The sequence below is a fragment of the Stylophora pistillata genome, chromosome 11 (assembly GCF_964205215.1).
Source record: "Stylophora pistillata chromosome 11, jaStyPist1.2, whole genome shotgun sequence".
NCBI lineage: Eukaryota > Metazoa > Cnidaria > Anthozoa > Scleractinia > Pocilloporidae > Stylophora > Stylophora pistillata.
In genome coordinates, this window is record NC_142529.1 from 20101481 (window position 1) to 20172932 (window position 71452).

Consider the following 71452-nt stretch of genomic DNA (forward strand, 5'->3'; position numbering starts at 1 on the left):
CCAAACATCCATTCAACATGTTTGATCAAACATGTGACGCATAGGATTGTGGGTAAGGATATTTCCCAGCACACACCACATTGTAATATCCACGGATGCTTGAAACATGGCGGAGAGGAAAGAGAAATTTAAGCGTTGTTTATCAGTGTTATTAGTGCTTGACGAGCTTGAAGAAACCGATGATAGAGCTTGTTTTGACTAGTTCGCGGGCGAGCTGGGACCTTAGTCCAACAATTTTATTCCTAATATCACTCACGGTTATATCGAGTTCCTCTTCGATCGAAAAATATGCTCGTTCTCTCTTGTCTTTCAGGTGGAACTCGGCAAAAAAAAATCCCATTAGCAACCATTCTCTTCCAATAGGTCGATCAATCGGTCGGTTTCCTCGTCGCTCCAACGTCTTACTTTTTGTTTTGGTGTTTTTTTGCTAGAAGTTTGAGCGATATTCTGCGCTGCTTCCACGCTGGCTGCCATTTTCAAACTACACTGACGCAAGCCAACGGTGTCTATGGTAACGACTGAGTTTGCAGTCACAATGCGCGTGCGCACATGCAACATGTTGAGACTGGCCAAACGAACAAAACCTCGCACATCCAACATGAGAACAGAAGAAATGTTGGACGATGTTGGATCAAATGTTTGATACTGCTTCAAACATGTTCCAACATCATCCAACATGTTGAGTGGTCATCAAATACAGTGGCTAAACGGTGAAATGTTGGTTCACCCAATATGTTGGATCGTCCAACATTTATCGTTTGGCCGGGCCTTTACACTCATTGGAACAATGCTAATCAGGCTCCAGTTGTTCGAAGGGTTGATAACGCTATCCACCGGATAAACGTCTATCCGCTGGATACCATAGGAAGTTTTTGGTTAACACTCACAGCATCCGCTGGATAGCGATTTATTCGTTTCAAGAACTGAGCCCTGTTTACTAGTGGAGAAAGCAATTGCTTTGGTTCAAGTTGATTTCTCTACAGTAATTTCCTGGAAATTACATTCTTAATTCCATCCCTCCTCGAGTTCGTTTAGGGTTAATCACATGTTGAATTCTCGATTAGGGAAGAACTGCTGTTTTTTTTTTCCTTTTAATACGAGAACGGTTTGCACCTTTTTAATTCTTTCAAGGTGGCTGTACTTGTAGACCATCTCTGCTTTTCATTTCCCGCACTGTATTTATAACTAGGAAATTTGAAAGTTGCAGCTCGTTAATTTATGGAAAAGGGTAGTACCTTGGGAACGCCCCATACTACTTGGTGTTTACTTTGTTGTTATGTAACCAATTTTACAGGATATTTTCTCCCTGAGTCTCCTGTTGTCTATTTTTAATTTCGTCAGTAGATTTCTAAAAGTTTTTATGTTGTCAAGCCGAGTTACTGTCACCTTTATAGTCAGATGGACAGCATTTTCTCTGGTTGCTTAAGACAATAAGCGACAATAAAGAAGACAATATACCAAAAAGTGTCATAGAAAGCCTAAATTTTCCTTCAACAGAAGTAAAATCTCAGTAGAGCGTCATTTGCAGAGCTTACTCTTTAATTAAAAGCTCGATCGTTTTAGCTATTACTTTGTAATTTCTGCTAACACTTCCAAAAATAGTCAAGTAGACACGTGATGAGAATAAAGTACATGGAAACCAGGGTACAAAGTGTAATAGTTTTCATGGCCAAATTCACACAACTATTTTAATGACGATGACGAGAGTCTATGATGAAATCCCGACATTATGGTAAATAAGGTTACTTCTCCACTTGATTTAATAAGGTTTCGTCTGCTCCAAGAAAACGTTAAACAACTCAAGAGGGCTTTCTGCTTCGAAAGTCAAGGTTTGTCGTCTAAAGGACTAGACGAGGAATTTTCAAGCCAAGCCGTACTGGGTGTTTTTCAGTTCCTAGCTTGGTTGTTCGTGAAACTTGTTAGGAACCCTCAGCCTGCAGAGCTGGGGTCATTTATTTGGCGGTTTTCAGGCGAGCGAAGGCAAGCAGGAAGTGAGCAAGAGGGGGAGGAGTGAGGTGTAAAAAAAAATTATCGCGAAATTTTTTCCCTTATTTTCCCCGCGCGTATCTCGCTCTGCGCCCTCACCTAGTGCATGGTTCCACTCTCCTGAAAGTTGCAGGTCAGAGATACCTTATCTTCCTCAGCGGATGAAATGTCTCTAAAGTAGCACGGAACATGGGAAAAATCTACATCATATGCTAGAGGCGACCGGCCGTTCCGGACGTACCGGTCAACGAGTGGTACTCGTGAGTATCCTTAGTGTTTTGGTCAGATCACAGGCAGACCACGCTATGTGTTCGTGGTGAATAATGTTTGACATGAGACGAACAAACTCTATGAGAACTATAAATAAAGCTCTGAAAATTGCATATGGAAATTATGTCTCTGTCTGAACATCTTGCTAAAGTTAAATGAAATATTGATCGAATCTTTTGTGGTAATTTTTCGTCCTCGTGGGCCGTCCGTCTATTTACGGACCGTGATGTATTTTAGATGTACAATTTTCAGAGCCTTATTCGTAACCCTCATAGATTTGTTTATTTTCGGAGTCAACAGTTATTAACCACGAACACATAGTGTGGTCTGCCTATGGTCAAATACCTTATGATTAACGGCGATACTTACGTAAATCCCCTTTGGTTTCGAATCACTTGTAAGTCAATAATGTTTTTTTTTTGTGTGTGTTTAAGACGGACGGCCAGGCTCCCATGAGGGTGGTGCAATGCCTGCCGAACACACTTCTGATCCAACCCATGGCTAAAGTGCAAGGCCTTAGGGTTGGGACCGCCAGAAACGAGGGACACCAGTCGCCAACTTCGCTAGGGAGTCGAACCCTACCTCCTACAAAAATTAACACACACACGCCAAAAATTAAACACGCGCACTCGGTAACATAACTACTTTTTAGTTGTCTTTGTTTTAATATTTTAAACTAATTTTGTTTTAACTAATTCTTAGGAAAGTACTTTAGGGGAACCAGGGTTTGGATTAGGGATTAGGGACTCACACAATTGACTGTTGAGGAACGCGTAGGTATGAGGCTAACCGCCGTCGATCCATACCCTCAGCTTTGAAACCAGCAGGTTGAGAGAGGATCTCGAGGACCTCACTTCTGGATTTGGTTGAGATAATAGCCATGGAAGAGAGTTGCTTAGACGTCTCTTTAAGGGCTGGCACAGCATCTTGCGAGGAGTGCTGGGCCTTCTTGGCGGATCCTTTCGAGACCGGAGGCGTCGGAGGAGCAGAACGTTTTCGGGAGACAGTAGACCAGGGACCATCGTTATCTGTTGCTGAAACTTGGTCGGCAGGTATGCAGGACGTGAAGCGATCGTCACTGGCATCCGAGGTGTACTCACACTCTTCATCACAGTCTGCCACAGCAATACTGTCATGGGTCTCGGGTACGGCTGCACTTTCATGGGCCACAGGCGTACTGTCATCAGTAGGCGAGGGAACATCAATCATCTAAGCACTGGACTCAACAGTTCCTGTGACCGCAGGTGCATCCACTGCCTCGGCTAGAGCACCCACGGCCACCTTGAAGTTTCTAGCCAAATGCCCATCCTGACGGCAGCGAAAACATTTGCCCCTAAGGAGACACTCAGCCGACTTGTGGCCAACCTTGCGGCAAGTGACACACTAAAGGGGCTGCCCCCTATACCAAAATTTGCAGCGCACACCCCGGATGGGGATAAACGGCGGAATAACTTTCCGCACCACCATCTGCGCAACACGAGACCCGGTAGAGACCGAAGGCCTACCGGGCCAAACCTGATTACGAACAGATTTCACAGAGCCGTAAGCCGACAAGGCCGTACTAATGGCCTCATTAGATCCCTCGAAGGGGAACCACGATATAACAACAGTGGTAAGTTGGGGTGGAGGAGGAGGGGGCTTAACCACCCTACACTCAACGTCGCCCAACTTGACCACACCCAGCTCCTCAAAGAAGAGTTTAGCCACCTCACCGTTCTCCATAAAAGTAACCCTGGCAACACGGACGGGGCACGCCTGCACAGCAGCCACCTGATGGTCTGACTCACGATCGAAAAAATTTAGCAACAATTCCACCGCCTCCGGGAAAAACATCCCCTCAGGGAGCCCCCGGCAATCAATGTCGATTGTCCTATTAAAGGACACAACCATAGCAAAGCTCGGCCCCAACCCAAAGACTAGTCTGAGGGATGGGTGACCAAGGCCAAAAGAAAAAAGAACCACCTGCCCAAGAGGGAAAGACCACAAGTTTTCCCTCCCGGCAGGTACTCACTTGTCTGGCACTTAACCTCAACAAAAACTCCAAACCACAAGGGTGAGGAGCGACCCTTACCAAGCAAAGGACAATCCCGCGTCAGGTAAGTCAATAATGTATGATTAAGACCCAATTTGTTCCTCGATTTCATATGTCCTCTAATATATGACTGGTACTATCTCGTCAAATTAAGGAAAACGCAACGGGAGTGATATCTGTCAACAGTCACAAAGCAGTTTGACAGTATTGTCTAGTAAATGGAGTTAGGCTCGCACGTAAATTATTGGTCTAACTTTACTCATTTGATCACATTGTGCATTTACGTTGGAAAATCTTTCTTTCGTATTCCGAAAAAAATGGGCCGCTAAGAAATATATCGAGAAAGAGTCAAGAGTTATATCTGTGAATGCCTTGCTGGGAATCACACGACGACTGCCCTTTTCCAGTTACGGTACTTCAATAGAGAGATTAAGCACCACGTATTTTTTCCCCGCGAACAGCAGAGAGGGTCACGTGACCAGACATTTCCCTCGTTTGCCGTTTGCCGGCCGCCGTTTCTACTCGAGGAGGACATTTTTCCCGTTTTTAGGGAACGCGAAAACGTGAGTATTTGCAGCCCATTTTTACGGCCTATTTCTACAATTTCATCGCTTGCTTTTATAGCTAAGCTTCGTTTATCATTTTACTTCTATATGAACTGCTTGTAAAGCTAATAGAGTTCAAATTCAAGCGGAAAATACATTACTTCTTTGTATCCATTATTTCTAGTTGCAGTGAATGGCGACCGAGAACATTTGCCTTGGGACAATTAAGAAATATGGGCCTTGCCTGTACTGAACTGTATTTCAGTTGATATTTTTAACAATAAGTTGAAAAAGTTTCTTTTTGAGCGAACATTTAGTTAATACCTAGTTAATTTCAAATGTTTAGAAATTTTTGTAAGCTTACATATATATTTAACACTCGTTTTTGTTTTGAACTTCTCTCACTTGGGTAAATCGCTTTAGAACTTTATATTTGGCCCATAAAAATTATGTACAGCCATTTCCTGTTTTTATTTTATTTTAAAGTTATAGTCATGCCTCTTTTTCGTCGGGAAGAAGTTAAACAGACGAACATCGTGGACGGAACGGCAAACGACAAACGCGGCTAGCCTACGTTCAGCGTTCGCCGTTTTCGCGGCGCTTAATCTAACTATTATCGCGTGATGTTGCCGTGTGGTTTTTTAAAATAAATTTTTTTTGGGATTTCCGTTTTACCCTGGATCCGCAAGAACTAGCTCCCCAGTAAAAATCAGGAAAAATAAGTCGCTTTAGTTCTCCAAATGCAGAACAAAGAAACGAAAAAATACCTGAAGAGAGACGGCAGCGCAAGGTATAAAGTTTTTTTTGTTCGATTGTACGGTAGTGTCGGCCTCTAGAAGAGCAAAGTTCTAAGCTATTATGATATTCAGTGAAATTAGCGTTTCGTTTAAGTTGAGTGCCGTTCATCAACAAGCAAAAAAAGTTGAGAATACGCTGTACTACCGATTTTCTTCCGAATTGATGTTCTGCTGACTGAAAAGAAAATCTGAATTTAATTTAATCTCGGTGCCCTCGGACCGCGAAAGTTCTTTTACTTAAAAGAATGTCCAATCCGCAAACAGAACTCCCTAAACTTTTTCATACTTAATGGAAAGCACACAAGTCTTGTCCCCTTATTTCTGCGGGAAGCGAAAAATTAGGGTAGGTATTAATTTAGGTGGTACTGGAGGCTAATTTGGTGAATTTTTCGCCATTTTTGATCATAGAATATCTCGTGACAGATTTGTTGTAGTGACTAAATTTGCACATACAATACAAGATGCTACATATAATCTGGAGAAAAAAACAATTATTTCAGATGTCATGAAAGTTGTGGAACTGCATGGAATAAGGGGGTGTGTTCGAAAGGCCGTTTTGGAGAAAAACTTCTCTAAATTCGAGCCAATTTAATGTTACTCAAAATAATTTGGCACATGTACAAAGAATACGGTGATAAAGATTTCAGCGCAGTCCGCCAAAATAACATTTTATTTTGACAATGATATCGTCAGAAGATGAAAATAAAAAAAAAATTAGGTTGAGATTCAATACCTCCTCATTTGGTCAATTTGTGGCGGACCGTTGCAGACTGCGCTGTGAATTTTCTTCATCGTATGGTAGTTTTGGTTTGACAAGTTTCAGATCAAAGGAATTTATCATCCCAAAGGCAGACGCCTTTTAAATGGAGCGGCTTTAACGGTAGAACACAGATATTGGTGGAATAACGGGTCGGTTAAAGGTAGAGAAGGACTCTTCTGCGCTGCTCCATTTAACCGGCAGTAATATTGGAAACTCTGAAAAGTTCGAAAATCATGAACTTCAACTCGCTTCAGTAAAGTTGATATCTTGGGTTGACGGTCGGGATCCGCAGCAGCCAGACAGTGCACTCTTATATTATCCAAAGACAGCTGAGCATAGTTTTAAAGGAGCTTCTTTTTATATCTTATTCATTTTGTCGTTTTCAAAGTGTGGTTACGTGTAGTCTTCTGTTCTTTGACGGGTAACTTCGACCACTAAAATGTTAGTGACGATCGAGTTACTCCCTCGACGATCCTGGAACGACCAGCTCACTCATTCCGTCACTGAAAATATTGGCCATTTGCCAGATCACGTCTCCATTTTCTCGTTAGGGTCCGCCAGAAAAACCTTCCGTTGTATAAGCCCAGTCACAATCGAGTCATGGTATTTTACCACTTGTTGGTTGACCACGATCCAGGACGGTGACAAAATTGCATGGTCTTAGCCCACTAAAAGTCCAGACAATAAACAAGCTCGCGTGCTCCTGGCTGTTACCCCATGGGCTGTTCGGAAAGGCAATGTCCAGGCAGTCAAAAACTTTGCGTGTTCTTAGCCGTCTGACATTTGTTGAGTATTCTGTAGAAGCTAATCTGGTTTAGCAACCCATGTTGAGAGGTAAAGGGAATTTTAGAAACGAAATTATAGAATGAATTCATGGTTTCGCAAGTCGATTAAATCAGGAACCATAATGAGTAAAGTACATCTTTTCATGTAAAGAACTTTGGGGTGTACATATTAATAAGTGACGTTTCATCCTATTTACAAAAGGCGCCTCTGACAACCTAACACTCTCCTGGACTTCCATTCTGTTGTTGGCAGGAATGAAGGCTTACTCGTCGAGTAATTTCTCCAAAAAGCAACAATCAAGAGAGTGGAAATTTTGTAATCTCAGCCCAGATTTATGGGTTTAAATTGTAGGTACCAAAATAGTCTAAAAGTTGTTTTGAAGGGTTAAGTTAGGAATAGCACATGCTGTCACGAGTTACTGTAATTGTCTTAACAGGAGTAAAATACCAAGTTTGAGGGAAAGAAAGAGCTTAGAAAGAGAGAAAAGTAAAAGCCATTGTAGCTCTTCAGCTTCTCAGTGTATCCCCTGGCAATGTACCAACGTTTCCATGTGAGGAGCGAATCAGTGATGCGAAACAAATCCATCAACAGTGTGATTACGCTGCAGTTATTTAAAAAATCTAGTAGAATGACTGCGGTTGGAGCTATATGGTTAAAAAGGCGTTTATATCTTTGACCATGAAGGATAGAACGTGAAAAAGGCCATGAATTTGTTAGTGTATTTTCCTACAAACCTAAAAGACGCAAACCCTCTTGGTAGCGACCATACATGTCTTTCAAGCTCTTATCTACCTCACGGAATTTTAGAGGAATGCAGCCGTTTTCCCACCATGCAATAATAGTAATAAAGAAAAATGTAAAATTACAGAACATTGTTTGATTTAGACCAAATTCGCGAAACAAATATCACAAGAAATGAGTGTTAGAGAACATGGCGAATCTACATTGTAGTCTTTGGGTCGAAAGGATAAAGGGCACCGAGATTAGAGCTTTAGCGATAGTTTTTTCTTTATAGGACCCTCGATCTTCAAAAATTGCTCCCAACTAAAGTTGAAGACAATACGAAATCTGCAACGCGATTTTCTTGCATTGAATATATCGACCTCTCAAATTACTCTAACTCCTACAAATGTGGCTCTTTCTGGAATGAGGTGCTGTTTAAGATTCTACTCAACTTCTTTTTATGCTCCCTTAGGCCTTTCAGATGTAAGAGTGAACCACACATTTTTAGTCCAAGACATCGAGTCAGTCCCACGTGCGTTGCTTTCTCTTTCCTGACCTTTTGGTATAATCAAGAGCTCAACGCCAACACCCTCTGATGTGATATTTTTATTTAGTTTTTCGAAACGATAACTTCTTACTTAGAACTACTTAGAACTCTTTCTTGACCTTTATGTATAATCAGGAGCTCAACACCCCCTGATGTAATACATATATCTTATTAACCAAGCGCGAGGGCCGTACTGGGAGAATATCGGCCCGAGGTCTTGACAGTACGGACCGAGCACAGCGAGGTCCTTACAAAAAAGACCGAGGGCCGATATTCTTCCAGTACGGTCCCGAGCAAGCTTGGTTAATAAGAGATTTATTATACGACTGAAGTTCAAAGGGACACAAGTGCGGTATCATTCGGGACCATTCGGGACCATTCGGGACAGTGCCCGGTCCAATACTGAGAGAATATTGACCGGCAATATAGCATTTTGATTGGTTGATTTTAGTTATTGGCCCTCTGACTGCCCGAGTCGTGTAATAATATTTCAATAATTTTCATTCAGTTTTACGAAACGACAACATCCTTAGAATTAGTTCTTAATTCTGGCGAGATTTAAGGATAAATTTAAAAAAATCAGAAACTCAGTTCTTGCTGATCCTTTAAATTTCCTATCTACGTGTAAAAAAAATCTTCTTTCTACTTAAAGTTGGTTTCCAATGTCAACTTCCTTTTCCTTCCAATGAATCATACAGCCAAAGTCCTTAATTAAATGAACTTTGAACGCAGACTTTTTCGGAAACAGCCTCTCGTTTTTTCAGCGAGTACAGAGTCCTTGTAAACGAGTGTGGCCTTTTTGGTTACACCCACGGTGAGGCCATAATAGATGTTTGCACCTCATCAAAGTGACGTAATGACCACTTGAAGCGTGCGCAATCAATCTATTGCGAAAATATTACCGGAAATGCATCTTCAGTCTGCAAAACAAGAAGCGAGAATGAGTCACGTCTACAAAAGATTTCGCAAGATATCATGTATTCCGCCCACATCATTACGTCACCTCTCTTTGTGATTTAGTTTATCAAACGTAAAAACGTTGTAACTTACAAAAATACTCATTATAAAATTAAATTAAATTGTTGTATTTTTGGGACGTGATCATTGGTGATAAAGCGCTGAGGACCGTAGCTAATAATTTTCTTTGTTAGGTCAAACGGCTAAGCAAATAGAGCAAATGATAAGAACCACTGAAAAAAATTTATAAGGAGAGTGAATGATACGTTGAGCATAGCATCGGCGGGAAGGAGGCGTTAGGATTCATACTTGTGCCTCTTAGTTGCCTTTAACTGCTTGGTACTTTTCAAGAAAACAGAGGAACTTGCAGAGTCGTGCACGAAACTACTGAAGATTAATTTTTCAAACCGCAAGCCTTCCGGAACTACCTTAGCACGCGCTTTTTTTCATTACATGTGTTGATTTCTAGAAATATGCCTGAGAACTTTGTAAGCATTTGCCAATACCTAAAATCACCGAACAAATCTGACCCCGGCAACTTTTACTAAATTACGGCCAAAGCCAAATAGACTCTTTTAGACACGAAGAGTGAAGGCTTTGAGAACTTGAAGAAGAACTGAAATCCTTTCGTGTAAAAGATTGGTTATGCCCTTGGAAGTCCTTTCAATACACTCAAAGAGGGGGGCATTGGGGCCTCTGGGAAACTGCAAAACTGGAGAAAAAAACCTCCAAAACCGAAAAACCGACGAAAAAAGGCAGCAAAACCGAAAACCGCATGCAAACCTGACAAAACCGCTACATCTTCACCTTTAAAGGGGTCAAAAAGGAAAAACCGAAAACTGCATCGGAGTTTTCGTGAAAACCGAAAACCGAATGCAAAAACACGTAAAATCCGCAAACCGCTCTGAACATCAAAACCGAAAAACCGAACCTTTTCGGCCCAAAAACCGAAAAACTGATCCAAAAAACAGTCAAAACCGCAAAACCGAAAATCACAAAGCCCCCCTCCTCAAAGGCAATGATAACCTTAGGAGATATTGGTATTTGCAAAACTAAAGAGCTACGAAATCGGTAACATTTACCCTTTGGGCCCTGAGTGGGTGTAGAGTTTCATGTGCCCAAGCTTCTTTTAAGCTACTGAGTTTTTGATCCCACATGATCCCAAGGCTTAAATGTAAGCATCCTTGAACAGTTATTTATACATTGAAAAAGATATTAAAATGAACGGTTAGGAAAACACATTTATAAAACCTATATGTGATGAATTACGATTGCTTGGGATGGAAGGCCGGATCCGCCGACTTCAGTGTACAGATGATTCTAATAATCTACGATAAAAGCTACCAACCACTCAGTTACACACAACTTACAGCCTTTCAAAGTCACAGCAAAAAGTGACTCTATTGAAGTTCAAGAGGAAAACATTTTTCAGTTTTGGTAACTGTCAAAAAAATATGGCCAATAAAAGTTCTCCTTTCGTTGGCATGAAGGCGATCTGCTGGACCTGGGTGATAAATTACAACTGAAACAGATAGCTTTGTTTGGTCTGGGTGTCATGATTATCTTAAGTGGGAAGCAGTTTAGAACTTCTCAAGGCGAACGGTACCCTGGTCACAGAGGTTCTCTTCTCTCTCTCGGAGTACGATAATTCGGCGCGAAGCGCCGACCAACGAGCTGCAAAGCTTGGTTGCATGAAAGTGAGATTCTCAACGGTCCTGACCAGAGGTTCTCTCCGCTCGCTGCTTTGCAGCTCGTTGGTCGGCGCTTCGCGCCGAATTATCGTACTCCGAGAGAGAGAAGAGAACCTCTGGGACCAGGGTAGGCGAACGGGCGCATTTCTACTCAAGAATGAGTTGGATTCGCCAATGATCAAGCACAGGTCACGAAGTTTTCATTCCTTAACCTTCCTTAAAAGAACCACTGATGTTTCTGTTCATGAATTTTACAAAGAATTATCTTTAAATATTCAGCCACTGTTATTTGCAATCCACGTGTACAATGTTCTTTCTCCTTTATGAAGCTTATTTATTTATCACTGTACTGCCTCCTTCCTTTCTGTTTAATGGAGTAATAATTTATCGACTCAACATGTTGAAGCCTCTATGGTACTCTTAGTTAAGGACAGTTAATTGACGAAATGGGCGAAAAAAATGTATCGTTATGTAACTACATGTACCTAAGCAGATCTTTCTTTTGTTGAAACTTTCTCCATTATAACCTGCTTGAGACAAGTATTTTTTTCTGTCAGAGAAGGAACTAAAGCTGATGAAAGCTGTAACTTGTATAAGAGAATTGAAATAATTCACGGCATAGAGAGCGTGGCTTAAGTCATAGAGGGTCACTGCTTCTATTCATTGATCAACGGCTTATTCTTAGTCGTGCATATCTCAACAATAGGGAAATTAAACTTTCTGTTATCAATTGATCTCGACTCTTTGTACTGATGAAAACAAGAGTACTTACGCGAGCGAAACTAAGCGTGAAGTCACGAGACTCAGTGTTCAGATGAATCTAGATAACTCCGACTGTTAGAATGGTGCAAGTCTCGCAATTTCAGCCTGAGTAAAAATCAATGTGTTTGTAGGATCCATATGCCTTGAAGCTCTCTGACGAAGGGCTAACGCTCAAAACGTCAGTTTTAGAAACTCTTTACACTGGCCAACTCAGTCGATAAAAAGGAATTATCTTCCATTTTTATCATGTTTATAGAAGGAGGATTGTACATGTACAATATATAGCACTTTGCAGCGTTTGGCGGTACGGGAATAACTATTGCCTAGGGCGAGTTCATTTCCGTTCTGTTATGATAAGAGTCTTAAAAATGGATATCATATGTTTTGGAAAGTGCTAGGTTATGTTTGCCTAAGGTAACTTTATGAGGCATAATCTTAAGCGTTGTCTTGACCTGCTAATGCATGGTGTCAGTAACCTAAATTTTTTCAAAAGTAATTTTTGCTGACATAAGCGAACAGCTTTTGTTATCTCGTGTTTTATCAGTAAACGTCAGCGGCGTTGATGTGAATTTGACGAGTTTTATTGAAAAGCTTTCAGCAAGATTCTTACAGCAGTGCAATGGTCCTGTTGTCGGGTTTTTCGTGATTAGAGTGGACGATATGGTAGTCTCAGGGTGAAATCCCGGAAATAAGATTGCATCGTCATGTTTAATCTGATTAATCACCAAGGGTACAAATTATCAACTAAAAAAACTTGAAGCATAAAAAGGAAGGCTTGTCTTGTCTTATGGAGAGAAGAGCATCAATCTGTAACGTTATGCTCAGGTTTTTAAGCGGTATTGTTGAGCGGAAAGTTGAAGTGGCAGCTGAGCGTAAAGATAATAAACCAGCGTTTTAAGAGATAGTAGCTAAAAGCAGAAAGGAAATCATCGGATATGAAGCTCATAAAGTAGTGAAGAATTTCCGGTCATATTGTGAATAAAATATGTGACGCAAGTGGCAGAGGTAGAGGAAGTTTTCGTGCCTTCGCGCGTGCGACCACCGCGAAGTGTATATTTTCCATCCTTTTTATTACAATTTTCAAGTGGAATATTTCATCGCCAAGATGTCAGCACTTTCCGAATATCGTGAGGATTGCGTAGCTATTTTTTATGTTATTTGTGCTGTAAAGCTCATGCAAGGAATGAAATTTTCATTTGCCTGGACCGTTTAAGTTGTCTTAAATATCTTCTTGGACAGGATCTCTTTTCCTAGGGGGGCGAGGTATCTAAAAAGAGATGAAGTCTCTCATGTGAGGTTTATGGCATGAGTTTTGAATTTCGTAGATATTCTTCTGTACGGGACAAAACTTGATGGGAAGATTTTCTTCTATTTCTTAGAGTATTAGTGTAAAAGTTTTTTTTTTAAAGTAATAGCTGATTTTCGACTAAATAAAGGAGAGCACTTAAACATTAAAGACATTCAGATTTTCTGACACACCCCCACCCCCCACCCGGCCGCCATCTGTCCTCCGATAGTAATGTTTCCGTATGTGATTGCAAGAGTATCCCGTTTTCGTACAAACGGCCCGACTGGAAAAATAGAACTGAACACGTACGAGCGAGCGAAAAAAAAAAAGAAAAAAAAAAAAAAACGCGTTACCTAACCCACTGATCGAGAGCATAAAGTACGTTTCTAGACCTTTGAGGAATCATACAATTTCATGACCAGAATCTTTTTGTGAAATATCTTACCACAATTTACCTTGCGCCCTGCCAGCTTACTATTATCATTTTCTGATAAGACCACTCGTGATAAAGCATGATCAAGGGGTGTTTGCATCAATTTTCTGTCTTTTTTGAGCTCTGACACTTTGACCTCACTAGAGATTTATTGATTGATTGACTAGGTTTTTTTTCCCTTTTATTTCTCCGCAGTGACAGTGCTAATCTTTCACGATTTATGGTCGCACCGTTATACTTGGATTAAATTCTAGACAGACCTTATTTTTCGACTCAATGCCTTAAGAGCTCGGGTTAAACCACGCGCACCGAAAGCCCGCATTTGATGGGAGATTTACACTTTGCCACAACAGTTCATCTGCTTTAATATTTTGCGTTTAAGGGTTTTCGTCATAATATTCTGTTTTAGAGACTGTGGGTGGTTTTAAAACGTTTCCTTTAGTCCAGTAACAAGATCTGTATAATCCTAATGTTGTACTTTTGGACTCTTTTGTTGTTGTGAAAGGATGTCATTAGATTTCATTCTTCCGAACACAAAACGCTCGTTTTCATTGGCTGATTTGCCGTAAGAGAACACATTTGAACTTTGACTCAGCTACGCAGTATATCGGCTCTGATTGGAAAATTTTTATTGTTTTATTTCTAAACTGAGTGCTGATTGGCCACTTTCAGTTCTAGACGTCACTCATCTCCGCTGGCGTTTATCGATCGGTACCCTTTTGTTCTCACCAGGGGTGAGGAGTGGCTCTGTAAAAAAGAAGAGAGCTTGCAAGTTCTCTGCAGTCGCACTTTGGATCTACAACGCGATATGAGATCCATTTTATTCGTGTTGTTGGCCACTGGGGCATTTGCGGGTACGTGATTCTATCGCTTTCGTTTTACTTCAAGAAAGGTTTTATTCTTTGACGATCAGATTAGGATTTTCCACTCAAAATACAGGGCTCCATCGATTTTGCATCGTTTCTGGCTGCAGCATTTGTTTGCGTGTGCCCTATTTCGAGATGATTTGCAAATTTTCAGCTCTGTCGATTTCGCTCGTTCTGCGTTCTTATTGGCTGTTGTCCCTCTAATCGCAGAAACATAGAACGATTTTCCAACGATATGTTGTCAAATTGTCAAAATTCGCTCTTGTACAGAGGCAAGTTTGGTCACAAATTGCCCGAGCAAGCCAAGAACACGAAATCCGTCGATATCTCGGGGACACATCGGTTTTCTATCGTACTGCTCTGGTTCTTTCCCGAGGGGACTTAATAGAAAAGATATATGTTGAATGCTGGAGGGAAACAGAAAAATTATGGGCAATAACTATTTATATCCTTGGTTAATCTTGTTTCAGGTTCTCCTGAATTGTTTATTGTTCCTCCTGTTTTTAATTATGTCATAGTATCTTGGTTGCTCTGGAAGCTCGATACCTTGATTAACGATTTACTTTCGTACATTTCTTGTAGCGCCCACGTCTCTTCATGGAGAGAGGCCGCCGGAATGCGACAAGAGTAAGTAAAGTTTACATGTTCTACATTTGTTTTAAGCGAAGATGTCGACCCTTTAGATGTGAACGTTTTCCAAAATGGCAGATTGCCACAGTATTAATTTGATCTGTGGGATTTTGCCGTTTGAGATCACTAAAGGAGTACTGTCACATAGCTTTGCAATCATTATTAGGTGTTTTCTTCCAAGCTTGCGTTTTCTTCTTGAACAATTCTGAGTCATGGGATTCGCGGTAGCCCAAAAAAAAATTCCGGAAATGACATCGAATCTCCGACGGACTTGTTGACAATCAATTCTACAGAATGCATGGGGTTTGATTGGCTTACAGCACGCTGGAAGCACGCGCAGGACTTTGGCAAAAGTCACGGGGCACCTGTGTTGCGTTACAAGTTTTGCACACTTTTCAGATGTTTGACCTTGCTTCCTGCTTTTCCTTTATCTAGGGTCGAACAGATTTCATCATTTAAAAGAGTTTCCTTACAATTATGAAGGAGAATCAATAAGTAGTGTTGCAGGCTCGTCTTCAGCCCGCTCAGGGTTGAAAATCCGCGCAAGATGTGTCGTCAAGTCCATTGCACCATGTCAGCATGTCTTGAAGGTAAGTTTTTTTTATAGACTCTCGAAACTCGATACTTATTGATTGATTGGATGTTTTTTCTTTAGTCACGAGGTTGTTGTTTCGAAAAATAACTCTTCGTAAGAACTATTCAACTTGATAAGACCACCATAATCGAGGAAACTAATCTTTGCAGTCAATCATTAGTTTTGAAGCATTACAAAAAAGCGATTTTTGTTTCGTGTGAAATGCTGCCTTATTTTTGTTATTGGATGTAATTTTCATCCAATCCCGCAATATTCCCCTGATCTGGTCTTATCCCACCCGCTAATCCACTGTTAGACTGATTCATTTTCACCAGGAAGGTTCTTAGGTCTCGAAACTTTGAAAAAAGATTTGACCTTTGCGAACAAAATCGCTTTCTTTGATGATAAAATATGTCGATGACTCGCCGCAACTCTTTCCCAAATATTTCGTGTTATCCTCCGCGCCCGGTTACCCCTAGGGTAATTCCTTCGAACTTTTCGAGAAGCAAAGATACGCTGTGAAGAGGGGATCCAATTGAGAATCTGTATGTTGTCGTAATACTTGATTTTGCCAATAAGTTCATGTATCGGTCTGCAAAATGAATGCTTTCTTAGAGATTAGGGTATCAAAACAACTGTAGTTTTGTCTCTTAAGCTCTTGCTTCGTAAAATTTTTTGAGCTCTTGAAGTGAGTAAAGCTTCCCCATCCCCTTCCCGCCTTTCGAGGATTAAAACTGTATGTTGATTCTGTCGTTTCAATTTCACATTTTGGCATCCATTCCGTGTTCGCATTTCTGTCTTCGTTACGTAACGTTTTAGATAATTGAGTGCTACTGATACTCTGTCTGAATGGGTGATTCACTTCTTAACCGGACGGTATGCAAAAGCCTGATGGATAATCTATGGATTTTAAGAACTCGAAGCTATAATTTTACAAAACATGACGATCTTTTTTTTCCAATTGGAGAGAATCGACGCTCGCTGACTTTTTTTTACGATTGCACTTGTTTGTCAACGGCTAGTATAAAACAAGGCTTTGATGGGGTTTGTACTTCAGTTAAATTGATTGTGATGGATTGAAGACGAAAATTGAGACAGCTTTTCCATGGAGAGGTCAGGAGAGCAGAAATCGTGAAAACAAAACTGGTCTAACTGGTCCAAAGTCGAGTTTCAAATGATTATTTTTAGCCATTTCCAAAGAGCGCGCGCGAGAAAGCTCGCGAGAGAATTGTGGACCCAACCAAAATCTTACTTCTTATGTCGTATGAACTTGTCAATGAATTGAGCATTTTGATCTGGAAATACTCAATGAGAGTTCTCAACCAAGAGACTGACCAGATTGTTTTTCTTATTCATCGATCCCATCAGAATGGATATTAATCGAGTACCAAACAGAATTCCCTCGCAATTGAAACGTACAGTATTAAATGATGAAAGGATGAAATTGACAAGGATCGATTTCATCATTTCAACTGATCATGCAACTGCTGAAAACTTGCGCTCTGCTCAACGAAAAATAAAAAAAGTTGATTTATTTAGTGAACGCGAGTGAACTGTAGGAGAAATGCATAAGATAGGATACCAGAATATTCATCACGCATCTAACTGCATGCCGAGTCAGACAACATCCGGCCTTATAGGAAAAAAGATAATTTTAATGCTCATTTGTCTCTCATTCCTCCGAGGTCAATGTTCAGTTTGCGGTAAACTTATCCACTTTAAGTTATATCCTATGTGCAATCGGTCGTTTCACAAACATATCGCTTCCAACGTGAATTTTGACCTCAGAATAGCACCGAGACAGAAGAAATATGGATTTGACTTTACCTCAGCACGAAACATGTTGCTGCAAGACTAAATAAGAGCTGTGTAATCCATATTCTAAAGTGACCAATGACCACCGCGATGGCTTTCACGTCTTGAAATAGCTCAATGCAAGTAAAAGCGGAAATGCCACGAAATCTGGCAAGAAATGTATTGAAAAAACATTCCTTACACTTAAGACCCCGAGTAGTCATGTGCTTCATTTGTAGGTTACAAAAGAGGTTTTTTCTTTCTTTTTCAAACTTTTACCGTGGCTAATCAACTGCTTAATGAAAGAACTGTTCATTGACTGCTTAATACAAGAGCTGTACTGGCGTACAGTCGCCTCCAACGCAATGACGCAGAAACGCGAAATAAGGCGTCTGAAGTTCCTGTAAACATGAAAAATTATTTCTTAAGAGTGCACTTTGTACCCCTCAAAATTCATCATATTTCCATATCGCATGCCAGACCGCCTCTTCGAGTATTTTCGCATATGTTTTCCTTTGGTGATTAATTGTCTTACAAGTTTGCATTGTGGATTGTGGAACTTCGCCAATGCTCTCAAACGTTTTTTTTGCACGTTAAAAATGGTAAATAAAGTCTACTTTCGCAGTATGCTGAAACTTCCCTTAAGATTATTTATTACAATAGGGGTGGGATGGGGGGCGGGGGCGTTGTTTCGAAAAAGAAATGAAATTCTATAACAAGAAAAGTAAACTTCAGTTTTCAATCTCTTCAACTATTAGATTACTTGTGACATCTAACTTGCTCCCATGACAAAATACAGAGATTGAAAGTCGAAATCTACTCCGCCCACTTACTACAGCCGAAAAAAACTAGTTCTTTCTTAAGGTTGAAAACTCGTCAAACCTGTTTATCTTCCAGATCGACACAGTTGAGCTCTGGGAAGCACAGAGCAAGAACCCCGGTCCCTTGGATTATCAAATATCCCAGGGATCAACAGCTTTTGCTGAAGAGCTTCAAGCTCAAGACCTTGTATTCAGAATGGATGCAGGACGCATCACTGAGATCCTCGCCCATCCAGAGGAGCCTTCTCATGTTTTGAACATCAAGAGAGGTATCCTCAGTGCACTTCAGGTGCAGTTTGTTGAGGATCATGCCACCCTAGAGGAGGTAAGATTTCTGTTATGCTGATTCTTATATGTAAGTCGAGCTGGAATAGAATCTGACGAAATCTGCTCCAATATTGCCCATCCACGCTCCATTTGGACTTATAGCTGTTCCTTCTATATTTTTGAGCAATTTTGAACTATAATTGGTTAACGTTATCGATTTGAATAGGGTGTCAGCGTTTACATGATGTTGCAAATTATAAAGAGATAAATCCTTAGTTTATCCTTTGCATTCTAAAAAAATTTCATTATTTATTCTCCTTACAGTCTGCCATACAATTTTCACGTGGTCGGTTCGGAGAATTTAGTTTTTGATCGATTACTGATCATTCCTAATTCTCATCAGTTATCTGCTTGCTATTGAATTGATTTTGTCAGGAGAAGTTCTGTTCTGGTCACTCATGTGGGTTAAATAGTTAGCTTATTAGTGCATTTGAAAAAGGTGGCCCTTCTTATTTACGATACGTACATTTTTATTGTCTCATCTCTTAATTATAGTCTCATTCCTAAACAATCATTCGCTTTGACGACGGGCCAACTCTCGAAACGTCAGCTTTGAAACTCTTTACGGTGGCCTATTTACGTTATAAACTCATTGGATACAACCAAAATGATGTCTTTGTACGTGTTTGCCCGATCATTTATCTTTCGTGTGTTCCTGTTGTTTCTTCGTTGACTCATAATTCTGTTTGAAATATCGCTTTTCTCAACAGAGTTTCTCAGTTGGCTTAGAAAGTCTTAAGGACGTCATGGCGTATCTTGTGAAAAGAGTTATATCGTCCATAATGCTTCTCTTATAACTAAATGTATAAAGGAGATTAATCTTAAGTATTGTTTTGTCTTGCATTGTAGGACGATGTCGTTGGTAGGTGCAAGGCGCGTTATGAGATTAAATCACGCCATCTGAGCAGACGCCCGAAAATCGTTTACAAGACACGCAATCTGACTGAGTGTACAGATCGTGCACAGACCGACATCGGCATTCACGTCCATTCTTATGAAGAAAAGGTAACCAGAGAGGTTTTTCTATCACTGTTTTCAAAGGGTCAAGTAGCTTTGTCTACAAGTCGAGCCACTAAACACAAGCGTAAGCTTGACAGTTGTAAAGAACATCGAGGTCCAAAATTCAAACAGGAGTAAAACAGGGACAACTTATTCACGCAATAACCACGATAGTTTCTTAGTCAAATAAAATACTCGGCAAATAAGGACGAAAGCGTGACATGGATTGCATTGCAACCAAAGGAATACCATGTGACGTCGACTGTCTCTTTATACCGTTATAGTCATCCAATATTTAAGGAAACCTTTAGCTGCGTTTTAAATCTTAAATCGTCGTTGCGAAACTATCTCCTTTTTGTTTTGTTTTGTTTGTTTTTTTTTTTTTAACAGCCCATCAGCCTACTACATTCAAACAGCACATGTAAGCTGTACCTGACCGCAAAAAAACGCACCCAGAAGGTAGTGTGTGAGGAGGACCATCTTTTCCGCCCGTTCTCTGGCGGTTACAAGAATGCCTCTGGAGCAATAACTAAAATAAGGTAGCAGATGTTCTGTGTGATGAATTAACTCAAAGTAAAATCGACTGGTATGGTTTTGTTTAAGAAGTACAGCGATTTCTAATTTGGGCATGTATTTCAAAGTAATCATTACTCATTGATAATCTCATAGCTTCTAATTAGTAATTTTTTTCACTTTCACACTTAACCCTTCTGCATCAGCATGCAAGAAATGTCCAGAAATGCATGTAGTAACAAAAATGGCAGATTTTACGAAATTTTGTTGACAATGTTGACGGATTTTACGAAATTTGTCAATCTGTGGAAATTCAGCCAAAAGTGACGATTCAGACGAAATTTCGCCAAGGTTGCTGACGAAATTATACGAGTAAGTAGATATGAGTAGATATGATATAAAAGGGCCCCAAAAAGCTTACGAATTTGGCGAAAGTGACGATTCTGACGAAATTTCACCAAATTGCCATTTACGTTACTGCAGTAGGTACATTCTCCACATCGTGTTCTACTCATTTCCTAAGGTATCGACGGAGAGAATAATTGACAATCAAGATTCTCTTTAGTTAGTGATCATTTCTCTTTTTTTCGTGATCTTAATGCTTGATTCAGGGGTGGTATGGTCGGGAGATATTGGTTGTTAGTTACCCTTGGGGCGGAGGGGGTTAAAGGGTTATAAAGAGTCATTCTTCTCTATCATAATGATATATTTTCGTTCCTTTATAGACAAGTTTTGGAATTGCAGTCTATCCTCACCGCATCTGAAACTGCAGTACCTCTCGGTAGGTGATTTATTTTGATATTTGTACTTTCTTTTAATCAGCTCATGTAAATCGTAAGCAATCCTGAGCTCATAGCAGTTTATAAACATTAGGTGGATATGATAGTCAGCTGGATGTAATTGTGGTTATTGCGATTATTTTTTCCCTTTCCTTTTGTTCAAAGCCAGTCACTAAACGAGTAGACCTCGTTTAATGGCAATACCCATGGAAAAGAATCAAATAATTTGAATAATAAAACCTCAAGAGCAGCGTTCTAAAAGAGAAAATAAGGGAAATTAATAACAATCTCCCGTATGTTAAACTATCGATCATATTTGTGACAACACGAGGGTGAAAAAGTTAAACATATACTTGAAATTTGGACTTCAGGTCTTACTTTCTAAACATAGTATTTTTGTTACATTTTTAGAGAGACTTCGCCCAGTTTCACTGAGGTATGCCCATGCTCAGCCCCAGTCTAACCAGGAAGCTATTACGGATGCATTTTACTGGGCAAGCCGCCTAAGTAAGGAGTCGAAACAGTCAACAAAGCCCGAGTCGGCCCAGCACTTCTCTAACCTTGTGTTTAGCATCCGCAAGCTTAGCACGCCAGCCATGGAAACTTTGTGGCAGAAAATCCATAACGAAGAAGATCCTAAAATGCGGTAAGTGAAATTTTTTTCTCTACGTAGAAACACTGTCCACAGGCTTGATATTGAAGTTTTGGCAATGTCGTTACACGAGAAAAAAATGTCACATGAAAGTGCTTTTCGGCGAATTTTGTTGGAGTAATCGCGCACCACCAATCATATATCAAATATCAGAAAAAATATAGTTGAATATCCTCCAAATTCACAGGATTAGAAGCAATTTCTTACTTTTTATTTTGTAACATAGTAAACAACAGCATAGTCAATTTCAGCTAACTTGATGCGAAAGTCGAAGACAGCGGTTTAGAAAATTTTTGATTGTGTGAACCCTTAGTTATCCACGCATAGAACATGAGATTTCCTTTACTGATGTTACGTTCCTTTTTCTCTCTTTTAGCGAATACTTCTACGATGCTCTGCCTCACTGTGGTACAGGAGGATGCGCAAAAGTAATGAGCAATGCCATCAGGAAGAAGCTGGTCAACCATGAGCGTGGTAACATGTTTCTCGCTGGATTGGCTATGGCAGGAAATCCCACAAAGGAGACAGTCGAGCACGTGTTAGAGCTGTGTGAGGAGAACCCTGGAAGAACCGCCATGTTGACTCTTGGAACACTCATTCACATAGTTTGCGAAAGCAAGCCACAGGAATGTAATGATCAGGTAAAGGTAACGATACTGTACCAGTCTGATAAAAGCTTTAAAAGATTAGCATGTAACATCTCCTTCCAATTCCAATAAGTTGTCTTGTAAAAAGGTTATGAGAAGAGAAAAGCTTTTCAGCTAGAGGCCGTTATTTTGGAATAAGGCTATACTCTCCTGTGTAATTTACAAGGAAAAGTATGGCAGTGAGTAGGAGGAGTTATTAAGTGGATCGTGGGAGTTGAGGGGTAAAGGTTAAGTTGTAGAGTATCCCTCAAAATGTGTATTCTTAGATTAGCACATGCAAAATACGAATGTTTGGTTATTTTTCAAGTTAAACATGGTAGTCCTTGTTTTTTCCTTCTGTATTTAAACTTTGCTGAGACTTAAATTGTTATTGAAACACTTCACCTTAAAGCGCGCATAAGATGATAGTATTTACGTGGATTTAACGCCATGAAAACAATAGTTGTCATTATCACGACAATCGTCATTATTATCGATAATGTAATTTTCCTTAGTAATAGTATAACTATCATTATCATCATCATCATTATCACTAATCATAATAATTATTATTGTTATCAGTAGTAGTATCAAAAGGCTTTCATAAAAGATTTCTGATATTATCAATTTTCTTTTCAGGATCCAGAAAACCCCATTACAAAGGCTGAAAACTTCTTCTTGTCCCGTCTGGGTCAAGAATGCAAGGGCAAAACACCGGAAGATTTTGAGAACTTTATCATCACCCTGAAGGCCATAGGAAACGCTGGTCGACCTTTAAAAGCTGAAAATGTCTTACTCAATTGTGCCTGGAACTTAGAAGCACCCGTGAACATGAGCATCGCAGCACTCGAGGCCCTTCGTCGCTTGCCTTGCAGTAAGAAGATGACAGACCAGGTCTTGCAGATCTATGGCGAATTTAACGTGGATGTTGAAATCCGTATCGCAGCATATCTTGCCCTCACAAAGTGCCCAAGTCCAGAGGTGTTCAGGAGCATCGCCGAAATCCTGAAGAATGAAGTGAACAATCAAGTTGGTTCTTTTGTTTGGTCCCACATGACTAACGCCATGGACTCCACAGAGCCAGTTCATGGTCTGCCTCAAGCTGAAATGATGAAAGACGCCCTCAATGGAATGAAGCTACGAGAGTTCAACCTGAACAGATTAAGGTTTTCACGTGCTTGGGAAGGCTCATTTTACAGCGGTAAGATCAATTTGCACGAGTGGGGTAGACATAATTCCTCTTTCACAAGAGCAATACAATATTAAGAAGACAATTGACGAAAAGAAAGAAGAATATCAATTAGGTTAATGTAAGTTGTTTCAAAGCCAAAATTCTCCAAACTAACTCGATTTCAGGTGTTGCAGCGGAATAAGGATGAAGGTTCTCAAAACTTTAGTGACAAAACACAATTTCAATTTTCTTGTGTTCACATTTAACAGATGTCCTGAGGTTCGGTGGATCAGCTCAGAGCCACCTTATTTATCATCCGACCAGTTTCTTCCCACGCAGTGCCATGGTTAACGTTACCGTCGACGTCCTCGGAACATCCATCAATGTCCTGGAGGCAGGCGCACGCTTCGAAGGGTTCGAGATTCTTATCGAGCAGTTTTTCGGAGAAGACGGTTATTTCCCTGACGATCGCATCATGCAGATGTTCAACCTGAAGCCTCACGAGGAGAGGGATAAGGAGGAGAAAACTGTGAAGACCTGGAAACTCAAACAAAAGAGGAGCTTGAACGAGGACTTGAACAAGGTGGAAAATCATTTAAACAAATTGCACCATATGGTAAGTTTGTACGCAGAGTGGTTTTCGCTGCGACTGGGTATGTGGCCACAGTTGTGGTTTTTTTATGGTTAACAATAATCGAGAGAGACTGATTGAAGAGAACGTTTTGGAATAATGTTGTCATTAGTAGAAAGTGAAAATGAGGAAAAAGCTACAGGAACTAAACACGATGTGATTATTTGCAGGGTGTTTGTTGATGTTAATAATACATAACTTGCCTGTCAGTTTCATCCTATTAGGACGTGTACAATCATATGAAATAATACCAAAAAAAACTTTCAACAAAGTGTGATCTTAGATGATAGCTTGGAGATTGACTAGATCTTAAATTCATATGTCAGATTTCTCATTTTTAACCCCTTTTTTAATTTTTCTTTTCTTTCATGATTGTGTTCCAATGCACTGAATTAAATTTTTGTCAATAAAATCGATCAGTTTTTGTCACGTTTCGTTATTCATCTTCGTTTGTTAACGACATCTTGTCTAAAGCCTGAAAAAACCTTGGATTTTTCATTTCAAAGAATTCATATTTCGTTACTTCTTTGTAGATGGACAACCGTAAGCATCACCCATCTGGGGCTGTTTCTGTGAAAATGTTTGGTAACGAATTGAGACTTCTCAGCTTTGACGACATTAGCTGGTTGAATGACGAAGTGGACAAAATCAACGTGATCGACATCTTGATTGCTTTAGCTAAGGGAGGCAAGAAGAGCTTCAGTAAAAGCATGATGTTCCTGGACGCTAAGACTACTGTCCCAACCATCCTTGGTCTTCCGCTTAAAATGAGCGCCAAGGGAACCACTGTGGCCTCAGTGGAACTCGCCGGGAAGTTTGACATCAGGAACATGTTTTGGGGAAAGATGCGTTTTGATATACGTGGGCATGTCAAACCCAGGTAAAATAATTGAGGACAGTGTGCAGTGTTTGTATAAAGACAAGTTGAGTTTTAAAACAGATTTAAAGTGGATGAGTTTTTTTTTTACCGATTATCATTAGTATCGGCCTGGTAATCAGCAAGTTTAAAAGATTCTCGCATCATATTCGTGACATGTTAAACCTTCGCTCACATGAAACTTAAATTAAAATATATTTAAGTGTCCACTTGAAGTGGTAATTTTGTAAAGTCTCCCCAAAAACATGATAAAATAAGTGAGTGACAAAACAAACTACGGACTGGCATTGCACCCTTAAGATGTTTACTTAAATCTCCTAACAAGCTATTTAAGGCGCGATCGCTAAAGGGGTTGATCTTAGTTTTTATGTATTTATATATGAATATATAACTTTTTCGGATTTGCTCCATCGTTGTCATAGTTAACAACGAAGGGAAGCTGAAGAATGAAGGATTGATTAGATTTTCCAGGGAGTCGAGGGAACCGTTCATCGGCCTTACAGCAGTGTTGCCCATTGTGCGGTCTTTTTTCCTAAACCGCGTCTCACTTGTCGATGGCATTTTTGTTTTGTAGTGCTATTGTGGACGTGAGTGGTCGTATGGGAGTGAGCGCAGTGTATGCCGAAGCTGGCGTCCTTGTCAATTCCTCATTGTACACTGTAACACACCTCAAGGGAAATGCATCATATGCGCAAGGAGAAATCTTGAAATTTGAACTGGGTGTCCCAGAGGAACCTGTTCAGTTTGTCAACGTATCGTAAGTAAAGCTTTTCTTTTATATTGACATCTTTCCATTTCATGATGCCATCATTGTGGTAGGAAACACAGTCTTACTTAATGATGATTGTGGTGTTACATGATAAGTCTTTTTTAACCCTTTACAACCTTAACATCAGTATGCATGTTCCCTATACCTCTAAACTACACATTTCTTTTGGAACTGGCAAGGAGAATTTGTTTTCCAATCAAAGTTCTATGGGTTGGCAATCATCTCCTACATTCTCATGATCTTGACGAATGACTCGGCTGTATTACTATGAGCAGAAATTAGATGCTTGTCACTCTTGGGGCTGAAAGGGTTCATTTTCTCGTAGGTCATCACTTTTCGTTACTCTCAACGACGAGAAATTAGCTATTGAAGGGGCGCCGAGAAGGATTGAGGTAAGCATTTAAGGACAGAGTCTAATGCATTGTTACTTATTTAAGACGATGCATGACATGCTTAGAACAAAGCAAAGCTACAGCTGGTAGGATGGAACTCTCTTAAGAAATAAGATAGAAATAAAATGTGTAACCCGGAAGTAGAGCTTAATCCGACAAAATTTAGGAGTTATTTTTTTGTTGTAAGAGTTAAGGAAAACTTTTACGCCCAAAAAATAAAGAAAAAGCAATATTTTGAAATTGTTAATATGCATTACTAGGTTTGTCATTTCCCTTTAACTTTTCATCACATTGTAAAACTCCTGTTTTCATCTTTCCAACAGCCTGCACCTTGCCTGAACTTGACACGTGTACTTGGACTTACGTTCTGCAGTCAGCTGTCTGTGCCTTTGGCTTACCGTGACTACGAGTCACCGTACTTCCCATTTTCTGGTCCATCTTCCTTCAGTATTTCAATGACACGCACAGACCCTAAGCTCACTAAATATCAGTTGATAGCAGAACGCTTGCAAACTGAAGACGATAACAAATATGATGTGATTGCTGTAATTTCCACACCTGGAGCAACGTGGGAGCGAAACCTGGAGGCAAATGGAACTATGTGGTTTAAAAAGGATGGCAAACTTTTCAGTGTGTCTACTGCTGCTCTTGGCTTAAATTTTGGCAAGTTCAATGCAACTTACAACAACAAAACGCACGCGGTGAATCTCACGTATTCTGGAAAGGACGCTGTTTATGGACACCCAATCGTTGTTAATGGTCACTTTTTCAACAACTCGGGGGTGGACAGCCCTTATCGAGATATGGGTTTCCAGTTGTCCGCTTCATATAGCAATTACACCATCACACAGTTGACTAAGCTCTACAACGATTCAAATGCGTATGGATATGTCAGTAACTTGACCTACTGGCCAGGCAAGTACATGTTTTCAACTGGAGAAGTTAATGTCCCAAAGAAGAGCATCAGTTTCCTAGCAAATCATACTTGCACCCAAACCAAGATCAGCTTCAATGGAAAACTTGGAGAGGAAGAAGACGATTTTGTTTTCAGCTTTAGCAACAAGCCAACAAAGGCGGGAATCGAGCTTACAGGAAGACATCTCAAAGCTCAGAAAGAAGGCGTCCTCCGCCTGTTTGCTCGTCCATGTCAGCAGTCCTTTACCCTTCGTGGATCATATCTCGAGGCTGGGCAAGAGAAAGGTATTCAATTCACTGGAACCCATGAAAACAAAAACCGTGTAATCAGCTGGTACACAGGTATTGTCAACTCGACCAATGAAAGGTCCTTAAAAATAAATGGCACTGTGCTTGGAAGTAAAGCAGAAGCTGTCTGGTCGTATCTGAATCTGACACAAAGTAAAGCAGTCAAGTTTCAGGGACTCCTCCTTAACCAGTCCGTCGACGCCGTTTGGTCATACGTCAACGCTGGGCAAGAACAAGGGCTTCGATTTAATGCTACTGGCCTGAACAAGACCTTGGAGGCAGCCTTAACGTACCTCAATCTAACAAATGATCAGAGCTTGAAGTTTAATGCAACAGCCCTTAACAAGACCATCGAGGCGGTATGGTCGTACGTCAACCTCACCACAGAGAAAGGAATGCGACTTAAAGTCTTGGCATTGAATCACACCATCCAAAGTGTTTTAACCTTCCATAATTTAACACAAGAAAAGAGCATTAAGTTCAACGCGACGGCTCTGAATAAGACTCTGGAGGCTATGTGGACATACGTAAATGTAGGGAAAGAGAAAGAACTACGAATGAATGTCACTGCCCTGAACAAGACGGCCGAGATCATATGGTCATACTTTCATTTCGGCGACAGAAAAGGAGTACGTTTCAATGTTTCCGCCCTCAACAGAACAGCCCGGGCAAGTTGGACTGTCATCAACCGCCATACAGCAAGGAGTTTGGAGTTCGAGGCCGCCGCTCTGAATAAAACCGTCAATGCCACATGGACCTTAGTTAACTTGAGAAATGAGAAGAGTTTGAAGTTCAATGCTAGTTTTGGAAACAAGACGATCAATTCCTTCTGGACCTTCTTGAATTTAGAACATCAGAAGAGCTTAAAGTTCAACGCAAGCTGTGGAAAGAAGAATTACAATGCTACTTGGACCTTCTTAAACTTGGGACCCGAGAAGACCTTAAGATTTGAGTCTCATTGTGGAAATAGGACGATGAACTCCTCCTTGACTTTCCTGAACATGCAAAATGAAAAGAGCGTGAAATTCCAGGCAATTGCTTTCAACAAGAGCATCGCTTCTTCCTGGATCTTTGCAAGCGTGAAAGACAAAAAGAGTTTGAACTTTAAAGCAAGTGCTCTTAACAAGACGATCGATGCCGCATGGATCTTCCTTAACCTTGCAAACGAAAAGAGTTTGAAGTTTAAAGCCAGCGCAGAAAACCAGACCATCAACTCGTCCTGGACTTTCCTTGACTTTCCCAATGAAAAGAAGTTAATTTTCAACGCAAGCGCCCTGAACAAAACGATGAACGCCACATGGACCTTGCTAAGTACGGACAAACAGAAAAATCTGAAATTGGACGCCAGTCTTGCCAATAAGAACGTAAAAGCCACGTGGACTCTCGTCAATTTAAGAACTGAGAAGAGTTTGCTGTTCTCAGGCAGTGCACTCAACAAAACTGTCGAGGCCTCCTGGACTTTCTTCAACTTGACAAGTGAAAAGGGATTGAAGTTTAAAGCTAACTGCCTAAATAACACTCTTGAAACAACCTTATCGTTCTTGAATTTCGCCAGAGAGAGGAGTTTAAAGTTCAACGTATCTGCTATGAACAAGACGGTAGAGACAGCATGGACCTTCGTTAACCTCACCAATGAGAAGTTCATAAAATTCAATGCTACTGGATTCAACAGAACTGCTGAGACTATCTTCAGTTACAGTTTTGACGGGAAACAGAGATCTATCAAATTCAACGCTTCCGCCATGAACAAAACCATTGAAGTTGGTTCGAGTTTTGTGAAGATTGGAGAGGAACGTGCCATTAAATTTCATGCTTGCACCTCGAACAAAACTGTAAAAGCTGTCTGGAGCTATCTTCGGGGTGAATATGCACATTCCATAAAGTTCAATGCTTCGGCTATGAACAAAACTGTGGAAGCCACCTGGAGTTACGTAAGGAGCGATGACGAGAGAGCGATCAAATTCCATGCGGCCGCCTCCAATAGGACCGTTGAGGCCATCTGGAGTCTCAGAAAGAGCGATCATCAAGATTCTTTCAAGTTCAATGCCTCAGTAATGAACAGAACCGTAGAGGCTGCCTGGAGTTATTACAGAGATGAAAAAGAAAGATCCATCAAGTTCCATGCCTCGACCTTGAACAAAACAGTGGAAGCTGTATGGAGTTACTTGAAGAATGAGAATGAGCTATCCATCAAGTTCAATGCGTCAGTTGTTAACCAAAGCATGGAGGCTATCTGGACGCTTTTGAACTCTGAGGCCGAAAAGGGACTCAAGTTTAATGTTGCAGTCAAGAACAAGACCTTGAATACTACTTTTGTTTACTTTCGTAATCCATCCAACTTGGGAGTGCTTCTAAACGTGAGCTCCTGTAACAAATCCGTCAGCCTGTTGAGCAAAGTCTTCTTACTGGGGACAAACAAGAAAGTCATCCTCCAAGCTGCCTATCAAAATTACAGTGTCGCTCTTGTCGGATTCTTTAAGAATCTGACTTCCCAGAAAACTGCTTGCATTTATCCTGAATACCTTGGTCGGTCGTATGGGAAAATCTGCGCTGTTTTCTCAAACAGCTCGGTGGAGAAGAGTATGTCTCTAAACTTGACGGTCCTTAATAGAACCGGTGAACTGAAGACGCAATGGTTTAAGAACCCAACAGAAACTGCTAACCGCTTAACTGCCAAGTTCAACAAGACAGTTTTCTTTGAATCCTGGATGAGCTACATGCACCCAACGGAGCTGAAAAGCATTCATTTTAACACAACAATCGTGAACAGATCCGCTGATGCTACCTTTTACTTCCGCAATGGCAGCGAGAAAGCAATTGGATTCAACGCCACAGTTTTAAAGAAGCATGTTGGCTTTGAGGGAGTTTGGCTTAATGGAAAGATCCTAAAAGAAGCAGCCGTTCACTTATTTTGGAACAAATCTACTGTAGCGAAATCATCTTTGATGTTCTTGAATAACACTCAACGTAAGGTACTTCAATATCGTGCACATCTTGGCCGCTTTGTCGCTGAATGGGAAGGTGCATACGTCACCCAGAGACCTGGTGTAAAAGAGCTTCTAACGTTCCGCATGCTCCGAAATGGAAGCCAAAGCATTTTCCTAGATAGCGCAAAACTGATCTATACCAAGACCGACAAGACTCACGAACTTGGGTATCAGTACAATCTTAGAGCGATGGGCTACTCCTTCGAGCATGGCTGGGATGCTTCTTATTACAACTACTCTAACACCGAGGATTCTTATCATGAAGGCAGGTTCGCTGTGATTTATTCTAAAGGCAAGAAAGTTTCGGTGACAGGAGTTTTCAGAAACACTTCTAAGGAACTTTCCAACACTCTTGTCGTCGAGTATCAGCCCGACAAAACGGTCACTCAGTCCCTAATTTGGTACAAGCAACGCAAATCAGTAAATCTCAGAGTGGAATTGATTCCAAGCAAACCTTTTACGTGGACGACTACCTGGAACAGGAATAATGGCTTTTCATTCAACAGCGTCTTGGATGTTCTTGGCAAGAAAATCGAAAATCAATTTGACCTCAACAGGAAAACAGGGAACTATGAAGGTCACTTTGAAATTTTCCCCGTTTATCCCCTGACGGTGAGAGGAGTCTTTACTCAGGACCGCGGCCTGTACTTCACAACGGAGATTTCAGCCTTTAAGAGGACATGGAACCACATGATCGATTTTATTGAAGAAGACCGAAAACTAGCAATTTCTGTAGATGTTTTGCCTGGAACACCAGTGGATTTTGAGGCTAACTGGAAGAGTATGGACGACATGGGAATAGCTGTCAATTTGAAAGGTTTTGAGAAATCACTTCGGGTTGTCTGTGACTACGATAAACTCACTAAGACCTTCACCTCAGGCTTAACCATCTTCAAGCAAACGCTGACCTTGACTGAAAAGCTAGACACCGAAACGAGGTCCCTTTTCTTGACCTTCTCTGCGTTCAATCGTACCGCTGGTTTCACCGGAAGGTTTGACTGGAAGAACTATGTCGCCAGCACGTTTGTAAGCTACCAGAACAACAAGGTAGGATGGTTCATTAAATTTAACCCAGCCTCAAGAAGCATCGTTTTTAATGTTACTGTCACGCCTCGTATCTCTGGACAAGTGGTGGGAGAAATGCCGAACGCCAATCGCCTTCAGGTTACGATCCAACGCAAACTTGGAGAAAATGTAGCAAATGAATCACGGTTGATGTACATCCTGAATTCTGAGGCTAGTCGTATTTCGTTCACGTGGAATACTTCAGCCGTAGCTACTCTGGTGAACCAAGCCCAAGTGTTTAAGACCCTACTCAGGAATGTGACCGTGAGGTTCTACAACCTGACTGTCCTAATGACGAAAAACCTGACTAAGGAGGTCGAAGGGCTTGTCAAGAAGTTGGAAGCTAAGATCAAGCCTACCGTTCTTAAGATTTACGCTGAATACAAGACTTACAACTACAAGGGATTGATGCAGAATATTACAAGCGTGGCTCACAACATGTCACTCCGACTTTTGAACATCACTCTGAGGTCACTGAACAATACTATCAACAACCTTACAAGAATGATTGGTAGCGCCAACTTTACACACATCATCGGTAATGCCTCGGAGTTTTACAATACGATTCACCAGAATGCCACGGTTGCATATAGACGGCTCCGTAGAGAGGTGCTTCCTCCCATAATTGGAAATATAACCATCCATCTCCAGAATATCAGCCGGGATCTACAAGGCTGGGCCAAAAATCTATCCATCATGGCGAGTTCAGTAATGGTGCGTGGAGAAAGGGTTGGTGATATTGCCAAGCGTGTTTCCCAAAGGGTTCAAATTATAACCGCGCAACTCGTGGAGAGAGTACAGATCAAAACTCGCGAGCTAATTGTGAGGCTTAGAGAAGTTGAATTGCGCGGGAAAAAGCTTGGCCCCATTTATGACCAGTACATGCTTGAGATGAAAAAGTTCACTTGCAACTTCAATGCATCCTGTACACTTAGGAATGTAACAATCTTTGCAAAGAACCTGACAACAAGCGTTCGCAACATTACCGTTTTCAACAAGACGATCGAGGAGCATTTCAAGCTGCTGAATAAGACTTTCCTGCAGAATTTCGAACAGCTTAACAAGACCCTACGACCTAAAGTAGAGGTCCTCTTTAAGAAAGCCTGTCTCTTGCGTCAAACAGCGCTGAATTTCACAAACAATTTGACAAGGATTCTGCCCAAGCTGATGACGAATGTCACCCTTCAAGCTATCCATCTGGCCAAGAACTTGACAAAAGAATTCAGAAACATTACCATCCAGGTTAGGAAGGTCATTCTAACTGCCTACTCAGATCTACAGACTCGCTTCCCTCTCATTAAGTTTGCGAAGGACGTTTCCATTTCATTCGAAAGAAAAGCCTACCCTATTGTACTTAGGATTGTCCATCAAGTGCGCAATTTCACTCTTGACGTAAAGAACAATGTTACTAAATATTTGGAACCAGTTGTCAAACCCCTTATTCCACAGGCATTCGAGGTAATGTACAAAGTACGCAACATCACCATCCGAAGTGTTCCTATTGGCCAAGTCATGGATAAGGCTGTTCTTGTTTCCTTGAACATCGCGTCCGAGGCACTAAAATTAGTTAACCACACCGTTTACACTAACATATCGGCTCTGATTGCTTTTATCCGCCACAACTCACAAAAGTCAGCTGAAGAGATCTTGGATTTGACTATTGAAAAGGGCATGAAGTTCTTCAATCTGTCAAAGATGATTTTAAACGAGTCACTTAGCCTGGGACTTAACCTGAGCCGAAGGGCTATTCTGGTTTACAATAGTTCGGCAATGATTCTGAACAAAACCTTGCAAAAGCTTCTGAAGATGCGTCCTGATGAACTTGTGAACCTCTCCATCGAAAAACTGCAAATGATTGCCAAAAATGTCACAGCAGAAGTCTTAAACATTATCAAACAGTTGCGTGCAATCGATGTTTCTGGCAAGATCAAAGCGGCATGGGCCAAAATGGACGTCATAGCTAAATTGGAAGCTTTGCAAATTACAGCCAAGTGGCAACAACTAGTGGAGTTCATTCGAGCATTCAACATCAAAGAAAGAGCACTTCTTGTGAGAGACTTCATTGGAAATGCCTCGCTGAAAATTGAGAAAGAGCTGAGAGACATCGTGAATCTTGCCAATCGTGTTTTGACCCTAGCAACTGATCTCGTCAACATGAAAGTTTCAAGAGAAGTATTTGTGAAGGAAGTGATTTCCCTTGCCAAGGAAAGTAGGCGAGTTTTCACCAAGTATGGAATCATGGCCAAGAATACAAGCCTTCACTGGGAAAGTAAATTGCGAAATGTTTCGTATGAAATGGCATGCCTCTACAGAAACATCACGGTCAACAGGACCCTCGCAGCTTATAACATCTTGAAGAAACACAGTTTGGTGCTGTACAATGAACACCAGCAAGAAGGACTTAGGCTGTATACCCTTTACAAGAATCTCCTATTAAAAATATATGAAGACTTTAAAGCAAATGTCATCCAAGGTATCGGAGTTCAACGGGAGAAGCTGTTGAGTGAATTGAATGTCCTGATCACCAAGGCTAGAAAGCTCGAGAACATGACTTATGAGGAGATAGTTACGAAGAGTTACGAGTTCTTAAGTAAGCATGGGCTGGCCATCTACAGTAATATAACCGTACGCGCACTGAACCTATACAGCAACATTTCTACTCATGCTCTTCAATTCTACGGGAACGCAACTTTCCATGCAGTGCGACTATACAATAATTTCACAGCACATGGACTTCGACTGTACAAAAATGCCACCTTACGTGCAAGGCAGCTCTACAGTAATTTCACGTTACATGCAGTCCAAGTCTACAAGAATGTTACTGCCCATGCTCTGAAGCTTTACGAGAATGCCACTGTGATTGCGATAAAATTCTACAACGAAACCAAGAATGTAACTCTAAGAGCACTCAACCTGACTTTGGTCCTGGTCAATCGCACTAAGATGATGGTCTTGCAGTACTACAATGCAACTCTAAACCTGACTATTCACTACTACAACATGGGCCGAAACTACTCCCTTCAGTACTACAATCTCACACGCAACTTGAGTCTTCAGTACTTATTGAAGCACTCCAATCTGGCACGCAACCTCACCCTACATGTCTACAATGTGACACGGAATATTACTATTCAAGCCTACAACAAGACCAGGGCTCTGGTGCTTCAAGGAATTCGTTACATAAACCTAACTGTCGTCCCCTTGGTTAAGGCCAACTTCATTCAAGGAAAGGTCCTAGTTCTGAGGTATGCTGATGGGGCTGTGTATTTCGTTCAGTCAACCGCTCAAGCTATGAAAAAGTGGTATAGTGAGAACAAAGAGAAGACCCTCGAGGAGCTCTATTTCGAAGCTTTCGATCTCGCAGAACGCAAGTTCCTCGAGAACAGAGTGTTCTTAGCGAACAAATATGAAGAGTTCAAAGAGATTGTTGAGGATAGGATCAGGGAGAAGATTAACGATGCCAAAGTAAGATTCACAGCTAAGTTTGAAGAGTGGAAGAAGGAGCTGCACAAACTGAACAAGACTGTGATCAACATTACTGGAGAGGCAATCGCTCTTTACAACCAAACCGCTAACATCACATTCATTACTGCGAAAGAGCTTGTTGCTATCTTCCATCCTTATGTGAAGGTTATGGCGAATAAGACCGTCTTCTACCTTATAAAGGCCAAGAACATCTCTCTTCCACTCCTCGAAAAAGCTGCAAATATCACTTCGCTTGCTCTCAACCAAACGCTAGAGCTGTTGAACGAAACACGGCAGCAGCTGAGAAAGAGCTATACAAAATTCATGGCCCTTGAAGACGTCCAGAGGCTTATCCAGAAACACCAGCTGAAACAACGTTATGTAATGGTTGAAAAATTTGTTCTTGAGAGGTATGACGAAATCGTGGAGTTCCTGAAAGCGATGAAACCCAAAGTTGAAGCCAAAGTGAAAGAGGCGATCTTTTATCTGAACGTAACTCTTCCAGCTGAAATCAAGGGAAGATGTGCTATGATGAAGAACAGGTATGATGAGATTAAGAAAGAGATCCAAAGTCTATTGGCTGATCCCCAAATGCAATTGGAAAAGGCTCTTGCTAAGGCTCAAACTGCCATTAAAGGTACATCCATTGAAAGCATCGTGCATCACGAACGCGTGCAGGAACTAACTGAAGACCTCCGGAACCAGGAACTGATTGTAAGTTGTCGAGGAGTCGTCAAAAACATTTCGGTTAACCTCGGAAAAGCCGTCGAGTTGGCATCGGAAAAGGTCAAAGAACTGATGGAAAATCTTAAAACTAAGGCTGAAGTAATGGCAGATAAGATTAAGACTAAAATGCAAGAAACACGCCAAACTTTGATCGTGAAGTTTGAAGACTTCAAGACCATGAAGCTCCGCGAAATCGTTGAGCACAACTCTGTGTTCAAGACCATCGAGCTGGCCAAAAATGTCTCTCTACAGATCAGAAATATGACATTGGAAGCCAAGAACATGACGAGCAAGTTTGTGGCGATCGGAAAGGTCTATTACAGGAACATCACCGCGAAAGTCGAGAATTACACCAGGATTTTGAAGGCTAAAGTTCAAAACTACACGAGGTTCTTGAGAGAAAGAGTTCAAAATTACACAAAGATTGTCCAGGTAACTGTACAGAATTATACAGATGTGTTAAATGCAACATTCCAGAACTACACAAAGATCCTTAACGCTACATTCCAAAATTATACAAGGATGCTTAATGCGACAATTCGCAATTATACAACGATCCTGACATCTCATCTCAAGAATTATACCGTAATCCTCAAAGGCCATTACGAGCGCATCTATGCCAGCCACTTTGTTTCCTTGCACAGGAATTACACCTTGTTGATTAAGAAGTACAAAGCCTTGGCTCTGGACTGCATCGGCCGCTGTAAGAATTTGACTTTGAGAGGAATTGCCATTTCCCGCAACTGGACTGCCGCTTCAGTTACTTTCACCCGCGTGTGGATCAACAGGACCTTACAGGAGGGTATGAAGTATTACAGACAAGAACTGGAAAGAGGTATGAGGTACTATAGAGAAGAAGTGAAGCCTTTGTACTTCAACAAAGTCCTGCCATTCTACAAAGACACTGTCCTACCTGCGTATCACAATTACAGCAAGCTAGTAACTATATTGCAGAGGAACATCACGAAGACGGCTCTTGAACTTAAGGACAGTGTGATGGGCCTGAAAGAAAGGGTAATTAATATGAGTAGACAAGCTTTCCAGGTGGCACTCGACATCGACTCTTGTCCCGTGCTTCGTGCATTTGGCAAAATGACCTTCCGTGAGTCTGTTCTAAAGGGACGTGTCCTTTGCATCCGTGCTTATAATTACACTTTGAACATGACCCGTTTGGCTGTGGACTTGACAGTGGAGACTTTTAACATCGCTAGGGCGCGCCTTGCCTGTGCCTTGAACACAACAATGGCTGCCATCAATTCAACTCTACTGAATTCCAAACCCCTCTTGAGTTTCTTCAATGATACACGAGCAGAGGTGATCGAAACTGCTGCCTTCGTCACCAAGTACTATGGAATCGACGATGCCGTCAAAGCAAGAATGCGTAGAAGTTTGGAATTCACGAGGAACGTCACCATGGACGTTGTCAACAGGCATGAAGAGTATCTTAGAGGGAAGGTGCAGATGACTATAGAATTTGTAAACTCCTCTCTCCAAACTGTTAATGCTCCAAGATTCATCAAGGCATCAACGCTCACAGCTCTAAAATTTGTCAACACCACTATGAGATATGTTAACCGCACTATTGGATATCTGAACGCCACGTTCGTAGATGTAACCCACAGACTCAACAAGACCGTCCATTTTGCTCGTTCCATCATCACAAAGAAAATCCTGGATACCCGTGTTGCCATTAACAAAACTGTCCAAGATTTCCATGTGGCTGTCAACAGAACCATCACTAAAGCTCTGGTGTCCATACGCAACGCCCGTATCGCAATCAACAAGACCATCACAAATGCTTATATCGCCATCCGTAACGCCAGTGTAACAATCGGCAAGACCATCACTGATTTCCGCTTGGCTCTTCCCAAGTATATTCAGGTTACTGAACATGGTGTCACTGTTGTTATCCCGAGATTTGACGGAAAGATCAAGACCCTAGCTTTAGCCTCAGTGGAAAAAATTAAGATCTTAAAACAGGACTTCCTGGTAAAGATGCAATTTCTCAGAGAGACCACCCCAGTTAAGGTTGAGGCGCTGAAACAGCAGATCTTAGCAAAGATTGAGTCGCTTAAGCAAAACGTAGTGATAAAGATTCAGTCGATAAGACGGGAAGTTCTTGAAAAAATGGAGAAACTGAAACAGGAAGTACCAGACAGGATAAGGCTTTTGAAACAACAATCTGCTGTAAAGATCGCAATGTTGAAACAGATGGCAGTTGAGAAGTACAATGAGCTGAAACAGAATGTTATTGTCAAATATGGAGAGCTGAGACAAAACGCAGTTGAAAAGTTAACTGAGCTTAAGGTTAAGGCCAGAATTATGTCGGGCCGTGCCAAGACCATCAGTAAAGCATGGGTGGCGGTAACTTTGAACAAAACCGTGTTCTACCAGCAAAAAGCATACGGCTATGTCATGAAGGTTTACAACTTAACCAAGAATCATCTCACAGAAAAATACATCAACATAACCCTTCACTTCCTCAATGTTACCAGGGACCTTGCAGTGTTCTACCGCCAGCAGACGTACAGATTTGTGATAAACGCCTACAACCTGGGCAAGAACCATCCTCTTACCCAGAAGTATGCAAATACCACTGTCCATTACCTCAACATTTCCAGAAAACTTGCAACGGTCTATCGTCACAAGATGGTGAAGCTCTTACGTAACATTTACAGGAGGACCAGGTATCACCCCGTGACCGTGAGATACCTTCACAAGTCTGCGCATTACTTCAACATCACAAGGAACTTCTTAAGTGGTTTGAACATGACCCTAGTAAAGAACGTCACCAGCCAATATGCATCACGTGCCTTGAATTTGTCCCGCCAGTGCTACAACGTCACCAACAGATACCTTTCACGTGCGCTGAACTTGTCCCGGCATTGTTATAATGTTACCTTGTCTCGTGCGCTGAATCTTTCCCATCATTATTACAATGCTACTAACAAATATGTGTCTCGTGCATTGAACCTTTCTCGCCAGTGGTACAATGTTTGCATGGACCGCACTCTTAATATATCCGTGCAAGTGTACAAAGTCGCTCAGAACGTTACGCTGGATATCTTAAATTCAAGCTGCCCATCCGAGGCCTTGGGCAAAGCCATGAACTATTCCAAGATCGCTATCAATGCTACAGTGAAGTTTTACAGGAAAACTCTACGTCAAGCTAGTAATTGCTCAGCTACAGCCTATAACCAAACAATCGAGCTTTTCCACGATGCCAAGAACTTCTCGGCGATGGCGGTAAACAACACGGTCAAACTCTACCGACAGGGATTGCTGAAAGCTAAGAATCTGTCGATGTTAGCTTTGAATAAGACGGTCAAGATCTACCAACAAGCGTTGCTAATGGCCAGGAACTACTCAACAGTGGCTGTGAACAGGACTCTGAGACTTTGTCATCGTCTATACAATAAAACAGTGTTGGTCGTTTACAACACAACCTTCATGAAGACGTATATTCCAATGGCTTTGAACCTTTCCCGTCAGTGTTACGGTATCACCAAGAATTTTACAGTCGAGGTTTATGAAGTTGCTGTAAATGTAACCCTCGATATCTACAATTCCACATGTCTAGTAGAAGCCTTCGGCAAGACGAAGAATTATTCGAGAGTAGCTTTCAACGAGACGCTCAAACTTTACAGCACAGCACTGGGCCACGCCGTGAAATACTCAACCATTGCACTGAATAAGACAGCCAAGCTCTACCAAGAGGCACTGGCTCAGACCAGGAACTACTCTGTTTCTGCTTTGAACAAAACCATGATGATCTACCAACGTGTGTTCAATAGAACTGTTCAAGCCATTTACAACACCACTGTGATGAAGAAATACCTTCCAATAGCTCTGAATTTCTCGCGTCATTGGTGCAGTGTAGGATTTAACATGACTCGAAACTTCACCGCCGGTGTCTATGGAGTCGTCCAAAATGTCACCCTCGATGTGTGCAACTCAAGTAGTTTGCCAGAACTATACGGTAAAGTCAGGAACTACTCACGGATTGCCTTCGACCAGACCATGAGGATGTGCCTTGAACTGTATGGTGAAGCTTACAACTTAACCTCGCAAAGATATGCTGAGCTGAGAAACTACACCTTGACGTTGTACGAGGCCATTATCCAGCACGAAAAAACTGTCCTGTATCTGAACCACGCCCACAGGTACCTTTATCACACCAAGAAGATGATTTCCACGCGCGTCCGCAGCCTGCACGGAGCTAAACGCTACTGGCAGAAAAGGATGAATCATCGAGTGTCGCAGATGTCCTATGCTCTGAACCCAATTAATTGGATCCCACCGTTTAACAGTAAGTTCATTGTGTGAAGCTTGTTCTAATATTTTCATTTGGATCCTTGAGTACGACGTTTATCTATCTGTTCAGCGATTCTTCCTTTTACTTCTATCCTTGAGTTTCTTCTTTCTCTTGCTTTGTAGTTTGAGTAAGAAAACTTGGTAGAGTTAGATAAAATCCACGAAATTATAGGCTCGTCTACTCTTATCAACTGTTAATTAGAGGATGAAGTGATGTTTGTTGCAGGCTACGTATTATACTAATGTTGATTTTGTATCCTTTTCATCTTTTTTTTACTCTTACCAATGATACGTTCACTTTGTGTCAAAAGGTACGGCGATGATCTTTGGTGGACCCCACGTGTACACGTTCGACGGCACCTACTACAAATTCCCAGGTTACAGGAAGCCAGGCTGCATGTACGTCTTAGCAAGAGATGTTCGCGACAACAAGTTCACAATCCTTAGTCAAGAAACAGCCATCATCGTACTCACGGAGGACTCGAGCGTGAAGATATATCAAGACGGTAGAGTTGAGACGATTGTCAAGGTATCTCCATCAGGAAACAAAGTCTCCGACGGTTATCACAGCGAGCTTCCGGTAGAGAGCTTCAACACCACAGTCCAAAGGCAAGGATCCTTCATCGTTTTCCGTCATGACATGGGCTTGGAGATCGTTTGCGATGTTGAGCACTATTTGTGTACTTTCAACATTGCAAGGTGGTTCCATGGACGTATGGCAGGTACGATATGGATGGATTTCTAATTTATGGTCCCAGCAATTTGTATTCACTGTAATAATTTTCTTGCAAATACACTGCAAATAAAATCGATAATACTTTTTTGTCGGAAAAGTCAACTACCCCTGGCCTTTTTCTTGTTGAGTCAGTTCTGTCCCACTTATTCATATTAATCTTTCTTAAGGTCTCCTCGGAACAAACAACAATGAATTCCATGATGAGATGATGACTATTAACAACACCCCAGCGAAGAGATTAACCGATTTTGTGAACTCTTGGGAGATCTCTCACGATCCAGAATGCAAAGTACTCGAGGAGGAGCCGGAAAAGCCCAAGTGCAAGAAAACAAGTTACATACAACGATGTCGCGCCCTTTTCAAGGAGAAGAACTCCCCGTTGAGTCACTTCTTCTCAGTTGTTAACCCCGGACCCTTCGTAAAGGCCTGCGAGCAAGATTACAAAGAATGCGACTCTAACACTCCCAAAGACATGAAGCACTGCAATTCAACTGCTGCCTATATCGAACTCGTTAGAATGAAAGGAATGTGGGCTGAGTACCTGCCAGAGTGCGGTAAGTGAAGTGATTGTACTTCCAATGGAGCTTCATCAGAATATTATGGGTCGTTCTCTGTGACGACCTTTTACGGTTAGGTAAGCTAAAAATTACATCTCACCAGAACAGTGGTAAAAATAATTTAAAAGAAAAACGACAATTGCTAAGGATGGAGTTGACTAACCCGAATTGCGAACGAGAAATTTGAGAAAACTTGAACTTCAGGAGAATTTTCTTAGCACACACTAACAAGGACGCATGTCCTTCGTGGAAAGCCTGCGAGATCTCTTACTGAACTGACCCGTTTATGTAATCTTTATCTTCTTAGGACGCTGCGGCGCTAACAAGATCGGTAAGACATGGTTCCAGAAAGCAGACAAAGCTGTAGATGTTGTTGTTTTTGTACCTGAGACCTCCATCCTCAAGAGCTATGCTGAGAAGATACCGACATTCCTCTCCAGCATGGCTGAGTCCCTGGGTGAGTCCAAGTTCTCCTTCCGCTTTGGAGTGGTTGGATTCGGTGGTCGCTTGACACACAAAGGCCCGCACGCCATCACCCTTGACGGTCAGCTGATGAACGATATTGACAGCGTCGAGGATGCGTTTGAGCATCTGAAGTTCTCCAACGGAGATTCTGACAACGACAGTAGTAATGCTTTGGAGGCTATGGCCTACGCAGCCTATAATTATCCGTTCAGACCAGGTGAGTGGCAATAAAGAGACAACAAGGATAAATGCGAAAATATAACTTTTTCGTGAAAAAAAGGAGGGCAGGAAATTAACTGATTCATGGCTTATAGGTCTCTAGCGAGGTCAAGTATCGACGTCACCTCAACATTGTAGTGAAAAGACAAAAAAAAAACCCATTTATTTACATATTTGGGATAAAGCGATATGGGTGATTTTCAGTCGTAAATTTCTGTTGCACACTCTGCTACTAAGCTGACTTGAAATTTCCTCCGTTTTCCACCTCTGGTGCGTTAATGTACCAGAACGATGTTGCGCAAAAGTTTTATGAGAGGACTTCTTTAAACTTCGTGTGAAGCACTTCTGGCTATGTTTTAGATGTGTAAGTTTGTACAATGAGACATCGGTAAAAATTTATTTTGTTTTCCCGCAGCTGCCACCAAGATCTTCCTGCTATTAACAAGCACTGATCGCCATCCAATGGCTGACTTCGCTTCTCTCGAAAGTATCGGCAGCATGTTGGAATCTAAAGACATCATCTTAAACGTAATTGGAAAATACCGAAAGTTCCGCGGCGAAGTCATTGGACAAAACTTCAGAGGGAATGTGTATTACAGAAAGCGACCCGAGGTTGGTTTAGGTACAGCTACCCTTCCTGAGGGCGAGTACGTGTCGTTAATGAAGTCCACCCAAGGATCTGTGTTTGGCCTTCCATTCCTAGGATCAGATGACAAAGATAAATTTGGAGCATTACAACAAGCCAGTGTAAGTGCGTGGAAGGAGCAAATCAAACGAGATCAGTACGCATGCAAAGAGTGCTTCTGCGCACGCGGCGATGCTGGTCAAGGAAAGACCATCTGCAAAAAGAACTCATTCCATACCAAATGCTGAGGAAAACAGGAATGGTGAGTAAAAATGGATCTTTGCTTAGGTGGGAATTTTGCAAGACAAACTTAGTGAAGCAGAGAACAGAACTGAGACGTCATGGTTCCCATCCAGGGGGGGGGGGGGGGGCTAGTAATACCCCTAATCGTTGCGTGCTAAGGAAACGGGGATAAGGTTCCGCTGGATGAGTCACGTGACGCGAGTGCAGACTATACTTTATCCATTCTTTTGGTCATTCCTGGTTGCGGAAGGTTTCACACAGTTTCAGTTAAGTGAATTAGCTTTCAGATCGTTGCAGTACGAAATTAAGGTCGCTGGCTTGCATAAAGTTTAAGGTGGGCTCTTTAAATTAAGTGGCTCTTTTTTTTCAGTGGTTCATTGCGAATCTCACTAACAGTTTTCTTTTGTCTCCTTTCGTTCCAGACAGTTCATGAAAAGGCCAGTACAGTAGAAAGCTCAGCTTCGCCCACGGAACTGTACAAAAGTCACGCTATTTGTAACTTGCTTTATTGTACCTCGAGAATGCTTAAATAAATATATGTAGTGGTTGGGTCACGTTATCGCAAAGTATTAATAATTTATAACAAGTTAATTTTATTTTATTGAGAAGTTCACATCGTTTTGATAAACAGAGCAAGCCTTAACGTGGACGATGATTTGTTTGTGAGAACCTTGTTCTCGATGTTCGAAAAGTAGACGTTATAAAAAATATGTGATATAGTAGTTTTGGGCTAGCTGACGCGGGTGAATTTCTGGCCTTTTTTACCTCAATTCTTAGGAAATTTTACAATTGATGAATGACATTATTTAAGGTTTGTTTGTTTATGGGACGGCTAGCTATCGATGCTTGCAAAAAGAAGAAAAACGGAAACATGATTTCAATTTGAGCCCCAAAACACACCAGAGGGCAAATGATATATATCCATTAGGTTAAGTTGTTAGAGACAGTTAATTTCTTTTTGGTTAATTGCTTTGTTTAACTCACGGTGCTGGAACGTTCGCAAATGATGAAGGCAGAAAAAAGCATCTCGCGGCTCTATCTTCTGATGAAAAGAACGTAAATCCCAATTTTATGTTTACTTTAGGGGGGTTTAGTTTATTGTCAATAAAAACGAACATTGAAAATGAAACATGATTGTTCTTCGTGTCTTTCGAACAAATTTCTGACCACCTCTCTATTCCTTTTTGTGTCCACCCATCCCTCCCTGATTTCTTCTCGAGTTTTAGGGCTTGGCGTAAGGAGGTTCTGAATTTTTGTAAATCTGTTTGACCACCTCTCTATCCCTTTTTGTCTTCATCTATTTCCTCGCAGATATTTTAAGGCTTGAGGTAAGAAAGGAAGTTCTGAAATGTTGTAAATCTGTTTTCACCTTCTCTCCCTCTCTTTTTGTCTTTACCTATTTCTTAGCGGGTTTCAAGGCTTGGGGGTAAGGAAGGAAGTTCGGACTCTTTGTAAGTCTTTTCTGACCACCTGTACATCTCTTTTTGTTTTCATCTATTTCCTCGCGGGTTTTAAGGCTTAGGGGTAAGGATGGAAGTTCTGACTTTGTAAACCTGTTCTAACCCAGCTCTCCATCTCTTTTTGTTTGCACCTATTTCTTCTCGGCTTTTACATGCAAGACTTGGGTGTGAGGAAGGACGTTGTGAATTTGTGAGTCTGCGCAAAAACTCTCACTTCCCTTTCTTGTCTGTTGACGCCTTCGTCATCCATGGTGTGATCTTATCCTGAATCCTCTATAATCCCTGGGTGTAACTTGCATCTAATTTCTCCCTGCAATAGCACCCTTGCATAAAATGTGAAGGTCACGAGAATGCAAGGGGTGGCTTGTTTGAGAAAAATGGATTCTGATTTTCGTGAAGAGCACTAAATACACGGACCAATACGTTACAAACACCTCGTAAATTTGAAACAGATCATTCTAAGACCTCTCAGTGTTTGTATGGGAAGATGTAGCGAATCAAGTACGTAATCGGCTGTTTTAATGAAAAATTTCTGGAAAAATGTTACGGCGTTAGATTTGATCACTTTCTTCATTTATTCAATCATCTACCATAAATCCTCTAATGGCCCCCCTCTAATTAGCTACCCCTAAAAAGCCACCCCTCTTTAGAGGAAGAAATTTACTAAGCCCCCTCTATTAAGCCCCCTACCCCTCCCTCTCCAAACTAAAAAAAAAATTCAAAATAACACTCCATGTCAGTAAGTACGATAAATTTATTCAAGTACTGTAATTTTGGTTTGTCATTTAAAATTGATTATGGTGATTGATTTATTGACGTTATCATGTTGGCATCAATAGATCAATAGAATACGGTATACGGAAATTACAGAGCGACGCTAAAAATATAACATGGCTAAACAAGGTTCATTGAGAAAGTTAGATCATATATTGAGTTCTTTATTGCATATTGAGCTCTTAATTCATAGGCTCCCCCCTCTCATGATAAGCCATCCCCCCAAAGTACTTGAAATGAATAAGCCCCGGGGGGGGGGCTTATTAGAGGATTTTCTGTAATAAGAAAATGCGAAGTGAAATTGCCAAGGCATCATACATGTATTTCTTACATTTGTAATCTTCCATTCAAGCTGCCATACATTTTCCTCGGAATTACACAGAGAATTCGGTTTTCAATCAAGGTAACCATTAGAAAACCCAACCTCTTTAATTTTTTGAAATAGCATATGAACTGATATTTTTGAAAACGTTTTTGTCAGAAAGATGAATAGCGGTACGCTGATTGCGTCTCAGGGATGAGAAACGGGTGGTCACCGAGCTTGATTTTGAGATACAGACTTTCAAAGCTAAAATCAAGGGTGTTTCTGTGAGGCTGCTGCAGTGTTGCTATGGTATCCTGATAAGTCTTACAACAAATGATCAAACATATAAAGAAATAATTGGGCATTTCGTACACCAATTTTGATGGAGCAAACGAAAAAGTGTGTCATTCTCAGTCCACCAAAATAACGAAACATTTTCAGCAGTGAACCTCGGGCCTCCCTCTCCAAGGGAAATCCCTGAGGCGGGAGCGCGCCCCATGATGAACTCTCGGCCCGTGTGATCAAACCATTTGCTACAACTGGAGCGGTGGCTTGTTGTATCTTTTCGATTTCACGACGGCCTCCTTTCAGCGGTTGGGGCAAAACTGATTACGAAATGAACGTCGGGACGTTGAATTGAGGTCTTGGCGTTGATGTGGTCCCGACTCTTTATTTTTGGTCAAGCTAACGGTCAAGCTAACACGTGACTCAGTGTTGTTGACTTTATACGTGGAGATTTTGGAAGGAGAGATAGAAATTATCGTCAAGGGGCAAGCGACTGGATGAGGTGAAAATTTAGCCGTCCTAATTAATCCTCCCTTGGGTCTCGGAGAATGGACCACAAAAATATGCGCTGCTTGACACCTCAAATCGTTCCAAATCTGCCAGTCAGACAGGTTATTCCAAACGAGTACCCTAAAATTGTCAAGGGAAAGCTGACGAAGCGCTTGACAAAGGGGGACATTTGCCTTTAACCCCCCAAGAGTGGCCAACTGAGCTAATTTCGCCTTACAGTACCACTGCTGAATAAAACATTTCGAGAATAAAAATGAGAAGAAGAAAAAGATCACCAACTAACGGAGCTCAAGACTTTAAACAAATTCTCCTTATTAATGTCACAGGAAATGTATGAATATCAGTTCGGAGAATATGCATATTGATGTTATGGTATAAGGGCAAAACACGGTAGTTTTCAGGCCGAGTCGTTTGAGGAAAAGTTAGCAGCAAGCCAGATTTAATCGCCCTGGCAACGTGTCGATCGGGTTCCGAACAATCCGTGCCGTAGAAAAGTAATGTAGACTACTTACCTTGTTTACCCTTTTTTTCTATTTACTTTTACCCAATAATATCTCGAGCCCCAGATGAAAATGAATGCCTTGAGTGACTGAGACTCAGGTCTGAAAATTAAAATATCGATAGTTTGGCCCCAATCCAAACGCTCGTCAATTCCTGTTACCAGAAGGGTGGGGAAGTGTTTTGGTACCGTGGTCAAGGAAGAGGGTAGGCAATTATCAGTTTGACATTCTGCTCTCATGGTAAGGGATGAAAAAAAAAATTATCATTTCAATTTCCGGACAAAGAATAGGATAGACTACAAAAATCATATAGAACTGTATGTGTTCTCTGTCGTTCGCCATTTATTATTTTGCATACTGCGAGTCAAGTACAGGGTGGTTAATTAGTTTACTTAAACGCCGTAGTCATAACCAGGAAATCTACCGATCTATTCTGAATAAACAAAGACTTTTTAAAGGTTACGGTTACATGCAATTATTTAACAACATTGAAGCGATATTTTACGAAGACTGTCACTTTTTCCCTAACTTCCGGTAGATTTTCTTTTCCTGTGGTGCGCGGAGAAAATATTAAAATACTGAATATTTTAACGTTGGAAGTCAGTTTTCGCGTAACACTCCTTATTCAAGTATAAATTTGTTTTACATAGCGCTGTGTGTCAGTGCGATCGCCATTGTTAAGCGCGCGAAATTGGGTATGCAAATATTCCTCTTGTTTTTGTAGACATTTGCATGAAATGTACATGCAGTCACCCAACCAGAACGGCGTGTCACAAGTTGTCACTGAGGCAGATTCGTTTACGATGCGCTACACACACAGTCAGTATGAAACCTCGTCGAATGAGTGGTTAGTGTAGAACGTTATAGATTTTTTAAGCTCATAGCTGTGGAAGCTTGTGTTTGGGGGATTTATTTTGTATCTTTCAAGCGAAAGTTCTGGCATTCACCAAGCTAATCGTGCGTGAGTAGGCCTTCACAGAAGGACAGTGCGAAAGCTGATAACCAAGACATGGATGGTGCCGCCTCGGTTGGAAACAGCGAAACGGCAGATCTTGAGTGCAGTGAAAATTCTGCGATTTCACCAGGAAGAAATCTGTTGAGTTCAATCAAAACTTTCCTATGGTCACCGTCGAAAGACAGCGAGAAAGATCGCCTTGCGAAGCGTAAACGATCCGACTCGGACAGCGAAGACGAGGAAGATGCGATAATAACATCAAACCTTCTCAAGAAACGAAAGTTTACAACTGAGACAACGGTCGTTAATTCTGTTGCTACGAAGTCTACTGTCGATGGGGAGTCCTCTAAGCGAAAATCACTCTTAGGAACTTTGTTTTCGCCTGTCTTTACGCTATTCGGAAAGAACGGTCACTTTCAAAATGTAGGAAAGGAAGGCGAAATAGTTGCGACTAATTTGACAAGTGGATCCAGGATTTGTGGCGCGACTAATGGCGGTATAACTGAAGAAAGGGCATTGTGGCAACAAGGTTCATCGACCATAAATAGAAAAGCTTTGGCCGTGCCTAATGGCGACGTCAATGGAAACGTTGGCGATGAGACTTCCGAATCTCCGGACAACGAATGGGAAGTTTATGATCCGTTTTACTTTATTCGTAATCTTCCCCCACCAGAAGAAGGTGAAGATGCCACAAGCCGTGGTCCTGTGTTACCCTTGCAGACCAGGAGCACTCCAGAATTTTGTCTTGTACTTGATCTGGACGAGACACTTGTTCACTGCAGTCTTAATAAGCTGGAGGATGCCAATTTGTCTTTCCCTGTCCTTTATCAAGACATTTGTTATCAAGTGTTTGTACGCACAAGACCGCATTTAAAGCGGTTTCTCGAGCGAGTCGCGAGTATGTTTGAAGTTATCCTGTTCACCGCCTCGAAGAAAGTTTATGCAGATAAGCTGTTGAATATCTTGGATCCTGGTCGAAAATATTTCCGACACCGCCTTTTCCGCGAACACTGTGTTTGCGTTCAAGGGAACTATATTAAAGATTTGAACATACTCGGCAGGGACTTAGCGAAGACAATGATTGTAGACAATTCACCTCAAGCATTCGCTTACCAGATTTTCAATGGAATTCCAATCGAAAGTTGGTTTGTTGATAAGTCGGACAGGGAATTGCTCGAACTTCTCCCATTCTTGGAAATGATCGCTGCAAGAAAGGATGATGTTCGACCACACATTAGGGACAGATTTAGGATGCACGAAATAGCTGGTTTTAGGTAATGTAAGCAGTACTCAACAAGGATTTAACTACAGGTGAATCTATTTCAACCCAGACAAAGTTTTGTCGGCTAAGATTTTAATCGGTATGATATTTGAAATCTGTTTAGTCCAGTCGAGAATTATTTTTACCGGATTTATCTTTATATACAGGTATCAGAAAGTTTTATTCGTGACTGTAATTGCGAAGGTATCGCGAAATATTGCTCGTTGGTACTGTCATATATACATTACAGACCGCTATAATCTCCTTTATATGGCAGATGAATATCGGAATCATCACACATTTAAAGTGTTTTATATATTTCAAGTATAGTTCCGACATGATTCATCAATTTATATTTTAGAACAAATGTAATCTTTCTCTCGTGTCAAAATATTTTAACGTTGTAGACAGGACGTGGCTAATACAAATTTTGTTTTCATTCATGCAATTGACCGTACAGTTTTTGAAGACAAATTTCAAAAATGTAAAGATTTCTATTCCACCAACATTGTACGCATGTAAGTTTTGTTCTTTGTATATATGAGCGTCGAATAGATAGCCAGCACTCAGTAAGTTTTATTTTTACACTTTTTAACTCTTCATATTCCCATGTTTTACCATCACATTTTACAATGTACAGCACTTTCCAGAAATTTGTGTAAAATAATAATTATTTGATGTACACAAAGTATATTAATGCAGACGGAGGATTTGGTTTTCCGTAGATATAATTACCTGCTCCACACGTATTTACGGTTGATATCAAACGCCTAACACAGAGCTTAAAATATTTTTCACCAATTTTTAGCCGGTAAAATATACCTGATAATTAGATACGATGGATGTGTTCTCATCTTTTTAAATTTATAATTATGGGAAAGGAATACTCTGTGCATGTTTTTGTTAAATTTATTATGGTGTATTTAGAGAGACAGCTTTGTGTTTGATTTTACTTTGTCCTTAATGGAGAAGTCAGTACTATTTGTCGAATTACACTTTATGTCTTCATATGGGAGCGGTATGGAAAAAAAAATAAAAAAGTTTACTTCATGACCTCTTCGTTGATTTTAAATGCTTACGCAGGTAAATAAAGAAAACTTCAGTGAATGCAAACTATACTTGCACCATGGCACAATTGCTAAGCAACAATGACTTAATTTTAGCAACAAAGGAAAACTTTAACAATAACATCCATAACTTTTTGAATTATGCATGGTGTTAGGTCCTGGCGCCCATTTCTTGAACGCCTTGGTTACACAATGGGCCTGTAAAGCAGTTCTGTTTTCATACAAGATGGTGGTTTCAAAAGTTTTGAACAACTATCACCTAGTCAAAAAACTTGGACTGGTGCGACTGTCAGAACCTACTCCTCTGTATCTTTAGATTTTGCTTTTTGAGTCTTAAGGCCTGTTAAGTTACCAGACTTTTGAGATAGACCCCAGCCACCTACAGCTTTGCACTGTTTTGTTCAACAATAAGAGGCAAGTAGAAATTTCCTCTTTTACAACTTCTGTTCATTTTACAATTGTAGTGTTAGGGAGACATTTGTCATTATACTGTGCATGTGTGTCATAAGTTGAACAAAAAGACCAAATCATTATTCAAATAACCCTTGCACTCCTAAGATCACACTAGTAATTTTCCTTACCGTTGGCCATACAATGTTTATGATGTTAATGCAGAGAATTTTGGTTGCTTGTCTGCTTGATATCTTGTTGATGTTGCAAGGGGAAATTCTGTCGTGGTCACTTGTGGTAGCTAAAGGGATATCACAATTTATTTTGGCCGTGTTTTACATCTTGGCTACATTTAAGCTTAAAAGCTTGCTTATCACATTCAGAACAAAAATTGTTACCCTAGTTTGCTTGGTATTTTTTGTCAAGTTATGTCTATTTTTCAGTGCACCTTAGACACATTTTTCAACCTTAGGAAGTCTGAAAACCATTGCATGTTATAGTTTGGAGTAGAAAAATTTGGAAGGTAATCTTTGCAACATTGTTTTTGGGGGCATAAATTTTGGACATAGTTTTTGGACAGGGAAGTCAAGTGTATAACTGGTCAGCATAGTGGAACTGACAACATGCCTTGATTCTTCATGGTGTAAATCATGAGATTCATTCCCTTCATTGAGGGTCACCCGCACATTTTGGAGATCATGTTTTGGAACTGTTTTCTAGAACACAAGGGTTATCATGAAAGAAATCTATTTAAACCGAGAAGCTGGCGAGTTTGTCTGGCAACAAGCTTCCCTAGAAGAATGCTTTGTCACCTCAATAGTGATGACTTGATATCTTTAATTTTTCCTTTAATTTTCTAGTCTGGCTCGTCTCCTCATTGTTGTCAGCAACTGACAGTATAGGTAAAAAATCCTATGGACAGTTATTAAAAACATACCTTACATGTAATTATCTTGCAAAAGACCACCTTTTTCTAACTCATGCAAATACACACAACCTACCCTCCCCTTCCAGTAATTTTTGGTAAATACCCAACAGTCACCATGTCTTGGTAAAGTTTACAGAGAGCACAAAAAGCCACACAGTTTGGGGGAGAAGGCAAAGAAAAATAAAGGACTTGAATTGACTAATATTGTGTTGAGTGTCCCAAGACTTTTAATTTACCTCCATCACAGTTGAGTATTTTTTTTTTAAGAAATGAGGTTGAATAATTTTGGGAAAAGTGCAGTTTTGAGCAGGGTTTTTGAATGGTCTTTGAAAATGAAGGAAATTGGAACAACAAGAGCAAGCACTAGCCCATACAAGGCTGTGGTCTAGCAGTGCCAGGTGGCCCCTAGTGCCTTAATTACTTTTGTTCTTGGGTGACTCAGGAATTTTAGTTTTTTTTATAAAAAGCATATGCTGGGCACCCTGGATTTTGCAGTTTCAGAGCACTGGGCTCCATTCAATTTTCCTTAGAGCACAGCCTTGCCACACCATGGATGAACTTAACTCCTAACCCTGTGAGAGACTTAATCTAATTTCTCGTCATAGTATTACTGCTGAATCAGATATCAAGGTAATGAGAATCAAGGAAATGATCACCAACTTGAGAAGCTCTTGATTGTTTAACAAATTCTCCATATTGCTTCCATAGGAAATGTTTAGATCAGCGTAGAGAATAATTATGTACACTGATGTCAGGGTGTAAAGGCTACAGTTAACATCATCAAGATTAGGATCTCATTCATTTCAGTGAGCTGGGCACAGGAATTTTTTGTTTCTCTTCAGAACACATTTTTCCCTCATTTCGTCTCTATTTGAGAGTTGATTATTTTTTCTGGTTTAGAGAAGAATTGACACCTATCAGTTTCTGATCTCTCTTGGTTTGAGTTCCAATTCCTTCTGGTCACCCATCCTGCTCTGGCTGTCGCGGAAGAGTGGTAACCAGACTAAATTCGACTGTAGCGCTGTTTATGGTCATCGGTAGCTCGCATGAAGTAGTGCGTAGTACAATCCACGCATATCAAAGAGAAGATGGCGGCGAAAGTTTGATAGTAGAAGAATTATGTGTTGAAGGATATGTTGTCATGGAGTACGGTTGAGAATTAGCCATATCAAATAGGGTGCATTGGGCATGAAATAAAATGAACAACACTGAAGAACAGCTTCAAGCGCTTCTCCATCAATGCGAGCAGGTATGAAGGTCGCGGTTGTATGTTGAACGATGAACTTTGTTCAGGTTTTGTAAAATCTGCGCTCTTTTTCAGTATTTTTTTTTAAGAGGGCGCATGACAGTAAATTGCTGTGTTGAAATTTTGAAAATTATGGGCTTACTGACTGAGTTTATCTTTTTTTCTCAGCTCGGTAATGTGTAGACGAGTTCCCCCATTTCGGAAAAAACTTGATATATTTTTTCTGGGGATTTATTCTGTTGTAATACCCCTTTTTGAGCAACTACAGAATACAGGGCCATTGAGGTCCACCTTGTCGGCTTTTTTTTAATCTGTTTTTAATAGTTTACCCTCATTTTATTAACTTTCTTTGCCCATGTTCGTTTTTTGAACATACCCAACGCGGCATATTGACTTTTGTCTTTGAATCAGCCACAATCATTGTTTATATCTTTTACAAAATTTAAATTGTGATACTGAGGGAGAAATTTTTCTTGAGGTGGAATTAGATTTTAACAGTGGCATGTTAGGATAGTTAAGGCTAATATGCTTAGTGAGATACAATGAATATATGAAGTTCATATATTTTGAACTGTGTTTAGATACATATGATGCACGATCCTCACAGTAGATAGCGCTATTTATGCAATAGCGAAAATCAGACCTGAAAAAAAAAATCAGGCCTGTACAGGACTCGAACCACTGACCTCTGCGATACTAGTGCAGCGCTCTACCAATTGAGCTAACAAGCCAACTGGGAGCAGGCCGTTAAGTTGATTCATAATAAACCCGTGAAAGTGATAAATGAGATACAATGAATATATGAAGTTCATATATTTTGAACTGCGGTATTAGATACGTATGATGCATGATCCTCGCAGTAGATAGCACTATTTATGCAATAGCGCAAATCAGACCTGAAAAAAATCAGGCCTGTACGGGACTCGAACCACTGAGGTCAGTGGATGAACTTCATATATTCATTGTATCTCATTTATCACTTTCACGGGTTTATTACGAATCAACTTAATGGCCTGCTCCCAGTTGGCTTATTAGCTCAATTGGTAGAGTGTTGCACTAGTATCACAGAGGTCAGTGGTTCGAGTCCCGTACAAGCCTGATTTTTTTTTTCAGGTCTGATTTTCGCTATTGCGTAAATGGCACTATCTACTGCGAGGATCATGCATCATGCGAATATGCTTAGTGTCAACCAAGCAGAAGTGAAGATGGATACGTTTGTACATGTATACTCCTATATACTAGAACATGAGGATTGTAAGTGACTTAGTGACTTGCAATTGTACCTCTCCTTAATGGTCACGTAGCGGACAGAGGAAACTTCTGTTTTGCAGCAGAGAGGTGGCTGTTACAATAAAGGATGGGCATGATATGACACCATTTGAGGGAAGAGGTCCACCTCTTTTTTTTTCTAAAAAATGTGTGTTGCACACATGAAACACTCTAATTGCAGCAAACAGCCAAAAAGAAAAAAAAAAAAACCATGCCCAGAAGAAAAAAGTTGGCAAAGGAAACGAGTCTGGCACTATGAGTATATCAGGTCACTTAACCGTTGCTCAGGATACTTACACCTTATTTTAAGTGGATATTTTACGAGTTTTATACTACAGTTGAACCTTGATCAAGGGTCCGGGTAATTGAGAATATGAATATTAATGAGGAACAAAAACTTATTTAATTAAGAAAGCGACATTTAATTCTGAAACAAAACATTTACAAATCATTTTGAAAAGGATATGGTCTAGATATGTCTTCACTGTTCTACGTGAATACCTCTACACGTGTGTATTAAAAATTAATGAAAATTGTTTTTAACATTGGTCTAAAATGTTGAAGTCAGTTTGTTTTAAAGAAGAACATCCCCTTTACTTCACTTCTCAATGCTGTAGCTTCAAAAAATATATGGCTATGGATCTTGATCATGACCAATAGATATTCATGAAAAAATTGGGACCAGAGAAAAAGTCTGGATAATCAAGAAATCTGAATAATTGAGGTCCAGATAATCAAGGTTGGACTATATTTTCCAAAAAGTCCTTTCTGCTTGCCTGTCTGACAAGTCCTTGGTACAATTCCCTTGAGGGTGCAACAGTAGTCTGAAGTAATAATGAAGTCAGGTGAACCAGTTTGCTGTACTCTTCCTACCTACAGGCCTTGTTTACACTGTACAGTGGACATGACCAGACAAACAGAGACACAGCTCACAAGTGGCTACTGACAATACAGAAATCGCATCAGGCATGGCAGTTGTGTTGGAGACTTATGCAGTCTGATAAGGTACAATCTTATTGTTCCTTCCCGAAACAAGAACATGTTTAATTAACCTTGATAATTTTACGCCAGGTACCAAAATACTGCAAGCACCCTGACTGGTCCAAAACCTGTTGTTTATTGCACCCATAGACCCATAGTTATTTCATAAAGGCGATAGACTGCACTTTCTTTCCATTGTTGTAATAACCCACTTGGGATGCTTGTTGGTGATTTAGGAACTTTTCTTGTCTTCTTCCAACATCATGCACGAGTTAATGTTATCATCCCAGTAATCTGATGGAAAGTGCAGTTTTACTTAAATACTAGGTGTTCTGTACACTATATGTTACCCAGATTTTTGCTTCCTTCTTTATCAGACTGTAGTCTCTAATAAACCCCTCATCTAAAACTTAACCTGTGTACACCCCTACTCTCTCCCCCCCCCCCCCCACTCTAGGGAGGCCTTAGAAGTTCAAGGTTGTGCTAAGTTCCCCACCAAGAGGTTATCATAGTGTTCATGGTATATTATTCATGTTAAAGTTATGAATTCATGCATTTCATTTATGTCATTGTTTTATTTACATCTTTAATTTTTTACAGCCTCCGGAAATTCAGTTTTTTGGTGCTTCAATGCTTCACTTTAAGATCGCCAAGTATTGGTTAGTTAAATAATGATTTTTTAGTTTTTGTTTCCATTCCTATACTCTACCAGAACACCAGAAACTTATTCTTTGCTTCCCTGTCTTTCTGGATATCTTGATGCTTTTTTCCTTCCTTATGGATACCTGATTGAACCCTTTCTCTCCCAAGATCTCATCAGTAATTCTCCTTATGGTCTGCCATACAATTCTTATAAAGTTAGTCTGGAGAATTTGGCTTTGTATCAACTAATAATCCCAGGGCTTGACACTAATGGTAGCCAACTAGCCACGGACTAGTAGAAATTTAGTTTTGGCTTGTGGTTTTCGATTTCCACTAGCCACTTTGGCTAGTAAGCAAACTGAAATTGTTGTAACATCTAAAGTTGTCACAAGCCACTTGGCTGGTAAGTTGAAATGTTAGTGTCAAGCCCTGAGTCCCCTTATTGATATTTTTCTTTATTGTCATTACAGGTCTGCTTAATTTTCGGTTGATATCGTGAAGGAAAATTCTGTCCAAGTCACTCATGGCAGTGAGAGGGTTAGGACTTCTGAATACTCGTATATTTTTTTGGAACCATTAATTTTGTTTATTCTTTAGGAGTGAACTTCAAGAAGAACATTACAGTGACTTACGATCAGAACTTTTCAAGCACATCTTCATGTTTTCCGCTGGACCAAGGATTGTTCTCACAAGGCTCTGTGTTGCCGTAAGTGTTTATGTGATAGTTGGTTAGTACCAATTTCTACTCCAAGATGGGGAGAAGCATTGTGAAAAAGAAATTTCTAGTCAAGGAACACCTTGCATTTCCATCCAGAGTCGGCATTTCTTACAATAACATTCTCTGTGTAGGAGCAGAAGTGGGTAACAGCGGACAATTTAATCCAAGATGATAAATCTCCTGCAGCTATGCTGAGCATTCCTATATACAGACTTTACCTTTTTTGTGTTTTCATTTCTGTACTTAACTTGACTAGAACAATGGCAAAAACAATAGGACATTGTCAAAATCACATGGTGGTATTTTTTCTCACCCGCCTTCTACTTGATGTTTTACCAAAATTGGCAGTAATGTTGTGATCTGATTGGCTAATTTGCCATTGTCAATAGCAGTACAGACAATGCTGTTCATGTCAATGTGTCATGCGACATGTCACACAGTGAAATAATTGGTTTATTGACGTTGATATTGTGGTAAAAAACAAATTTTGAAATTTTGATTTGTTAACTTCAAAATTGAAATCTATAAATGTGGTCATTTGCCATGCACCCTGACCACTTAGGCTCTCTGTTTGAGATCTAAGGTAAAAATTTCATGGTGGGTTGACTCAGAGATCTCTGGATTTCTGACATGGCTCCAGGGTGTATGTGAGTGCAATGTTTTGTGCAGATCTACATACATGTATAGGCTTCAAGACCTATTTGAAAGGCATGAAAAAGTGTTGTGTGAAAAGGATAATTTTTTATTTCCTTGAGCCTAGACCATGCCTGGATTTTACCGTTGCTATGACAAGTGCACATGTTATATGTAGATACACATAATTGTACACTGTAACTCAATCTCTAATTTTGCTTGAGTTTTTTTCTTTTTCCATTAAAGCTTGGAGCAGTTGCCCTCAATGCTATGCCAGAACACTGGTCAAGTGCAATAAGTGATATTATTACTACACTACAGAATGCAGGAGGCTCATCACAGGTAAGTTATTCGTAATGCTTTGTATTATCATGCCAACACTTCATACTTTACACCCTGACACATCAGTATGCATATTCTCCACACCGTCCCCTATACATTCTTCTTAGGAAGCTGACAAAGAGAATTTGTTTGTTAATCAAGGGCTTTTTTCGGTGGTCATATCCCTTATTCTTGTGGCCTTGAGGTGTGATTAAGGTGTAATATCAGGGCTCGACACTTAACTTTTCAACTCACTAGCCAATTTAGTGACTAGTGACAACTTAGATATTAGAACAATTTCAGTTTGTTTACTCGCCAAACTGTATACATGTACATAATTATGAATGATTAAACAAACAATCTTTATCAATGCTTTTAGAATGGAATGTGGTCGATGGCAATGCTGGAAGTTCTTACAGTGTTACCAGAGGAGGCAAGATATTTTTTAAAATTTTTTATCTTAGGGTAATTTTCAATGTAGTTTTAATAACACTTTTAAAGTAATTTTAATACTAGTAATAATGATGGTAACACTTTGATTCTGCATTAATTTGAAAAAAATTCATGAAAATCACTGCTCAGTGATAATAATAATATGTAATGATACTTGATATGTTAATTAGTTATCAGGAATATAGTTACTGTAATACCAATCTTTCTTGAAAAAATTTTATCAATTAAAATAATCTATTGCTAGAACCAAAATCCATTTCCAAAACTATGCTTAAAAATCATTCATAATTATAATAGTAATAATAATTACGATGATATTGATAACACCTTTATTCACCCCTCACGCTTATAGCTAAGTGTAAAGGTTGGCACATATAAGGGGACTATTCTGTACAACAATTCCCTGCAACTAGTCCCCTGAAGAGTTTATACAAAGGGACTGGTTGCAGGGACTAGTCCCTAGTAGTGTTTACATGCGGGGACCAATTGCAAAGGAAAGTAGCAAAAACTGGGGAAAAACGGTATCATTCTTTCACTCTGTGGCTTTTTTAAGCAAACAAATTATTGAAATAGCAATGTAGCACTGAAATAAATCGGCTCAGTAATTGCAGATTGTTCAGCGAAATAATTCAGTGCTTGAATTGTTTCTGATTCAGTTCAAGTATAAGCGGAAAATAACACTGTTACTGATCAGATGTGGCCAACACAGAAACAGAAAGGGGTGAAAATTTGATCAAAGTTTCTAGTACTCAAGACATGCAAATCAATTTAAAACTGATTTAATCCCAGGGAGGAAACATCAAAGAAATTATCTCAGAAGTCACACAGTTGCTTCTGTACATTGTGACACCGATCTGTGATTGGTTTATTTTTAATTTGGTTGCAGGGACTTGTCCCATGAACAGTTGACACAAAAGGTTTTGAGGAACAAGTTGCAGGGACTTGTTCCAAAAATTTAAGCCAGTTTGAATTCGTGGGACCAGTCATAAGGACCAAATTTTAGTCCCTGCAACTAGATTTTGCAGTTAAAATGGCCAGTTCACACTATAGGACTTGTCTCTGCAACTTGTTGTAAGGACTAGTCACAGGGTCTAGTCCCCTCATGTGTGCTGACCTTAGAGCTTTACCAATTGGGGAGGCAATCTCTTTTAGTAATTGAGAAAGCTTTCACTCATTTTTTCAAACCAAAGCCAATCATACCTTAACTAAGGGGGAAAGTTTCCAAAGAACTATTTTGCATTGTTTGGGGGGGGGGGGGGGTATACATGTGCTATTACTGTTACACAATAATTTGGTTTTTTATCAACTGAGTTGATAACTAACGTAAATTGGCCACTGTGAAGAGTTTTTAAAGCCGATGTCTCTAGCCCAGCCCTTTATCAGAGTAACTTAATGTTGATTGATTTTTCTTTAATAGTTTCACTCAGGAGATTTTCCAATTGGAAGAAAGTCAACTCTTCGAGGTGAACTGCAGAATGGGGTGTCACAAGGTAATAATCAAGACAGTTGTAAATGTAACTAGTTGTGCTGTTATACATGTATTGGCCTCTAAATGTTGTGTAACAGATCTTATTACACGACTCGGGCAGTCAGAGGGCCAATAACTAAAATCAACCAATCAAAATGCCCAATTGCCGGTCAATATTCTCTCAGTATTGGACCGGGCACTGTCCCGAATGGTCCCGAATGACACCGCAGTTGTGTCCCTTTGAACTTCATTCGTATAATAAATCTCTTATAACCAAGCTTGCTCAGGACAGTATAGGAAGAATATCGGCCCTCGGTCTTTTTTGTATGGACTGAGCTGCGCTCAGCCCGTATTTTGTGTCAGCTGTGCTCGGTCCTTACTGTCAAGACCTCAGGCCAATATTCTCCCAGTACAGTCCTTGCGCTTGGTTAATAAGATATATCTATCATTTTTTCTATCTAATATGTATTTTTAATTTCCTTCTGTGTAAGCTTTTAATAGTTGCAATCTACTGTGTATTCCTGGTTTGATTCAAAAATTTTTTTTTTTGCAGTTCTTCAAGTCATTCAGCATAATTTGTTATCATCACAGTCAATACAAGTTAGGCAACAGGTATTGATATACATGATGGTATTGAACTAGGCACTCTAATGCTGTTCCAGAGGTAAAATTCCTGGCCAAGCAGGGCTCAACACTAACGGTAGCCCACTAGCCACAGACTAGTAGAAATTCAGTTGAGCCAGTGGTTTTCAATTTCCACTAGCCAGTTTGCCTAGTGAACAGACTGAAATTGTCATAACATCTAAAAACATCTGAGATGTCACTAGCCACTTGGCTAGTAAGTTGTAAAGTTAGTGTCGAGCCCTGCCAAGCTAGACAGGTAGAATGGCAAAGCTGTTACAAAAAGAGTAAGACTGGGCTATAAAATTAATCATTGAGGACCCAAGCTTTGGCCAGTTTCAGGCATGTGGTTGGATACTCTTTCAACTTGGCCATTGAGAACTGTTTTGTTAGTTAGACCATGCTAACTCTTTCAATCCCAAGAATTAATTCATTAAGCAATTTTCCTTATTGTCTGTCTTACAGTTCTTATGATATTAGTTTGGAGAATTTGGTATCAGATCAACTAATAATCCCCTAATTTTAATCCCCGAAAGAAAGTGACGATTGTGCGGAAAAGACGCCAGATTATGCAGGAATTTCTAAATCTTAATAAAGTTGTTCCCTTGGCTTTTTCCAACGTAAAAAATACACATTAACGTCTTGTCAAGAATTTTAGTCCTTTATGACAATCATGTTTGACCTTTTACTGCCATTCGTAGACAGGTATGTCTTTGTTCAACGCAGTTTTTTCATCATTTTCGTTGTTGAGTTTGTCCAAAGCTTAGTAAACAGCCATTAAATCGGATGAGGAAAACTGGACACCAGAAGTCCCAAAATGTTAAAACAAAAGTAGAACCCAGGCCCATCACCAGAAGATGCATGGAACGCCTGGTGGTTTAAAATTGTTTATGAACGAAAGGCGTGTTTCCGTCGTTGTTTTGGGTGAAAAGTAACTTCTTCAAAATGATCAATCTTTTCGCTATTTTTGCTTCTGAGGATGCTAAGCTGTTGCTTTCTCGCTTATATGTAGAAATTTTCTAGTTTTATGCAGAAAAATGTCCCAAGGATACGGAGGATGCGGAAGTAGGCGAATTATGCGGATCCGCACCACTGCATCCTGTCTGATGCCCTGTGTAAGGTGGTAAATTTTGAGCTTGTTAAGAAAATGTCACCAATGATGTTTGTCATTTTGTACCACACAGGCTTTGAAGTGTATGATCAGTTGGGTCCAGTTTGGTGTAACAGTCCCTGACCTTGACAATGCCCTGCCTCTTGTGTTTGAATCTATTCACAATCCTGAGTTATTTGATACTAGCGTGGATTTGTTAGTAGAGGTGGCCACACATCCATCTGGAATGAAGTAAGCAAGTTTTGCAAAACCATTTAAGTGTGTTGAACTCACTAAGATATTACTACCTGTACTCCCCCCTGAATGGGATGCCAGTTCCTTGTAAGGTTACCTCCAGCATTCTATCTGGCTTCCCTGACAATTCGCCTGTACCCATTCATTCTCCTGGGCCCAGTTGAAGAAGGGCAGGTTATGTTATCCAATGGATACAAGGCTGTGCTCCAAGGAAAATTGAATGGAACCCAGTGCTCTGAAACTGTGAAATTCAGGGTGCCTAGCATATACTTTGTATGAAAAAAATGAAAGAACAAAAGTAAGATGCCAAGGGCCGCCGGGGGCTGTTAAACTACAGCCTTGAAATAAATCATTTTCCAATGGATAAGTGATAGCAAAATGTATAGTGTTATCCATGGGGTAGAGTTTTATCCAGTGGATAGCATTATCTGACCTTCAAACAACCGGGGCCTGGGTGGAGAGAGAGGCACTGTGCATGTGAGAGCAAAGTGTTTGCCCAAGAACACCATGGAGTAACCCAGCCAGGTCTTATGGACCACGACGCGGGCAGTCAGAGGGCCAATAACCAAAATCAACCAATCAAAATGCTCAATTGCCGGTCAATATTCTCTCAGTATTGGACCGGGCACTGTCCCGAATGGTCCCGAATGACACCACAGTTGTGTCCCTTTGAACTTCAGTCGTATAATAAATCTCTTATTAACCAAGCTTGCTCAGGACTGTACTGGAAGAGTAACAGCCCTCGGTCTTTTTTGTATGGACCGAGCGCAGCAAGGTCCATACTGTCAAGGCCTCAGGCCGATGTTCTTCCAGTACGGCCCTCATGCTTGGTTAATAAGATATATTTGTTTAATGTCAAAAACAAAAATACACAGAGGGTGGTCTCCCAATCCCCCGAGCCAGAGGCTCATGATAAAAGTGTTTGACAAAACCTGGGCCTCTCAAACCAAAGTCAAGGGCACTACTTGTAAGCGGTACTGTGTCTCCCACTGTTGATTATGAACTCAATGGTAGTTTTTTTTTTTTTTTTTTTTCTTAATAGATATCCCAGTTACATGTGGAAATTTGTCTCAAGTGTTCTGACTCTTAGCGAAGCTTTAAGAACAGCTTTGCAGTCTGGAGATATAGTGAGTTCATGAATTGTTTTTAGTGCAGATCTGGAAGCTAAAGGATTATTTCACTGCTGGGAGTCAAGGACAATTGGTACACTTTTAGCTTCTTCTTAATTTGCTCTCTTTTTTGTAATTTCACCAGGATACATCTAGAGGCTTATGTCAAGTGATGGTGTCATTGGCTGAGACACAGTTAAAGCTGCTCTTGTCAGCTGATAGTGAAGAAAAAGAATTACAAGGACTCACACTTGTGCAGTTATTATTGGTGAGGATGAGGAAAGTTTGGTTGTTTTTTTGTTGAAAGAATAGCAATAACTGCAGACCTAATTTCAGAGTATGTGGTTTCAGTTTCTTGAATTACAGTGAGTAACAATGTTTTGCTAACTGGTATTACCCAGAATTGCATCACTGAATAAAATCTTGCATTCTGATTGGTTAACAAAGGGAGATATTTAGCATGGAATTGTGATTTGAAAACAAGGCTAAGTGATATTGTTTTGCATCTACGTATATGTAACAACTATAAGTAATGCTGTTTTCTTTTTTTTTTCTTTTTTTATTCAATTATGTGATTCAAGGAAAATCCATTACTTGACTCATGAATTCTGCTTTAAATTGCACTTGAAAACCAATATTGCAATTTGTGTGATATCGGTTTTCGCATGTAGTTGGTCACCATTCAGTTGACCTGCATTCTGTTTGTAAGGGAGTTCATAATAATTGCAGGGGGGCATTAGGGTCTATTAGAAACTGCAATTTAACCATAGAAACAATCGTCATAAACTGCAAAACTGCAAAAAAAACTCAATCAAAACCAAAAGCCGCCTGCAAAACCATCAAACTGGTAATTTTTTCTGCCAAGAAAAAATAATATCAAAATGCTAATCAATCCAATGTAGTGGTGACAAGAGGAGCATAGAGAGGTTTTGCGGCTGTTTGAGATCAGTGGAGGTGACTGAAACCCAAATAGGAAAACTGAAATCCACCTTGGATACCAATTCAAGACCTTTAATATATTTGGTGAAAACTACAAATCAAAATGCTGAAAAAAAAAAAAACAGGAAATCCACAAACCTCAATGAATGCCAAAATTGAAAAACCAAATTTTTTTGGCACAAAATCCAAATAATTGATGTGAAAAATAGCAGAAACCGCAAAAACAAATAATTATGCCAATACCCCCCTAATAAATGTTATAAATACAGTCATAGCCAAAAAAGTAAATAAAGGTACTCTGAAGGAGGAAGGTGGAGCAGCACAATTTCATCTGAGATGGTTTATAGTTGTTGATGAAGTTCTTACTTCTGTACATGTGCATGGTTGTTCAGCTGTCTGTTCACTCTAGACCTTAGATTTACTTAATATGCAATTAGTTGTCAACATCTAACCCACATGAGTGACCAAGACAGAATTTCCTCTTACAATTTTATGGACACAATATCAAGCAGACAGGTGACGAGATTAAAGAAAAATTTAAACTTGGGGATTTGTAGTTGATCCAGTGCTAAATTCTCCAGTTTAATATCAGAAGAATTTTATGGCAGATAGTTAGGGGGATTACTATTGAGATCTCGGCAATGAAAGGGTGGAGCCTTGTAAAGTTGTTCCAATAATTTGTTGTTAGATCAAGATCATAACAGCTTCTACCCAATATGTTTGAGTATTCTTGTCACCAGTTAGCTGATCTTGTAGGGAGAAATTGCATGTTAATCACCTCCAGGGAGTTAAAGGGCTGAATAAAGATTACAGCATGCTTTACTGAAGAAGTCTTTACCATACTTTCAGAAGCTGTTGTGCTTCAAACTTAAGACCTTGTCTCTAAAACTACTTGTATTTTAGAGATAATTTGTAATGATGGTCTTTTCATTTGTAGGAATGCACGGGTGCCCCAGGGTGGTATCCTGTGGATGAGCAGTGTAGCGAGATCACATTCAATTTCTGGTATACCCTACAGGCAGGTCCCCTTTCATTCTTATATATATTTAACAATTATTCGCCGAAGGTGAGGTGAATATCGTCGAATAATCCCCTCGACTTCATCTCGACTCGGGGATTATTCGACAATATTCACTGAACCTGAGGCGAATAATTGTCTTAGTATAATTTCAGAGCTGAACAACACAGAAATCTCTAAAATCATAACATTTTAGTAACATTTATTAACATTTTAGTTGAACATTTTATATAAACCGTGCGGAGCGGTTTATATAGCGTCATATAAGGAACCACTCGACCAATCAGATTGCTGGAAACTCTTTGCTCAGCTCCGAAATTATACTAAATATATATATCACGTTTTGTTGATAGAATAGACTGTGCATTCTTCCGAATGCTTTAAGAGAAATAGGTATTAATAAACAGTTGTTATAAGAAAGAATTATGTTAGTCCCTGGTTTGGATGTGAACTTCATCGAGGTCTAATCTCACAGATGGATGCTGGATAATACATTTACAAACAAAGAAATTGGTGGTGACCTCAGCCATATACTACAGTTAGGGTTTTATTAAAAGTCGGTTACCAGCAGTCTACCACGGCTTGCAAGACCTCTCCCCACTGTGTGTTTATCCTGTGATCAGGCTCTTGTGTTTGGGTTTTGCCTTACAGCACAGCAGCCTATAAAACCATTGCCAGCCACTCATGAAAAAAGATATTAAAACCCCTGCTACACTGTAGTAGGTTCATATGTTAAAAAAAAAATTGTGTGTGGTAGTTACCAGGGTAGTGTACCAGAAGATGTGATTCTTCTGGGCTTGTCTTTCCTTTCTTTATGTTACCTCTGGGTTCACCAATCCACAAGTTAGAATGAACAGGAAGAAGGAAAAATATGTGGACATGTAATTTTTGTTCTTGCTTAAAACTCTTGGTTTTTCCCTTTGTGTTCAGGATGACATCAGTACAGAGGAACCAAGCACTATGGAGAAACACAAAGCCATGTATGGACCTGTCTTGTTATCCCTTTGTCAGGTACAGTATTGTTGATTACGGCTGCATTTACACTTGGTGCCCAAGCATTAGTGCTAGGGCACCAGCACAAAATGGTGCTGTGTTCAAACAGTGGGCACTCGGTGTGGGTTCTTGAAAAAATTTGTGTTCGCATTAGTGCCCATGCATCAAGAATCATACTTGGGTACCATGCTCGAGCACCAAGTGTGAGCGCAGCCTACAACCTCTGGAAAACTGCTGCAATACAGAAATCATCAGTGGCTTCCAGTACTAATGTTAGTCTTTCCCCTTTTTCAGAAGTGCTGGTAATTAAGTCACCAGTAAGGTTATCCCTACACTTTCACCCCTGGGGAAGAGCGATAAATAAATTATCCCGACTATTTTAGCAGATTGTGAAGCAGACAAATGATGAGAATTGAAAACTCAGACTTACTTTAGATATCCTTTTGGTATTTTCGCTTTAGGTGTTCATGAGGAAGGTTCAGTATCCTCCAGAAGATTTCTGGCAAGGATTTTCTTCAGGTAAGAGAAGAGAAAATAATTTTTTATGTAGGCTTTTTGTACAACAGTTGAGAAGAGGACACCTTTCTGTGTTTACTTAGCCTCTTTAAAATTATGATTGGGAGTGGGGGCTGGAGAGTTAAGAACGAATTTTCAAGCCTGGGATGAAGTTATCAAGGCCTTTGTTTGTGTTATCTACCTCAGTCTTTGGCCCTCAGTAGATAATGTAATCCTTGGCCTTGATAATGTAAGTATCTGAGCACCTAGGCAGTTGCCCTCCCCTGACCCGGCATTAACTCTAACCAATTGAGCTAACCGCCTCCCGGTTAGCTCAAGTGGTTAGAGCGCCGGGCTGTTGTGCGGGAGGTCGAGGGTTCGAGCCCCGGCTGGACCAACACTCGAGGTCTTATTATAAGAACCCACTCACGAGATAACGGTGATGTGGTCAGGCCTGTTTACTGGGAATTAGGGTTAGGTGTCAATTGGGAAAAAAAGGGAAGTTCTGTTCCTTTCTCCTGCCATTCCCGTGGCGAATAAATTAAATTAAATTAAATTTAGATTGGCTGTTGATGGTTTAGGGGAGTTGCTCAGTTACTGAAACGTTGGCCTTGATGATGTACGTGTAAGTATCTGAACAACTGACCCGACACTAACTCTAAATTATTATCCGTTGACTTTGGTTGGATTAGGAGAGGGGTTGGTGCGGAGTTACTGACACTGGTCCGGATATCTTTTGTATATTTCTCCTCCATTCTTTGCCACTGAATTCTCTGAGGGTTTTAGATGTTGTGCAAGGACAACGTTTGATCGTTGATGCATGAAACTGCTCGGCAAATAATGTAATTTCTGGCGTTTGAGTGACATGGGAACGAATTAGTCAGAAATTAATATTCTGACGACACGTTGAAGAGGTTCGCGTGACATCACGGTAGTTTCGGATTATTAAAGCGTTTCGCGGGAAAATTAAGTCACTCTAAGTCGATCAGTCTTAGTTTGACCACTTTCTTTTTTCTTATTTCATTTAATTTTCCTCGGGGTTTTGTGCTGCTGCATTAGATGAGGAATACGTTTCCAAATATTTTTTGGCCACTTCTATGAAGTGGGTTTTAGTGCAGGGCTCGAAATTGCGACCGATACAGTCGCCAATGCGACTAAAACTTTTAACGTGGCGACTAAAAGTTCGAGTTTAGTCGCCACTTTGGCGACTAAACTAACTTCCTCTGATAAATAAAAGATTGTAGATGAGAAAAATTTCTTAAGTCTCGTTTCTGCGTTTCTGCTTTTCTACCGAAGGAAATGCAAATTAAGTCTGTTTACCTTTAAGCTAAAACTTGAAATGGCTTTCAAATTGCGTCTTCCGAGACCGTGACGACATATTACAGTGGCTTCTTCATGGTGATCGCGGGCGCAATATTTTGTTGAAAGCTTCTGAATTTAAAATAAATCCGTTGAGAACAGGAGGTCTGGTACTAAATGCCTATTCGCCATGTTTGATAAATGTTTGATGCGTTCGTATCGTACGATTTCTTACATGCGATGTGACATATTTTCCTTGCTAAAGTAGCCCTGAAATGTTCTTATTACTTTTTTCGCTTACTGCTTAAGGTAAGATTGTCATGCAAAAGTCTTTCGGAGTTTCTTCTTTTGTGTTTTCATGTTTTAAGTCATTCAAGATCGAGTATTTCGGTGTACCCCACAATCGCAGCCACAAACCACCAGAAGCCGAACAGCAACGCCAATTGAATAAGGCTCTAATCTGATTTCTGTTCTTGTACTATCTGGCGACTGCATTTTTGCACTTGACGACCATTTTTTCTCTAATAGTCGCAAAAAGGCGACTTGAAATTTTTTTTAATAGGCCATTTTACAGTTGTGTGCTTAGTTGCCAAGCCTTTGATTCAGAGTGAGGCTAAAGATGACCTTGTTGTGATAGAGACCTTTATCTAGTTAGCATGATAACAAAGTGATTTACATTTGAAAGGCAGCAAGGTTTGTATCATAACAAGGTCATCTCTAGCCTCACTCCCTTTCAAAGGCTTGGCAACCGAGCACACAACTGTAAAATGGACTATTTCGAGCCCTGGAGTGGTTTTTCGTAACTGGCGTAGCACAGGTTATTTTTGTAGAAGCCTTCAGTTTCAGTGAATACTTGCAGTACATTGCATCCTAAATAAACTTTCACATTGAAAATCTCGACTGAGTGTAGTCAGAATGCCAAGCTGCTGCAATCTGGGCAGGCTAAAGAGAATAATAAGAACAGGCAATGAATTGTTGCTGATGTGCGAAAGGAAATAAAATTTCAGACCTGAACAAGTATCAGAATTAGATAACTATGCAATGCCACAGACAGAAAAGTGATTGTCCTTGTTTTTTGTTGATTTGTTGTTTTTGTCAGACGAGAAAGAGCAGTTTAGACGCTACAGACAGGACATAGCTGATACCTTGGTTAGTACATGTGACACTCATTATTATTTATTTTTTTTTTTTGTATTGACAAGCATTCCATCCAGAAGGACAGCAATACTTTTAGTCACTTTGTGTTATGGAAACTGAGATATTAACACTTCGGGCATGTCGGCCATTCAGCATCTGCATCAGAGTTTTTTTTTTGTGTGAAGGAGTGAAGGTTTTAAAACTTCAGAGAATTTTTTCGTATAAATATTGACTTTGCATGATACAAAAGTGAAATCATAATGTGGAAATTCAACAAATCGACATTGATTTAGCGTGCGTCTGTGACGAATATAGTTCTCGATAAGAGTACAGACCACGCTAAACCACTGTCGATTTGTTTTTACCGCGATATCGACGTCAATCAAAACGATTCTTCCAGATCGTGACACGTTGCGTGACACGTTGACGCGAGCAGCGTTGTCTATACTCTTACTGACAACGGCAAATTGGCCAATCAGATTGCGATATTACTGCTAATTGTGGTCTTAGGAAGGAATACTTTACCAGACATTTCGTGTATGTTTTCGTAGATGTATGTTTATTGTTTACTGAGAGGTCACTGTTTACAACAACTGTACCATATGCTGTCAGAATTGTTGGCAGGGGAGACAGAGCCTTCATGGCAGGTTTGTTTTGTAATGTACAGTGTCTCGTGTAGTTCTGTGAAGCGTTTTGCTGATGTTAGGATAAACGCAAGTAATATAAAGCTGTTTTAGCTCTTGGGTTTGTAACTATTGTTAGAGTAAGCTGGGTTAGGGTGAGCTTTGACAGTGTCAATCGGAATATACTCGAAAGTGGCTGGTTGATAACGTTCTTTCTTTGCGTAACCTTTGCATTCCCAAGATCTGAAAATTATGAGGAAGTCTAATTGTATATGTGTCACAATTTGGTCACTTTCTATGTGATTCGCGGCGTTTCCACCGCCTAGTATTTTTATTTTATTTTATTTAGCTTCGCCAACCGGCAGGGACACCGGGACACCGCAACAGCTTGCGCCGATTACTGCGGGCCCAATAAACCCACCCATCCCACCCCAGGGGAGGACATCCATCAAACAGTAATCTCGTGTGTGGGAAATTAACGTCTCCTACCCCAACCTTGCAGGAGACGGGACCTCCATTTATTCGTCCCTATCCGAGAAGACCAGAATATCTAACCATTTCTTGATGTTCTAGAAAGGCAGCAAATTCTTCTCAATTGTTCTAAGACCCTGAGTGTTGGTCCGAGCGGGGCTCGAACCCTCGACCTCCCGCACAACAGTCCAGCGCTCTATCCATTGAGCTAACCGGGAGGTTGAGCTAGTACGGGTCTTTTCCAGACAATAAGGTCGACTGGGTGGGTACACATCACCTTGCGCTTAGCTGTGATTGGCTTGTGTTCTACAGCTGTGATTGGCTTGTGTTCTACAGCTGTGATTGGCTTGTATGCTACAGCTGTGATTGGCGCAACGTCGCAATCCACAAGGGATGTGATTACAACACGATACCATGATTATTCGTTTGATAGTGTAGTGTGATCTTCCGGGTGTGTGTGGTCTTGACAAGGACTTTTGTCGGTAGTGTTGTCTGACCTTTGGGCAACCTGAGCAGAAGTCATCATCACTCCAATGGTGACTTCCGCTAACCTTACGCCTCTGTGAGAATTTAGTGTTTCATTATGATGATTTTCCTTATTCTCAACGCTGTCCCCTTGAAAGGGTTAAGAAATTGTAATAGGAATTTATTCATAAATCATTGCCAACAATAAAAGGGTTTGTTTGACATTTAGCTGATTTGGCATTATAAACGAAAGAATAGCGATAGTTGTGTTCCAAAAAGGTGCCTCAACTACAATTGAATCTATATTAAGCGGTCACCCTTGGGGATTATTATATAAACCATTAAAAAACGCCATTCTATGCCATAATTCACCATTTAATTAAAAGTTTCGCTCATCAATACTACCAACATTAATTTCGGGAGATATGATTAAATTTTTACGTTGAAGATTGTTTCTTAGTTTTATTTGAGTGCTAAAGTTTTGAGAGACCGTTCAAGACATGTGGAGGAGAATACAAAGAGGCCGTTGGAACTTAGTGAAGGGTGACTTTGATCGCTTAAATAGAGGTGAAATTACAGTAATTAACGGGTAAAAGTTTCGGAACCTTGAAAACCGACCGCTTAATAGTTGGTGACCGCTTGCTGCGGCGCCGCTTAATGCAGGTTTGGCTGTTGTTATGTCTGAGAGAGTAGCTTCATTTTAAGTTGTTTCTCTGCACAGTTTGTAGATGCTACACTGTACTTGATCCAGTCTGTTGCTGAGTATGTTGAACCCACAGAGCAGAGTTTTATTCCCGCCATTCTCTCGTTGTTGCCAAAACTACCGGCCCACTCCTATGTGTCTCAGACAGCACTGCTGATGGTTGGTATGTGTTGATGAGGTATATTTTGATGTAAAGCTTAATCTCCTTCATGGGCGCTAGACATTTCTGTGAATGTGAGCTCTGAGGAAATGATTTTACATCAGGGTGATACATTCTCCGTGCAGTTAAACCTCTCTTCAGAGGGCACGCTTGGGACGTGAAAAACTTTTCCGCTAACATTTCTCCTCTTGATAAATTTAACCGACACACAAAGACTATAAGAGTTTGTTTCCTTGAATAGAGTTAGCGCCCTAAATAGGCCATTTCCAAATCACCTGTGGCCTCTTTTTCAAAACGAGGCCAGGTGCTCAACCATTTTTGTGAAAATGAGTTTAATTTGCATGTGAATGAAAACGTATTATTACATGAAAGGATGAGCACCAGGACTTGCTTCGAAAAAAAAAGGCTAAAGGTAATTCGGAAATAGGCTATTGGGAAGTCCTAGAAGAAAAGTTCCTTTTTTATTTATCGTATTATATTCACACTTCTGCTGGGCAATGTGTTGAGATTGTAAGGAGACGCTATATTATTACAAATACTGAGTGTCAAAAGATGAAGACCTTTACAATCCAACTATCGTAGGTCTTCACTTTGATTATTCACCCCGCGCAACAAATGCATTGTATCTCACCTTGTGCATGTTCAGTTATAGATCACAAATGACGTCAAATTTGGCAAAAGCAAAAAAGCGGTACGCGAACTCTAGATAAAGCTTGCATCTGAGAGAGAGCCGAGAGAGAGCCGAGAGAGAGCCGAGACGCGTATCGAGCGGAACGAAAAAAACTTTATTTATTTAGCTTCGCCTAATTAGAATACATTACTTATAAACATAGAAATCTTAGGCAGGGAGACCACAACAGCCTAGCCAATTACAATGGATCCCTCGTTAATGAAAAATGATAACTGAAGCTACTTATATCAAAACAAAAAAAGAAAATAAATAAAAAGCTAGAAAAAGCACGACGGCGGGTAGACGAGAGTCCTCGCTATATTGCACCTTGGACAAATTGTTCTCCGGGTTCAGATGTCGTCAACGTCGTACAGATCTAGGGCCTTATTGCAATGTTGAAGTGGTGAACGCTTAAATGAAGCTAGGGATATGTGACTTGTGCGTAACTCAGCGGGTAGAACATTCCATATGCGGCATGCGCGTATGGAAAAAGAGCGTTAATGAGTAACAGTTCTACTTCGCTTAGGGATGTAAGTAATAGCATTGCTGCTCGATGACCTGGTAGATCTCGTTGATTGTCTAGTTACACGTAGAGCTGCACTATTTATGAAAACTAAGTTGTTTACAGCTTCATAG

At 40.4% G+C, this 71452-nt stretch overlaps 3 protein-coding genes and 2 long non-coding RNA genes across 7 annotated transcripts in view; 4 read left to right on the top strand and 1 right to left on the bottom strand.

Moving 5' to 3' along the window:
* The window catches only part of LOC148720512 (uncharacterized), a 6544-nt gene extending 1037 nt beyond the window's left edge, over positions 1 to 5507 (top strand). The window contains exons 1-3 of the long non-coding RNA XR_015993434.1: positions 1 to 4352; positions 4750 to 4851; positions 5320 to 5507. The exon at positions 1 to 4352 is cut by the window's left edge and continues 1037 nt beyond it. This is a non-coding gene — a long non-coding RNA (uncharacterized LOC148720512). The remainder of the gene's footprint in view (positions 4353 to 4749; positions 4852 to 5319) is intronic.
* A 1965-nt stretch (positions 5508 to 7472) lies between these two features.
* LOC148720513 (uncharacterized) lies at positions 7473 to 13568 on the bottom strand. The gene is made up of 2 exons (XR_015993433.1): positions 11867 to 13568; positions 7473 to 9366 (listed from the first exon to the last, which is right to left on the bottom strand). It is a non-coding gene; the product is annotated as an uncharacterized LOC148720513 (long non-coding RNA).
* Positions 13569 to 14327: 759 nt separating this feature from the next.
* Positions 14328 to 43732, top strand: LOC111325671 (uncharacterized). Its single transcript, XM_022929528.2, has 20 exons — positions 14328 to 14431; positions 15026 to 15070; positions 15509 to 15663; positions 18339 to 18587; positions 19439 to 19594; positions 19979 to 20127; positions 20827 to 20882; positions 21292 to 21526; positions 21909 to 22173; positions 22798 to 23359; positions 23599 to 23945; positions 24494 to 24840; positions 25412 to 25594; positions 25932 to 25998; positions 26322 to 39753; positions 40070 to 40480; positions 40662 to 41048; positions 41359 to 41733; positions 42151 to 42622; positions 43026 to 43732. The coding sequence occupies exons 1-19, from the start codon at positions 14386 to 14388 to the stop codon at positions 42606 to 42608; spliced, it is 17925 nt and encodes a 5974-aa protein (XP_022785263.2). The 5' UTR covers positions 14328 to 14385; the 3' UTR covers positions 42609 to 42622; positions 43026 to 43732.
* A 3495-nt stretch (positions 43733 to 47227) lies between these two features.
* LOC111325675 (CTD small phosphatase-like protein 3) lies at positions 47228 to 49705 on the top strand. The gene has a single exon (XM_088737763.1). It carries the CDS (start codon positions 47446 to 47448, stop codon positions 48667 to 48669), a length of 1224 nt encoding a protein of 407 aa, XP_088593889.1. The 5' UTR covers positions 47228 to 47445; the 3' UTR covers positions 48670 to 49705.
* A 2399-nt stretch (positions 49706 to 52104) lies between these two features.
* Positions 52105 to 71452, top strand: part of LOC111325647 (importin-13) — a 30602-nt gene continuing 11254 nt past the window's right edge. The window contains exons 1-17 of one of the 3 annotated variants that reach the window (XM_088737760.1): positions 52105 to 52286; positions 54432 to 54557; positions 55134 to 55192; positions 55773 to 55881; positions 56773 to 56868; positions 57227 to 57280; positions 58718 to 58790; positions 59322 to 59380; positions 60574 to 60731; positions 61777 to 61861; positions 61989 to 62111; positions 63720 to 63800; positions 64731 to 64811; positions 65255 to 65312; positions 67687 to 67736; positions 68276 to 68371; positions 70005 to 70149. In XM_088737760.1, coding sequence (XP_088593886.1) covers positions 52236 to 52286; positions 54432 to 54557; positions 55134 to 55192; positions 55773 to 55881; positions 56773 to 56868; positions 57227 to 57280; positions 58718 to 58790; positions 59322 to 59380; positions 60574 to 60731; positions 61777 to 61861; positions 61989 to 62111; positions 63720 to 63800; positions 64731 to 64811; positions 65255 to 65312; positions 67687 to 67736; positions 68276 to 68371; positions 70005 to 70149 — 1504 coding nt within the window. In that variant the 5' untranslated portion in view covers positions 52105 to 52235. Of the gene's footprint in view, positions 52287 to 53414; positions 53538 to 53723; positions 53821 to 54431; positions 54558 to 55133; positions 55193 to 55772; positions 55882 to 56772; positions 56869 to 57226; positions 57281 to 58717; positions 58791 to 59321; positions 59381 to 60573; positions 60732 to 61776; positions 61862 to 61988; positions 62112 to 63719; positions 63801 to 64730; positions 64812 to 65254; positions 65313 to 67686; positions 67737 to 68275; positions 68372 to 70004; positions 70150 to 71452 lie in introns of those variants that run through there. The other 2 variants (XM_088737761.1, XM_088737762.1) reach the window with 2 other exon arrangements.

Bases quoted from the DNA above. Each gene is read 5' to 3' on its own strand.
- LOC111325671 (XM_022929528.2), top strand. From the start codon at position 14,386: ATGAGATCCATTTTATTCGTGTTGTTGGCCACTGGGGCATTTGCGG. The intron at 20,128-20,826 runs GTAGCAGATGTT...GTTCCTTTATAG, and splicing joins GGAGCAATAACTAAAATAAG to ACAAGTTTTGGAATTGCAGT. The intron at 41,734-42,150 runs GTGAGTGGCAAT...GTTTTCCCGCAG, and splicing joins TAATTATCCGTTCAGACCAG to CTGCCACCAAGATCTTCCTG.
- LOC111325675 (XM_088737763.1), top strand. From the start codon at position 47,446: ATGGATGGTGCCGCCTCGGTTGGAAACAGCGAAACGGCAGATCTTGAG.